Consider the following 72089-nt stretch of genomic DNA (forward strand, 5'->3'; position numbering starts at 1 on the left):
TGAAATACTGTAGCTATGTTATCAAAAAAATACAACTCCAAGCTAGAAGTATCAGAACACTTAGAAAGGTAGTTCTAACCTTAAACATGACCGGGAGAAGTGTCAAGAATAAGAAAGCAATATATTCCATAGTACACTAGAACACAGCCAAACATGAACAACAATAGTCTAAACATAGCTGAGGGCAATTGAGCAAAATGACCACTAGATGACAGCAAATGGACCTATCACAACCCTACAGGAATGGTGAGAAATCCATATCTTCATGTAAACCAGGGTATTTAGTGGCCTGTAGTTTGTAAATCCATATCTTCATGTAAACCAGGGTATTTAGTGGCTTGTAGTTTGTAAATCCCAAAACCTTCCCTTTGTTTTAACTGTTTAAGACGGTCCCCTTTTCTAACAGAGGCCGGAACATGATCAATACCCATAGCTTGTAGGGAGGCAGGGTTGCCATGGTGTAAGGACTTGTAGTGCCTTGCCATGGGGTAGTCTTCATTGCCTACCCGTATAGCGTACTTGTGTTCCGCTAAGAGGTCTTGAAGGCGTCTCTAGGTGTGTCCAATTCATTGTGTAACCACTCCCTCTTCAAATTAGGGCTAATTGGAAAAGCTGTTCAAAAGAAGTCATTGTATTATTCTTTGTACTCCCTGACGAAGGCCATGCAGCCGAAACGCGTAGGATTTTTAAAAACTTTGTTTCTATTGAACATAACATACAGATAAAGGCATTTTAATTAATTATATGAAGAGTGCCTTTGTCCTCCTTTGTTTTTAATAAATCATATTAATGTGTACAGTCCAACATGTAATGTTGTTGTGGTATATAATAAATCATATTAATGTGTACAGTCCAACATGTAATGTTGTTGTAGTATATAATAAATCATATTAATGTGTACAGTCCAACATGTAATGTTGTTGCGGTATATAATAAATCATATTAATTTGTACAGTCCAACATGTAATGTTGTTGTGGTATATAATAAATCATATTAATGTGTACAGTCCAACATGAAATGTTGTTGTGGTATATAATAAATAACATTAATTTGTTCAGTCCAACATGTAATGTTGTTGTGGTATATAATAAATCATATTAATGTGTTCAGTCCAACATGAAATGTTGTTGTGGTATATAATAAATAACATTAATTTGTACAGTCCAACATGAAATGTTGTTGTGGTATTCTCCAATAATAAATCATATTAATGTGTACAGTCCAACATGTAATGTTGTTGTGGTATATAATAAATAACATTAATGTGTTCAGTCCAACATGAAATGTTGTTGTGGTATATAATAAATAACATTAATTTGTTCAGTCCAACATGAAATGTTGTTGTGGTATATAATAAATCATATTAATGTGTTCAGTCCAACATGAAATGTTGTTGTGGTATATAATACATCATATTAATGTGTACAGTCCAACATGTAATGTTGTTGTGGTATATAATAAATCATATTAATGTGTTCAGTCCAACATGTAATGTTGTTGTAGTATATAATAAATCATATTAATGTGTACAGTCCAACATGAAATGTTGTTGTGGTATATAATAAATCATATTAATGTGTTCAGTCCAACATGTAATGTTGTTGTAGTATATAATAAATCATATTAATGTGTACAGTCCAACATGTAATGTTGTTGTGGTATATAATAAATCATATTAATGTGTACAGTCCAACATGTAATGTTGTTGTGGTATATAATAAATCATATTAATGTGTTCAGTCCAACATGTAATGTTGTTGTGGTATATAATAAATCATATTAATGTGTTCAGTCCAACATGTAATGTTGTTGTGGTATATAATAAATCATATTAATGTGTACAGTCCAACATGTAATGTTGTTGTGGTATATAATACATCATATTAATGTGTACAGTCCAACATGTAATGTTGTTGTGGTATATAATAAATCATATTAATGTGTTCAGTCCAACATGTAATGTTCTTCTGGTATTCTCCAATAATAAATCATATTAATGTGTTCAGTCCAACATGTAATGTTGTTGTAGTATATAATAAATCATATTAATGTGTACAGTCCAACATGAAATGTTGTTGTGGTATATAATAAATCATATTAATGTGTTCAGTCCAACATGTAATGTTGTTGTAGTATATAATAAATCATATTAATGTGTACAGTCCAACATGTAATGTTGTTGTGGTATATAATAAATCATATTAATGTGTACAGTCCAACATGTAATGTTGTTGTGGTATATAATAAATCATATTAATGTGTTCAGTCCAACATGTAATGTTGTTGTGGTATATAATAAATCATATTAATGTGTTCAGTCCAACATGTAATGTTGTTGTGGTATATAATAAATCATATTAATGTGTACAGTCCAACATGTAATGTTGTTGTGGTATATAATAAATCATATTAATGTGTACAGTCCAACATGAAATGTTGTTGTGGTATATAATAAATCATATTAATGTGTACAGTCCAACATGTAATGTTGTTGTGGTATATAATAAATCATATTAATGTGTACAGTCCAACATGTAATGTTGTTGTGGTATATAATAAATCATATTCATGTGTTCAGTCCAACATGTAATGTTGTTGTGGTATATAATAAATCATATTAATGTGTTCAGTCCAACATGTAATGTTGTTTTGGTATATAATAAATCATATTAATGTGTACAGTCCAACATGAAATGTTGTTGTGGTATATAATAAATCATATTAATGTGTTCAGTCCAACATGTAATGTTGTTGTGGTATATAATAAATCATATTAATGTGTACAGTCCAACATGTAATGTTGTTGTGGTATATAATAAATCATATTCATGTGTTCAGTCCAACATGTAATGTTGTTGTGGTATATAATAAATCATATTAATGTGTTCAGTCCAACATGTAATGTTGTTTTGGTATATAATAAATCATATTAATGTGTACAGTCCAACATGAAATGTTGTTGTGGTATATAATAAATCATATTAATGTGTTCAGTCCAACATGTAATGTTGTTGTGGTATATAATAAATCATATTAATGTGTACAGTCCAACATGTAATGTTGTTGTGGTATATAATAAATCATATTAATGTGTACAGTCCAACATGTAATGTTGTTGTGGTATATAATAAATCATATTAATGTGTTCAGTCCAACATGTAATGTTGTTGTGGTATATAATAAATCATATTAATGTGTACAGTCCAACATGTAATGTTGTTGTGGTATATAATAAATCATATTAATGTGTTCAGTCCAACATGTAATGTTGTTGTGGTATATAATAAATCATATTAATGTGTACAGTCCAACATGTAATGTTGTTGTGGTATATAATAAATCATATTAATGTGTTCAGTCCAACATGTAATGTTGTTGTGGTATATAATAAATCATATTAATGTGTACAGTCCAACATGTAATGTTGTTGTGGTATTCTCCAATAATAAATCATATTAATGTGTACAGTCCAACATGTAATGTTGTTGTGGTATTCTCCAATAATAAATCATAAGTAAGTAGCCCTCTCATTCCTATTCCCCATAATATTGTACTATAAGTGTCTTTATTAAATGCTTTAGGTTAAAATAATTACTCTTTGACGATTTTTGAAACACATTTTGGACGTCTCTGTGCGTTACGCACCTATACTGTGGGTCTCCCATCCTCCTCAACAACAGAAATGTCTAATAACGTCTAATACAATTCATCATTAACCTGTTACATCTAGACGTTCCGCTAGCGGAACACCTGCTCCAATATCCAATGATAGGCGTGGCACGAATTACATATTCCTCAAAAATACAAAAACTTCAATTTTTCAAACATATGACTATTTCACAGCATTTTAAAGACAAGACTCTCCTTTATCTAACCACACTGTCCGATTTCAAAAAGGCTTTACAGCGAAAGCAAAACATTAGATTATGTCAGCAGAGTACCCAGCCAGAAATAATCAGACACCCGTTTTTCAAGCTAGCATATAATGTCACAAAAACCAAGAAGACAGCTAAATGCAGCACTAACCTTTGATGATCTTCATCAGATGACACACCTAGGACATTATGTTATACAATACATGCATGTTTTGTTCAATCAAGTTCATATTTATATCAAAAACCAGCTTTTTACATTAGCATGTCACGTTCAGAACTAGCATACCCCCCGCAAACTTCCGGGGGATTCGCTAACATTTTACTAAATTACTCACGACAAACATTCACAAAAAGCATAACAATTATTTTAAGAATTATAGATACAGACCTCCTCTATGCACTCGATATGTCCGATTTTAAAATAGCTTTTTGGTGAAAGCACATTTTGCAATATTCTAAGTACATAGCCCAGGCATCACGGGCTCGCTATTTAGACACCCGGCAAGTTTAGCACTCACCATAATCATATTTACTATTATAAAAGTTTGATTACCTTTTGTTGTCTTCGTCAGAATGCACACCCAGGACTGCTACTTCAATAACAAATGTTGGTTTGGTCCAAAATAATCCATCGTTATATCCGAATAGCGGCGTTTTGTTCGTGCGTTCCAGACACTATCCGAAATGGTAAAGAAGTGTCGCGCGCATGGCGCAATTCGAGACAATAAAATTTAAAATATTCCATTACCGTACTTCGAAGCATGTCAACCGCTGTTTAACCTGTTAGGGCTAGGGGGCAGCATTGACACGGCTGGATAAAAAACATACCCGATTTAATCTGGTTACCACTCCTACTCAGTAACTAGAATATGCATATACTTATTACATATGGATAGAAAACACCCTAAATTTTCTAAAACTGTTTGAATGGTGTCTGTGAGTATAACAGAACTCAAATGGCAGGTCAAAACCTGAGAGATTCCTTTACAGGAAGTGGCCTGTCTGACCATTTCTGGAACTTCTTTGCCATCTCTATCATTTACTAAGGATCTCTGCTCTAACGTGACACTTCCCACGTCTTCCATAGGCTCTCATAGCCCGGGAAAAAAGAGAATGTCGTCATTCCAGCCCCAGGCTGAAACACATTATCGCCTTTCTCAAGTGGCCCATCAAGAGACACTAGCTTATGCGCGTGACCCCGACCGCCCCCGCCTTTGGGATTTTTTCCTCTGTTTGCCGAAAAGGAGATTCCCTGTCGGAATATTATCGCTTTTCTACGAGAAAAATGACGTAAAAATTGATTTTAAACAGCGGTTGACATGCTTCGACGTACGGCAATGGAATACTTTGAATTTTATTGTCAGGAATTGCGCCAAGCGCGCGACACTTCTTTACTATTTCGGATAGTGTCTGGAACGCACGAACAAAACGCCGCTATTCGGATATAACGATGGATTATTTTGGACCAAACCAACATTTGTTATTGAAGTAGACGTCCTGGGTGTGCATTCTGACGAAGACAACAAAAGGTAATGACATTTTTATAATAGTAAATATGATTATGGTGAGTGCTAAACTTGCCGGGTGTCTAAATAGCGAGCCCGTGATGCCTGGGCTATGTACTTAGAATATTGCAAAATGTGCTTTCACCAAAAAGCTATTTTAAAATCGGACATATCGAGTGCATAGAGGAGGTCTGTATCTATAATTCTTAAAATAATTGTTATGCTTTTTGTGAACGTTTATCGTGAGTAATTTAGTAAAATGTTAGCGAATTCCCCGTAAGTTTGCGGGGGGTATGCTAGTTCTGAACGTCACATGCTAATGTAAAAAGCTGGTTTTTGATATAAATATGAACTTGATTGAACAAAACATGCATGTATTGTATAACATAATGTCCTAGGGTTGTCATCTGATGAAGATCATCAAAGGTGAGTGCTGCATTTAGCTGTCTTCTGGGTTTTGGTGACATTATATGCTGGCTTGAAAAATGGGTGTCTGATTATTTCTGGCTTGGTACTCTGCTGACATAATCTAATGTTTTGCTTTCGTTGTAAAGCCTTTTTGAAATCGGACAGTGTGGTTAGATTAACGAGAGTCTTATCTTTAAATAGCTGTAAAATAGTCATATGTTTGAGAAATAGAAGTAATAGGATTTTGAAGATTTTGAAAATCGCGCCACAGGCTGGCAGTGGCTGTTACGTAGGTGGGACGAATTCGTCCCGCCGGTCCCATAGAGGTTAAAATCAATTTTTACGCCATTTTTCTCGTAGAAAAGCGATAATATTCCGACAGGGAATCTCCTTTTCGGCAAACAGAGGAAAAAATCACAAAGGCGGGGGCGGTCGGGTCACGCGCATAAGCCCAGAGTCCCTTGATCGGCCACTTGAGAAAGGCGATAATGTGTTTCAGCCTGGGGCTGGAATGACGACATTCTGTTTTTTCCCGGGCTCTGAGAGCCTATGGAAGACGTGGGAAGTGTCACGTTAGAGCAGAGATCCTTAGTAAAAGATAGAGATGGAAAAGAAGTTCAAGAAATGGTCAGACAGGCCACTTCCTGTAAAGGAATCTCTCAGGTTTTGACCTGCCATTTGAGTTCTGTTATACTCACAGACACCATTCAAACAGTTTTAGAAACTTTACGGTGTTTTCTATCCATGTGTAATAAGTATATGCATATTCTAGTTACTGGGTAGGAGTGGTAACCAGATTAACCTCTTGGGGCTAGGTGGGACGCTAGCGTGCCACCTGTGGTGCACTCCATCAACAGCAGGTGCATTTCAAGAGCGGCAAATTTGAATCCAAATAAATGTCAAAATTCAAATTTTTCAAAAATACAACTATGTTACACCATTTGAAAGATAAACATCTCCTTAATCTAACCACGTTTTACGATTTCAAAAAGGTTTTACGGCGAAAGCATAAATTTAGAGTATGTTAGGACAGTACATTTACAAGAGTTGTGTGTAATGTTTTGTCAAGTCAAAGACAGGGTCACCAAAACCATAAAACCAGCTAAAATGATACACTAACCTTTTACAATCTCCATCAGATGACACTCCTAGGACATTATGTTAGACAATGCATGCATTTTTAGTTCTATCAAGTTCATATTTATATACAAAAACAGCGTTTTACTATGGCATTGATGTTGAGGAAATCGTTTCCCTCCAATAACCGGCAGTCAAGTCAGCGTCACAAATTAAATAATTAAAATTAGAAAACATTGGTAAAATATTATATTGTCATTTAAAGAATTATAGATTTACATCTTTTGAACGCAATCAACTTGCCAGATTTAAAAATAACCTTACTGGGAAATCACACTTTGCAATAATCTGAGCACTGTGCCCAGAAAAATACGCGTTGCGATACAGACTAGACGTCATGTTGGGGAGATCTAAAATCGAAAATACTATGTAAATAATCCATTACCTTTGATTCTCTTCATCAGATGTCACTTCCAGGTATCACAGGTCCATAACGAATGTAGTTTTGTTCAAAAAAGCTCATCATTTATGTCCAAAAATCTCCGTCTCGTTAGCACATGATGTAAGCCAGCCGGACTTCTCGTCATGAACGAGGGGAAAAAATATATTTCCGTTCGTTCAAACATGTCAAACGTTGTATAGCATAAATCATTAGGGCCTTTTTTAACCAGAACATGAATAATATTCAAGGTGGACGAATGCATAGCCTTTTATAACGTATTGGAACGAGGGTACCCAACATGAAGTAGCGCGCCAGGTGTCTAATGGGACATCACCGTTCCATGGCTCTTGTTCGGTCAGATCTCCCTCCAGAAGACTCAAAACACTTTGTAAAGGCTGGTGACATCTAGTGGAAGCAATAGGAAGTGCCAAAATATTCCTAAACCCCTGTGTTTTTCAATGGGATAGGTTTAAAGTCAATACAACACATCAGGTATCCACTTCCTGTCAGAAAATGTCTCAGGGTTTTGCCTGCCAAATGAGTTCTGTTATACTCACAGACACCATTCAAACAGTTTTGGAAACTTTAGAGTGTTTTCTATCCATATATAATAAGTATATGCATATTCTAGTTACTGGGTAGGATTAGTAACCAGATTAAATCGGGTACATTTTTTTTATCCAGACGTGCAAATGCTGCCCCCTAGACCCAACAGGTTAAATCGGGTATGTTTTTTATCCAGCCGTGTCAATACTGCCCCCTAGCCCTAACAGGTTAAAGAGATAGATCCTAGTAAACCAACTACCCTAATCGTGTCCACCCAGTAAGTTGGGACCGCTTCTTCCCATTTAATATACTTATCTATTATAAAAAATGTTTTTTTAAGTAGTTCGTCATCCAATAGGCCACAAAGTGTTTCCGAACCTGCTCTACTATCCCCCTGTTGACACATGGCTCTGCCCATGTGTCAATCTTGCCGCATCTTGAAACAATGACTTAGGTAGTATTGGTAACTTATCATGATACCAAATACCGTCCTTATATAAATTCCTCCTAACTTCTCCCTTTTCGAAATCCCTTTCACTGGTGCTCTAGACTGACAATTTTAATATAGCTTTGTCTATGTTTACTTCCTCTTTTAAGAACTGCTGTGTCGACGGCTGCGGTTTAACCTGTTGGGTCTAGGGGGCAGCATTTGCACGTCTGGATAAAAAAAATGTACCCGATTTAATCTGGTTACTAATCCTACCCAGTAACTAGAATATGCATATACTTATTATATATGGATAGAAAACACTCTAAAGTTTCTAAAACTGTTTGAATGGTGTCTGTGAGTATAACAGAACTCATTTGGCAGGCAAAACCCTGAGACATTTTCTGACAGGAAGTGGATACCTGATGTGTTGTATTGACTTTAAACCTATCCCATTGAAAAACACAGGGGCTAAGGAATATTTTGGCACTTCCTATTGCTTCCACTAGATGTCACCAGCCTTTACAAAGTGTTTTGAGTCTTCTGGAGGGAGATCTGACCGAACAAGAGCCATGGAACGATGATGTCCCATTAGACACCTGGCGCGCGAGTTCATGTTGGGTACCCTCGTTCCAATACGTTATAAAAGAGTATGCATTCGTCCACCTTGAATATTATTCATGTTCTGGTTAAAAAAGGCCCTAATGATTTATGCTATACAACGTTTGACATGTTTGAACGAACGGAAATATATTTTTTCCCCTCGTTCATGACGAGAAGTCCGGCTGGCTTACATCATGTGCTAACGAGACGGAGATTTTTGGACATAAATGATGAGCTTTTTTGAACAAAACTACATTCGTTATGGACCTGTGATACCTGGAAGTGACATCTGATGAAGAGAATCAAAGGTAATGGATTATTTACATAGTATTTTCGATTTTAGATCTCCCCAACATGACGTCTAGTCTGTATCGCAACGCGTATTTTTCTGGGCGCAGTGCTCAGATTATTGCAAAGTGTGATTTCCCAGTAAGGTTATTTTTAAATCTGGCAAGTTGATTGAGTTCAAGAGATGTAAATCTATAATTCTTTAAATGACAATATAATATTTTACCAATGTTTTCTAATTTTAATTATTTAATTTGTGACGCTGACTTGACTGCCGGTTATTGGAGGGAAACGATTTCCTCAACATCAATGCCATAGTAAAACGCTGTTTTTGGATATAAATATGAACTTGATAGAACTAAAAATGCATGCATTGTCTAACATAATGTCCTAGGAGTGTCATCTGATGGAGATTGTAAAAGGTTAGTGCATCATTTTAGCTGGTTTTATGGTTTTGGTGACCCTGTCTTTGACTTGACAAAACATTACACACAACTCTTGTAAATGTACTGTCCTAACATACTCTAAATTTATGCTTTCGCCGTAAAACCTTTTTGAAATCGTAAAACGTGGTTAGATTAAGGAGATGTTTATCTTTCAAATGGTGTAAAATAGTTGTATTTTTGAAAAATTTGAATTTTGACATTTATTTGGATTCAAATTTGCCGCTCTTGAAATGCACCTGCTGTTGATGGAGTGCACCACGGGTGGCACGCTAGCGTCCCACCTAGCCCCAAGAGGTTAAGACCTGCCTTTTTCGTTTCCGCATCTGCTTTTCTGTTGTTGTTACTGACACTATCTGTCCCTCTAATGTGGGCCTCACATTTACAAATGGCTAACTTTTCTGGCAAAATACAGCATCTAATAGATTCAAAATCAACTGAGTGTGTGTAATAGGTTTCCCAGAAGTGGTTACCATTCCCCTGCTTCTCCATTGGGCTGCAAATATGTGTACTGTGTTAAATGCATAGGCACTGTCTTTGTAAATAGTAATACGTTTTCCTGTCCCTAACTGAAACGCACGGGTAAGTGCTACTATTTCTGCCTATTGTTTTGAATAGTTTCTCGTTAACGGCTCTGCTTCCAAGACCTCTGTGTCTGTAACTATAGCATATCCTGTCGCATTAGTGCCATCATGGTTCTTTCTTGATGATCCATCTACAAACATAGTCAGTTCCCCATCAGGTAAAGCTAGATAAGTCAAATCGGGTCTTGGTAGGACAACTTTCTCAGTTTCTGTTACACAATCATGTGGGCTGCCATCTGTTGCCTATATACTTAACCTGTTGGGTCTAGGGGGCAGCATTTGCACGTCTGGATAAAAAAAATGTACCCGATTTAATCTGGTTACTAATCCTACCCAGTAACTAGAATATGCATATACTTATTATATATGGATAGAAAACACTCTAAAGTTTCCAAAACTGTTTGAATGGTGTCTGTGAGTATAACAGAACTCATTTGGCAGGCAAAACCCTGAGACATTTTCTGACAGGAAGTGGATACCTGATGTGTTGTATTGACTTTAAACCTATCCCATTGAAAAACACAGGGGTTTAGGAATATTTTGGCACTTCCTATTGCTTCCACTAGATGTCACCAGCCTTTACAAAGTGTTTTGAGTCTTCTGGAGGGAGATCTGACCGAACAAGAGCCATGGAACGGTGATGTCCCATTAGACACCTGGCGCGCTACTTCATGTTGGGTACCCTCGTTCCAATACGTTATAAAAGACTATGCATTCGTCCACCTTGAATATTATTCATGTTCTGGTTAAAAAAGGCCCTAATGATTTATGCTATACAACGTTTGACATGTTTGAACGAACGGAAATATATTTTTTCCCCTCGTTCATGACGAGAAGTCCGGCTGGCTTACATCATGTGCTAACGAGACGGAGATTTTTGGACATAAATGATGAGCTTTTTTGAACAAAACTACATTCGTTATGGACCTGTGATACCTGGAAGTGACATCTGATGAAGAGAATCAAAGGTAATGGATTATTTACATAGTATTTTCGATTTTAGATCTCCCCAACATGACGTCTAGTCTGTATCGCAACGCGTATTTTTCTGGGCACAGTGCTCAGATTATTGCAAAGTGTGATTTCCCAGTAAGGTTATTTTTAAATCTGGCAAGTTGATTGCGTTCAAAAGATGTAAATCTATAATTCTTTAAATGACAATATAATATTTTACCAATGTTTTCTAATTTTAATTATTTAATTTGTGACGCTGACTTGACTGCCGGTTATTGGAGGGAAACGATTTCCTCAACATCAATGCCATAGTAAAACGCTGTTTTTGGATATAAATATCAACTTGATAGAACTAAAAATGCATGCATTGTCTAACATAATGTCCTAGGAGTGTCATCTGATGGAGATTGTAAAAGGTTAGTGTATCATTTTAGCTGGTTTTATGGTTTTGGTGACCCTGTCTTTGACTTGACAAAACATTACACACAACTCTTGTAAATGTACTGTCCTAACATACTCTAAATTTATGCTTTCGCCGTAAAACCTTTTTGAAATCGTAAAACGTGGTTAGATTAAGGAGATGTTTATCTTTCAAATGGTGTAACATAGTTGTATTTTTGAAAAATTTGAATTTTGACATTTATTTGGATTCAAATTTGCCGCTCTTGAAATGCACCTGCTGTTGATGGAGTGCACCACGGGTGGCACGCTAGCGTCCCACCTAGCCCCAAGAGGTTAACCTGTTGGGTCTAGGGGGCAGCATTTGCACGTCTGGATAAAAAAAATGTACCCGATTTAATCTGGTTACTAATCCTACCCAGTAACTAGAATATGCATATACTTATTATATATGGATAGAAAACACTCTAAAGTTTCCAAAACTGTTTGAATGGTGTCTGTGAGTATAACAGAACTCATTTGGCAGGCAAAACCCTGAGACATTTTCTGACAGGAAGTGGATACCTGATGTGTTGTATTGACTTTAAACCTATCCCATTGAAAAACACAGGGGTTTAGGAATATTTTGGCACTTCCTATTGCTTCCACTAGATGTCACCAGCCTTTACAAAGTGTTTTGAGTCTTCTGGAGGGAGATCTGACCGAACAAGAGCCATGGAACGGTGATGTCCCATTAGACACCTGGCGCGCTACTTCATGTTGGGTACCCTCGTTCCAATACGTTATAAAAGACTATGCATTCGTCCACCTTGAATATTATTCATGTTCTGGTTAAAAAAGGCCCTAATGATTTATGCTATACAACGTTTGACATGTTTGAACGAACGGAAATATATTTTTTCCCCTCGTTCATGACGAGAAGTCCGGCTGGCTTACATCATGTGCTAACGAGACGGAGATTTTTGGACATAAATGATGAGCTTTTTTGAACAAAACTACATTCGTTATGGACCTGTGATACCTGGAAGTGACATCTGATGAAGAGAATCAAAGGTAATGGATTATTTACATAGTATTTTCGATTTTAGATCTCCCCAACATGACGTCTAGTCTGTATCGCAACGCGTATTTTTCTGGGCACAGTGCTCAGATTATTGCAAAGTGTGATTTCCCAGTAAGGTTATTTTTAAATCTGGCAAGTTGATTGCGTTCAAAAGATGTAAATCTATAATTCTTTAAATGACAATATAATATTTTACCAATGTTTTCTAATTTTAATTATTTAATTTGTGACGCTGACTTGACTGCCGGTTATTGGAGGGAAACGATTTCCTCAACATCAATGCCATAGTAAAACGCTGTTTTTGTATATAAATATCAACTTGATAGAACTAAAAATGCATGCATTGTCTAACATAATGTCCTAGGAGTGTCATCTGATGGAGATTGTAAAAGGTTAGTGCATCATTTTAGCTGGTTTTATGGTTTTGGTGACCCTGTCTTTGACTTGACAAAACATTACACACAACTCTTGTAAATGTACTGTCCTAACATACTCTAAATTTATGCTTTCGCCGTAAAACCTTTTTGAAATCGTAAAACGTGGTTAGATTAAGGAGATGTTTATCTTTCAAATGGTGTAACATAGTTGTATTTTTGAAAAATTTGAATTTTGACATTTATTTGGATTCAAATTTGCCGCTCTTGAAATGCACCTGCTGTTGATGGAGTGCACCACGGGTGGCACGCTAGCGTCCCACCTAGCCCCAAGAGGTTAACCTAAGTTTACCATTATTACGCTTATTCTGGCTAAATATAATAATAATATTATGGCAATTTCACAACCTTGTTGTGTTAAATTCCTTACACTGCTTCCAACCACAGCTAAACGTAGCTTTATAATGTATAAAAATACCACTACTGGTCAAAAGATATTCAAATAACATAATCAGATCAAATTCACTAATCTGAACTACTCCACAAAGAAAAATTATTGTACCCTTATTTTCATTCTGTCTTCTCATTGGTTCAAATTACCAATGTGTCTAAGAACTTTAAACTCCATCATCATTATCAGTTATACAAATTTCCTTAAAACCAGTATTACAAATGACCTTAAATTCATCATCCAAATGGCCCTCCCATGAGGCTGATCAGACCACAAAGGGGTGCCATGATAGAGGTCAAAAGTCATACCACCCTTTCAAAATGGTGTTTCTTATTATATTAGACAAATTAAAGAAAAACCATCAGACATTTTATACATGTTGGATCCCAGGTTCCCAGACATTCCCTTATCACATATTTAATTAAAACTCAGAAAATAAAACTTCAACGATTCCATGTGTGTGTATAACCCTTTAATATGCCATAAACTATTGTTTTTTTTAACAGTTTCATTAATTCATTGTAATTAACTTAATCATTATGACACACCCCTCTCTATTGTCATTGGTTGCACTAATTGCACTGTTCGTCTACATAACCTGGTTCAAGAAACGTTGGTAAATACCCAATAAATGACTGGGAGTTTATATATGGAGTGTGGGATTCTCTTTATTTTGATAGTTTATAACTCTTATGAATGTGCCATCTTTATGTGTTTTTCAGGCAGCCTGGGAAAGAACTGAAAAAATTCACTAAAGAGTCAAGACAGAGACACCAGAAAGACCCAAGAAGACTTGGACGCAGCATCAGAGGACAGAGAGGGATGTTCAGAACTCACTCAGTCTGGTCAGTTGGTGAGGGTAGACTTGGAGGCTGCTTACCTGACATGGAGGAAGTCCCCCCTCCTCTCCCCTACCTTCCCTATACCCCCTCCTCTCCCCTACCTTCCCTATACACCCCCTGTCCCCTACCTTCCCTATACCCCCTCCTCTCCCCTACCTTCCCTATACCCCTCCTCTCCCCTACCTTCCCTATACCCCCCTCCTCTCCCCTATATTCCCTATGCCCCCCCTCCTCTCCCCTACTTTCCCTATACCCCCCTTCCTCTCCCCTACCTTCCCTATACCCCCCTCCTCTCCCCTACCTTCCCTATACCCCCTCCTCTCCCCTACCTTCCCTATACCCCCCCTCCTCTCCCCTACCTTACCTATACCCCCTCCTCTCCCCTACCTTCCCTATACCCCCTCCTCTCCCCTACCTTCCCTATACCCCCTCCTCTCCCCTACCTTCCCTATACCCCCCTTCCTCTCCCCTACCTTCCCTATACCCCCTCCTCTCCCCTACCTTCCCTATACCCCCTCCTCTCCCCTACCTTCCCTATACCCCCTGCTCTCCCCTACCTTCCCTATACCCCCCTTCCTCTCCCTACCTTACCCTATCCCCCCTCCTCTGCCCTGCCTTCCCTGTGCCCCCCTCCTCTCCCCTACCTTCCCTATACCCCCTCCTCTCCCCTACCTTCACTATACCCCCTCCTCTCCCCTACCTTCCCTATACCCCCTCCTCTCCCCTACCTTCCCTATACCCCCTCCTCTCCCCTACTTTCCCTATACCCCCCTTCCTCTCCCCTACCTTCCCTATACCCCCTCCTCTCCCCTACCTTCCCTATACCCCCTCCTCTCCCCTACCTTCCCTATACCCCCTGCTCTCCCCTACCTTCCCTATACCCCCCTTCCTCTCCCTACCTTACCCTATCCCCCCTCCTCTGCCCTGCCTTCCCTGTGCCCCCCTCCTCTCCCCTACCTTCCCTATACCACCTCCTCTCCCGTACCTTCACTATACCCCCTCCTCTCCCCTATCTTCCCTATACCCCCCTCCTCTCCCCTACCTTCCCTATACCCCCTCCTCTCCCCTACCTTCCCTATACCCCCTACCTCTCCCCTACCTTCCCTATACCCCCCTCCTCTCCCCTACCTTCCCTATACCCCCCCTTCCTCTCCCCTACCTTCCCAAAACCCCGCCATCCTCTCCCCTACCTTCCCTATACACCCCTCCTCTCCCCTACCTTCCCTATACCCCCTCCTCTCCCCTACCTTCCCTATACCCCCCTCCTCTCCCCTACCTTCCCCATACCCCCCTCCTCTCCCCTACCTTCCCCATAACCCCCTCCTCTCCCCTACCTTCCCTACACCCCCCCTGTCCCCTATTATGTTGGACCATCATGTTTATTTGTTTGAATCTTGTCTTTGTTTGTGCTTAGGTTAGAAGAGAATGACTCCTCAACCCAAGAGGCCCTGGAGTAGCTGTGATCAGGTTAGAAGAGAATGACTCCTCAATCCAAGAGGTCCTGGAGCAGCTGTGATCAGGTTAGAAGAGAATGACTCCTCAACCCAAGAGGCCCTGGAGTAGCTGTGATCAGGTTAGAAGAGAATGACTCCTCAATCCAAGAGGTCCTGGAGCAGCTGTGATCAGGTTAGAAGAGAATGACTCCTCAACCCAAGAGGCCCTGGAGCAGCTGTGATCAGGTTAGAAGAGAATGACTCCTCAACCCAAGAGGCCCTGGAGCAGCTGTGATCAGGTTAGAAGAGAATGACTCCTCAACCCAAGAGGCCCTGTAGCAGCTGTGAGAGAGCATCAGTGTGGAAACATTTGGGAACATTTAAAGAAGGTGTCACGTCCTGACCAGTAATAGGGGTTATTTGTGTTTGTAGTTTGGTCAGGACGTGGCAGAGGGTATTTGTTTTATGTGGTTCGGGGTGGTTGTTTGCTTAGAAGGGTGTTTGATTTATTATTTCCGGGTTTTGGGTTATGTTCTATGTTTTTTGTATTTCTATGTTCTCTCTAGTTTAGTATTTCTATTTTAGGTATTTGGGTGTTGGACTCTCAATTGGAGGCAGGTGTTTGTAGTTGCCTTTGATTGAGAGTCCTATATATTGGTATGTGTTATGTTTGTGTTTTGTGGGAGATTGTTCTGTGTGCCTTGTGCCTTACCAGACTAATTCGTCGTCGTTGTGTCTTTTTGGTGTATGTGTTTATTTTTGGTTCACCTTCTTTGCCAATTAAATAAAAAAAGAAGATTAGTGCACATTTCCCCGCTGCGTCTTGGTCCGCTTTATCCGACAGCAACCGTTACAGAAGGTTCCTGGCAAAGAGGATTGACTGTTACGTAAAGGGTCAGAGCCACTGAGTGAACAAAATATTAAGGATACCTTCCTAATTAATATTTAGTTACGCCTGGTCAGTTTGTCATGGAAAGAAAAGGTGTCCTTAATGTTTTGTGTAAATTACATAATAATTATACATTTATGGATTGTTTTATGTAGCCTATTGTTTTCTATTTATTCAACCTGCCATCTACCCACCTGGGGAGTGAGGGTTATGAGAGAACCCCCACATCACTAGCTTCTCTTTATTCAACCTGCCATCTACCCACCTGGGGACTGAGGGTTATGAGAGAACCCCCACATCACTAGCTTCTCTTTATTCAACCTGCCATCTACCCACCTGGGGACTGAGGGTTATGAGAGAACCCCCACATCACTAGCTTCTCTTTATTCAACCTGCCATCTACCCAACTGGGGACTGAGGGTTATGAGAGAACCCCCACATCACTAGCTTCTCTTTATTCAACCTGCCATCTACCCACCTGGGGACTGAGGGTTATGAGAGAACCCCCACATCACTAGCTTCTCTTTATTCAACCTGCCATCTACCCACCTGGGGACTGAGGGTTATGAGAGAACCCCCACATCACTAGCTTGCATGTTCTGCAGCCTTGTAAAGATAAGGAGGGGACGACTGGGAGGCAGGTTGGCATTTATTGTCATGAATCTTACCCTGGAGGCAGGTTGGCATTTATGGTCATGAATCTTGTCCTGGAGGCAGGTTGGCATTTATTGTCATGAATCTTCCCCTGGAGGCAGTTCAGCAAAGTGGTTACTAGCTGGCACAGGCACAAAGTAATACAATCAGATTTTAATCCTAACCTCAACCCTAACCACACTGCTAATCCTTCCCTTAAATTAAGACCATAAAACAACATTATTTTCCACAGCCAATTCTGACTTTGCAGCTGGCATATCTAGAGGAAATCGCACAGTTCTGCCTCCAGGTCAAGATTCATGACAAACGTCAACATGAGACAGGGAGAAGCAATGTAAAAATCAATAACGAAATTGTTTTCACAATTAACATGCTTTTTCTTGTTTCAAGTATGTTTTATTATGAAAAGTACAATATAACCATGTATACTTGTACAACTATGGAGCGTATGTCCACATATAATTGTACAATTTGTTTTTCCAACATAAAAGACAAGAAATGATCACATTGGTATTTTAACAGTGTTATTGTAAGAGTTTAAATGTTTAAACAGAGGATACATCTAAAACAGGATAAAACAAGTGCAGTATGTTGTGAGAATGTTACTTTAACGTCGACTCATAACGTCACACTATAACTTCATGGGAGTCTTGTGGAAAGACTGCATGTTGTTTTGGGTGGATTGAGTGACGTCTTCATCAACATGTTGCAGAATATTCCGGTAATATTTTCACCTCTTGTCGGCTGCAGACATTCATAAGGAGTTCCAGTAGTTTATTTGTAATTTGCAGGTATTAAAAGTAATACATATATTGTAATTCCTTGTTGGATCTCTCTCACATACAGGACAGTACATACCAGAGGAGGCTGCTGAGGGGAGGACGGCTCATAATAATGTCTGGAACAGAGTGAATGAAATGGAACACATGGAAACGTGTTTGATACCATTCCACTTATTCCACTCCAGCCATTACAAGCCTGTCCTCCCTAAATAAGGTCCCACCAACCTCCTGTGGTACAAACACAAACAGTAAAATATATCATAAAAAATGCAAAGTGGTAAAAGATCAGAAAATATTACAAGCCTGTCATGTGTGAGTGTCCAGTGTGTGTTTGTCTATTGTGTGTGTTCAGTGTGTGTGTGTGTTCAGTGTGTGTGTGTGTTCAGTGTGTGTGTGTGTGTGTGTGTGTTAGTGTGTGTGTTTGTATGTGTGTGTCCAGAGTGTGTGTGTGTGTATCCAGTGTGTTTGTGTGTGTGTATCCAGTGTGTGTGTGTGTGTGTGTGTGTGTGTGTGTGTATCCAGTGTGTGTGTGTGTGCGTGTGTGTGTGTGTGTGTGTGTGTGTGTATCCAGTGTGTTTGTGTGTGTGTGTATCCAGTGTGTTTGTGTGTGTGTGTATCCAGTGTGTTTGTGTGTGTGTATCCAGTGTGTTTGTGTGTGTGTATCCAGTGTGTTTGTGTGTGTGTATCCAGTGTGTGTGTGTGTGTGTGTGTGTGTGTGTGTGTGGTGTGTGTGTGTGTGTGTGTGTGTGTGTGTGTGTGTGTGTGTGTGTGTTTGTGTGTCCAGTGTGAGTGCGTCAAGTGTGTGTGTGATTCCAGTGTGCGTGTGTGTGATTCCAGTGTGTGTGTGATTCCAGTGTGCGTGTGATTCCAGTGTGTGTGTGATTCCAGTGTGTGTGTGATTCCAGTGTGCGTGTGTGTGATTCCAGTGTGTGTGTGATTCCAGTGTGTGTGTGATTCCAGTGTGTGTGTGTGTCCAGTGTGTGTGTGTGTCCAGTGTGTGTGTGAGTCCAGTGTGTGTGTGAGTCCAGTGTGTGTGTGTTCATCCAGTGTGTGTGTGTGTTTGTCCAGTGTGAGTGTGTGTGTGTGTGTCCATCCAGTGTGTGTGTGTGTTTGTCCAGTGTGAGTGTGTGTGTGTCCATCCAGTGTGTGTATGTGTGTGTGTGTTTGTCCAGTGTGTTTTTGTTTGTCCAGTCTGTGTGTGTGTCCAGTCTGTGTGTGTGTGTGTCCAGTGTGTGTGTGTCCAGTGTGTGTGTGTGTGTCCAGTGTGTGTGTGTGTCCAGTGTGTGTCTGTGTCCAGTGTGTATCTGTGTGTCCAGTGTGCGTGTGTGTGTGTGTGTGTGTCTGTGTCTGTGTCCAGTGTGTGTGTGTGTCCAGTGTGTGTGTGTGTGTGTGTGTCCAGTGTGTGTCCAGTGTGGGTGTGTCCAGTGTGGGTGTGTGTGTGTGTGTGTGTGTGTGTGTGTGTGTGTGTGTGTGTGTGTGTGTGTGTGTGTGTGTGTGTGTGTGTGTGTGTGTGTGTGTGTGTGTGTCCAGATATTATTCCAGGGACACTGAAGAGCCAACATAATAAACCCTAAACCCTGGATAGAGGGGCTCAGTGAATGTGGAGGTGAATGTGTACAGGTGGGTCAGTGTGTCAGAGGAGGCTCTATAGAAGGACAGAGTGCCGGCTGGCCAGTCCAGATACACTCCTACTCTGTGGGATCTGGAGGGGTGGACGTCTATGGTAGTGGAGATATGATTATGCCTGGCAGAGTAACTGTTGTGAGAGCAGATCAGAATCCAGGACTTGTCATTGTGTCCAAGAAAACAGTCATCACCCCTTCCTCTCCTGCTGATTCCTTTATATGTCACTCCTATACTAGCACCTCTCCCACTCCACTCTACCTCCCAGTAACAGCGCCCAGTCAGACCCTCTCTACACAGCACCTGTTTAAGGTCCTCAAATCTCTCTGGGTGATCAGGATACGGCTGCTCCTCTGTCCTACCTGTCACCTTTCTGTTCTCCTCAGACAGAGAGAGGAGTCTGTTTACTGTGTTTAGGTCCAGTGTGAGATCACAGACATCTGATGGATGAAACCAGACACAATATTAGAAATCATCATCATTCACATTAGAATGTTAATAACTCACTTTTCACTAATTCATTTAATGTAGATGTTTCTAGGAATCAAAAGGAGAAGTTAAGGTAACTTGAGACGTGTTGAATGATCATATGTTATACTGTATGGTAATATAAAACACACTTATTCACATGAATTACACACACACACACACACACACACACACACACACACACACACACACACACACACACACATTGTCAAAGCAACTCTTTGTAAACGTTGGTGTCCCTGATTTCTGCTTCTGTAGAACTACAGATGATATTTAATATGACCAAGTCAGTAATGATGGTGGTCTTTGACTTAACTTGAATTAAGACTTATTCTTAGTCATATTCTTCACAGCAGTCAACACTCACATTTTCTAATCCCAGGATTCATTCTGTTCTCTCCACCATGTTCCACACTGTAGCGGTAAGCAGAAAAACAGACAGTCATTGAGGGATACACCTGAACTCACACACACACACACACACACACACACACACACACACACACACACACACACACACACACACACACACACACACACACACACACACACTTAGCATATAACTTTGTCCAAGTGCTGGTCAGAATGTTTGTCTTAACTAGCCTGAAAAGTCAAACATGTCTGATGTGAACATTGACATAAACCCTCTACATACTTGAGTTTCTCCAGTCTGCAGTGTGGATCCTCCAGTCCAGCAGAGAGCAGTCTGACTCCTGAGTCTCCTGGGTGATTGTAGCTCAGGTCCAGCTCTCTCAGGTGTGAGGGGTTTGACCTCAGAGCTGAGACCAGAGAAGCACAGCCTTCCTCTGTGACTCCACAGCCTGACAGCCTGCAAAGAGTCAAATCATATTATAATCACACTGCTATTCTTTGGTGGTGAAAATAGTGGCAGTATATTTCTTCAACATATTCAGATACATCAGTGTCCTGAAACCTGCCATATCTATTCATTAATGAATGTATCATATTATAAATTACAAATTATCAAAGTTTTGCCTGCAGATAGAAACATGTATAATACAAATATTTGAGTAGACTGACCAGACCAGTTTAAAAGCAGTATCAGTCAAAAGACAGACAGTGAGGTATCAGATTTAGATTGTATTGAGTATACAGTCTACACCATATCTATTTTGACAGTGAAGATAACATTTTAAATGTGGCTCTAAACTCCAACATTTTGGATTTCAGATCAAATGTTTCATATGAGGTGACAGTATATAATGTCACCTTTTATTTTAGGATATTTTCATACATATCTGTTTCACCATTTAGAAAAATAAAAGCACTTTATGTATCTAGTCCCCCTATTTAAAGAAGTCATATGTTTTCTGACCAATTCACTCATAGTGTATTAAAATAGTCAAAAGTTTAGTATTTGGTCCCACATTCTTTGACTGCAATGACTACATCAAGCCTGTGACTGCCATGATTGAGAAAGTCATGAATAATAATGAGTGAGAAAGTTACAGAGGCTACAACAAAACATGCTAACCTCTCACCATTACCAATAACAGAGGCTACAACAAAACATGCTAACCTCTCACCATTACCAATAACAGAGGCTAAAACAAAACATGCTAACCTCTCACCATTACTAATAACAGAGGCTACAACAAAACACTTGTTGACCAACTACAGGAATACTGACCTCAGAGTCTCCAGTTTGCAGTGGGGTTTCCCCAGTCCAGCAGAGAGCAGCTTCACTCCTGAATCCTTCAGGTCATTGTTACTCAGGTACAGCTCTCTCGGGTGTGAGGGGTTTGACCTCAGAGCTGAGACCAGAGAAGCACAGCCTTCCTCTGTGACTCCACAGCCTGACAGCCTGCAAAGAGTCAAATCATATTAAAATCACACTGCTATTCTTTGGTGGTGAAAATAGTGGCAGTAGATTTCTTCAACATATTCAGATATATCAGTCATGAAACCTTTCATATCTAGTCAGAAATGAATGTATCATATTATAAATTACAAATGATCAAAGTTTTGCCTGCAGATAGAAACATGTATAGTACAAATATTTGAGTAGACTGACCAGACCAGTTTAAAAGCAGTATCAGTCAAAAGACAGACAGTGAGGTATCAGATTTAGATTGTATTGAGTATACAGTCCACACCATATCTATTTTGACAGTGAAGATAACATTTTAAATGTGGCTCTAAACTCCAACATTTTGGATTTCAGATCAAATGGTTCATATGAGGTGACAGTATATAATGTCACCTTTTATTTGAGGATATTTTCAAACATATCTGTTTCACTATTTAGAAATGAAAGCACTTTATGTATCTAGTCCCCCTATTTAACCTGTTGGGTCTAGGGGGCAGCATTTGCACGTCTGGATAAAAAAAATGTACCCGATTTAATCTGGTTACTAATCCTACCCAGTAACTAGAATATGCATATACTTATTATATATGGATAGAAAACACTCTAAAGTTTCCAAAACTGTTTGAATGGTGTCTGTGAGTATAACAGAACTCATTTGGCAGGCAAAACCCTGAGACATTTTCTGACAGGAAGTGGATACCTGATGTGTTGTATTGACTTTAAACCTATCCCATTGAAAAACACAGGGGTTTAGGAATATTTTGGCACTTCCTATTGCTTCCACTAGATGTCACCAGCCTTTACAAAGTGTTTTGAGTCTTCTGGAGGGAGATCTGACCGAACAAGAGCCATGGAACGGTGATGTCCCATTAGACACCTGGCGCGCTACTTCATGTTGGGTACCCTCGTTCCAATACGTTATAAAAGACTATGCATTCGTCCACCTTGAATATTATTCATGTTCTGGTTAAAAAAGGCCCTAATGATTTATGCTATACAACGTTTGACATGTTTGAACGAACGGAAATATATTTTTTCCCCTCGTTCATGACGAGAAGTCCGGCTGGCTTACATCATGTGCTAACGAGACGGAGATTTTTGGACATAAATGATGAGCTTTTTTGAACAAAACTACATTCGTTATGGACCTGTGATACCTGGAAGTGACATCTGATGAAGAGAATCAAAGGTAATGGATTATTTACATAGTATTTTCGATTTTAGATCTCCCCAACATGACGTCTAGTCTGTATCGCAACGCGTATTTTTCTGGGCACAGTGCTCAGATTATTGCAAAGTGTGATTTCCCAGTAAGGTTATTTTTAAATCTGGCAAGTTGATTGCGTTCAAAAGATGTAAATCTATAATTCTTTAAATGACAATATAATATCTTACCAATGTTTTCTAATTTTAATTATTTAATTTGTGACGCTGACTTGACTGCCGGTTATTGGAGGGAAACGATTTCCTCAACATCAATGCCATAGTAAAACGCTGTTTTTGGATATAAATATCAACTTGATAGAACTAAAAATGCATGCATTGTCTAACATAATGTCCTAGGAGTGTCATCTGATGGAGATTGTAAAAGGTTAGTGTATCATTTTAGCTGGTTTTATGGTTTTGGTGACCCTGTCTTTGACTTGACAAAACATTACACACAACTCTTGTAAATGTACTGTCCTAACATACTCTAAATTTATGCTTTCGCCGTAAAACCTTTTTGAAATCGTAAACGTGGTTAGATTAAGGAGATGTTTATCTTTCAAATGGTGTAACATAGTTGTATTTTTGAAAAATTTGAATTTTGACATTTATTTGGATTCAAATTTGCCGCTCTTGAAATGCACCTGCTGTTGATGGAGTGCACCACGGGTGGCACGCTAGCGTCCCACCTAGCCCCAAGAGGTTAAAGAAATCATATGTTTACTGACCAATTAACTCATAGTGGTGTCAAGACGTTGGACTCTCCCTTTTGCACACAATCCACCCTGTGTGTAAAGGGTAGAAAAAACTCTAAAATTCCAGGAAAGTCTCTGGCCACATGGCCCATAGAGAGACAAAGGAAATTCTTCCAACTCATAGAATTGATGAATCCAGCTACGAACTGATCCGCTGGTACCATTTTGTGATACTCAGAAGAGACAATATAGCCATATTACCATAAAACTGTTTATATAATAGACTCAGTTTAAGACTTGCCTCATATGGGTGTATGGAATGTATTGATAAGGATAAAGCTTTTGTAAGACATTGAGATGCTATGTACTGATGTAATGTGATAGAATTGTATTTCTGTAACCAAATCTAACTCAGTCATAGGCACGCCCCAGGGACATATACAGGACCAGGCGTCATTTGACCAGCCTGTTCGATGGGCACTATAAAACACTCCCTGATTTACATTTCTCCAGACCAGGCCTACACTCTATTGCCAGAGGTTTGACCATCCAAGTACTCTACTGAAAGTGAACCATACCACGTGGTTAACTTTTAGACTATTGATACCGACAGAATAAGAACAAGTCTTTGATATTAATTATTAGTCTGCAGCTAAGTAAATTATATCATCGAACGCGAAGACCAACGAAACAACCATTCTATGACGACATTAATGTATGTCGCTCTGAAAGATCCATTCTAACCGAGAGAGAGAGAACGCGGACAAAACTCCCCAACAGAACTACTCTCCAACAAGAATCAGAACGACACACTGAGCGTAAATATATATATTGATTGCAATTGTTCCCGAATGAGTGAGCCTTCAATTGTCAATTGTTAATGAACTCTGTGTAAACTTCTCAGCTGACCATTTATGACCCATTGTTCAACAGGCCGACCAGCCTGTTTAGCCCACAAGGGCACATTCCGATACCAATCCTTTGTTGACGATAATTACTGTTTGTATGTTTTTCTGTTAATTACTTAGGGTAGTAAATAAATGATTTTAAGACAATTGATGTATGGATGATTTTAGTAAAGACTGGGTTCGTGCAGATACAACAATTTACAACGTTTTGGAATGAGACTGGAGTAGAGGTAAATACACCATTTAAACTTAGAAGATAATCGACCTATACTATAATAGAATATAATATTATAGTACAGGAAAGTTATATTAGGAAAATTATAGCTTTGTAATCTGAATATTCTCCTTGGTGCCCCGACCTCCTAGTTAATTACAATTAAACGATTAATCAGTTTAATCACGTGATAATAATTACAGGGAGCTAATTGATAAACATATCTTCCGTTTAATGGTACCCCCAAAGACACGACATATTGGTGCCCCCGTGTGAGGACTCAAACTAAAACGCACGATGGTTCAATTTGATAATACATATTGGAGCCCCCGTGCGAGGAATCTAAGATAGAATTGGACTTTGCTGTGAAATTCTATATATCAATTGTGCAAACAGAATTGTACAAACAGCCTGCTATGTAAACAAAGTGATTGTGCATTTTCCATTGAGAGAAGCTATTTAGAGTAGCTCCGGTCTTATGTCGATAGCAGTGAGGATTTAAATTCCAGATTTAGTCCGTTAGGCCAAACGGTACTATTTCTGTCGGTAAATATTAACTTCTAGAGTAAGGTTAGAAATTAGAAGTTAACTGTCCGGGAACCGAGCCGAATAATTTGCCTACCGCACTAAGACTGTGGGCAGACCATATGCGTATTTGTAGTTAAGTACCGTGTCGCTCCGGTCAACATAAACGCTAGCAGAATATGCTGAATGGGGTTAAGGTGAGACGTCACTAGAAAACCCACCCTTTCCATAAGGGAAAGGATCCTATTTTGGTGCTTGGAAGGATACTCCTGAACCAAGTAGCAATAGCTTAGCATTACGGGTAAGCTAACAGAGAGGGAACATTTTACCCTCCACCGTAACACGTTTAAAATTTCTCCGCTAGCGCGACGGAAGTCCGACCTTTGTACTTCCGTTTAAATTTCAGCATTCTGCACTCTGGTGGTGAAGAATTGCCAGTACATCTCTAGGGGAAATTCAAACGTGGAGCACGTCTCATTCAATTTAACTAACAAGTGAAATTGCCAGATTTACCTTTTCAAGTGGATCTTTCAAATAATATCCAAAATTGATTGGGCGTCTACAATGAGACGTGATTAACTTTTTCCAAACTTAACTTAGATGAAGCAATGCTCTCAGGTTAATTGAAAGTTAATTCCCAGATTGCCTATACAGGTTTGATATATCATAAATAGATTAATCAGTAAAATCTGCTTTAGCAAGGCACAGTCAGTAAAACCCCTTTACTGACGTTCAGCCCCAGGTAGGAGCGTACCCTAGTGGTGAAGGGTCCCAACATTTGAACTACGGGTTACACTTATGATATCCAATCAATGGAGATTGTATGGATTATCGTCTCATTCAATTTAATAAGTTAAATTGTCGAACATACCTTTCTAGGTTCTTCCAATTAAATGAGACAACTTAAACTTTGCATATTAACCTGGATGAAGCAACCTCTCAGGTAATTCAAGTGTAATACCCAGATAGCCTACCCAGGTAGGACTAATCATTGGCATTGATTAATTCAATTTGCTTTTGCAAATTCATTCACGTCCAACTTCCACAGTACTGTACAGTACTGATGGTTCATTAACGTCTATAAATAGATTAAAATCGTCTTTGCAGTTTTCCACATTCCAAAACCAAATTTTGGAAAATTAGGAAAAACAATTTTTCCTTTCAAATGTTCTAATAATGTGCAAGCTATCAGAGGGGGTGGTTCCCACTCGCCCGCTAATTAGTGAACCTCCACCCGTAAATGGATTGATCTCTGACCTCAGCAGCGATAACAACCCTAATTATGCCATTAGTGGAAAAGCAGACAACAATGTTTTTAAAAAATCAACCATCGGGCGCAGGCCTCGTAAAGGTTCTCTCCAGTCTAGCTCTGATGTCTTGCCATCCGAGATTGCCATCTGTCCAATACCGCAGTGCACAGCTGAAGCACGAGCAGGTAACGGTAGACATAAAGGGACAGGTGGAGAGAACCGGGAAACCAATCACAAATGCAGAAAAGGGAAAAATTCTGCTAGCTATGGAACTGCGTTCGAAAACTGAACAATTAAATGTAATTGCAAAAACGTATGACGATGAACAAGCACAAGCTCTTCAACAAAATTGTTTTCTACAGGAACAACTCGATTTAGCCAAAACTAAATACGATGATGTCCACGCCAAACTAGATAAATCCGAAGAGTTATCTACAAACAGGAGCGCTCAACTTGACAACATGCATGCTGTTTTGTTGAATGTTACTCAAAATAACACGGTGCTCCTCAAAGCGCTGCAAACCAAAGACGATCAGTTAATGAACACAATGACAAAGTTGGATGATAAATCAGCAGAACTTATTGAAGTCGCTGACCAAATGAATGATGAGAGAACTCAGGTGATGAGGTTGGAAATATTGACTTCTAAGCAAGCAGAGGAAATCTCATCACTGAATCTCTCGCTCCGTACTCAAGACCTCTATCTGCAAACCATGACAGATAAGTTTGAGATCGAAAGGAGCAGGTGTGACACTCACGTGTCCAAAATCAGTACTCTAAGCGCTCAAGTGGACTCTGCAATGCAGCAGAATTCCACCCTTAGGTACCATCTGGAGGAAATCCAGAATGGTCACGCTCTACAGCGCGACTTCCCATCCAAGCAACCGGAGCCCTGTACTCACAGGAGTGAAGACAATAGGTTTCAGACCTTGCCTCCCTCATGTGTCCCTCAGTCTTCTCCTCTTGGCCCTTCGGCACTGAGTAATATGGCGCCTCTTGGCCAACAACAACAAGGCTTGGCTTCTTCTCTTGGCCTTTCGGCCCCAATCTCTCCACAGCATGAAGCCAACCCTCTCCGCCCGCTTGGCGCAGAATACCTTGACAAACTCGTTAAGAATTTCCCCACCTTTGACCCCGTTCCAGGTCAGCCAAACGATACTGAGACGTTCCTAGCTGACATAGAGGACGCGTTGAGTGGCTACCCGAACGCTACGGGTTCTGACAGGGTTTACCTGTTGAAGCGAACGTCGAATAGACACGTGACGAGGTTCATTCGTCTACAACAGCAACACGTGCTAAATGACTATGCTAAACTTGCCACAGCTTTGAAATTAGAATTCAGTGGTTCTGCGACTCGCAAACACGATAGCTCACTGGCTCACACCGTCAAACAAGCTCGGAACGAAAACCCACAAGCTTTCTATCATAGGCTTCGTTCAGCTTACTTTGGCCTACTCACAGAAACAGGAATGGAAGAGCTGTTACCATTCAAACAAATGTTTCTGTCGAACATGTATCCCACCTTCATTACCTACTTGGGCCCTGCAGCCCACGTTGGCTTGCCTATCTTACAACTCAGAGAGCTTGCAAGCACAGCTTTTGAGGCATCAAAAGTTCACAACGCTAAGAGCCCTGACCACTCAGTTTTGAAGTTTAACCAGGAGCACTCACTCCAGTTAGAGGGTGCATTAACAGGTATTGGAGCGTCGAGAGATGACGCACAACAACAGTTTCTACCACGAAACCCTGATTCCAATAACCTCCGCGGTCGAAATAACTGTAAAATACGTAGCCATCAACATGACTACCGCTACAATCGACCCGTTCGCTACGTTCCTGCACCCAACCCACCAAAAGTGTCAGAGCACAAGGGTAACAAAGGGTTGAAGGATGATCAAAACGTAGACCAATGTTCTCCAGAAGTCCCACTACGGGAAGAACTTAAGCGAGAACAATTTGAGAAAAGGGTAAAAGATAAGTCACAAGGACTAGACGGGGAATTACCGGACACCAGGTCCGCAGGAATTAACACCCATAGCATGGACGTTAAAGTTCAAATTTCTCCCGCTCTCATTCAAGACCCTATCCAGGGCCCGCTTGATCAAGAAACAAGCCCCCGGGCTCTGTCCATAGACTCTGATACAAAAGTTGCGAAGAAAAAGGTCAAACGCTTCGTTAAAGCCAAGCCCACTCAAAATCAGAAAAGTCAATCTGCTTCCATCTTGAACAGACATGGCACATCACGTCGTTGCGAACGACCACTCCACTTTGTGGGGAATATGTCCACTAACCACGAATCTAAACGGCCATACCTGGAAACAGTCCTGGAGGACTGCTTAACTTGTCATGCGCTAATTGATTCGGGTGCGACAATATCACTCATCTCTCAAACATTGTTTGATGATCTCAAAAGGGCTTTGAAACCAACTAAACGTTGGTTAAAAGTGGAATGATGCGACAATAAACTTCGAGGGTCACTCAGACTACCTCGCCTCTCACATTGAGAGTCATGCTGAAACTACACTTCCAGGACGTATCGCTCGTTCACCCTGTGTATGTTACCAGCCTCGAAACTGTAACCCTGCTACTTGGAGCAGACTTGATGGATCGGTTACTCCCATTGATGGATTGGAAAACCAACCAGGTATGGTCACAGGCCACAGTGCCTTCTCCACTGACCACACCGTCTTCCCCTAACGCTAGCTGCAACGCAGTCCTTCACGAGGGGTATCTGTCGAAAGCACCCCTTGAGAAAAATACGTTTAGAAACCTCTTGGTACAAAATCCGATCCACGGAGATAGTACGATATCTCGACACATTCCATCAGCCAACCTGATTGACCATTCTTTTCATGATTTCGAGCCAGCTGTCTCTGTGAATAAGCAACTTCCCTCCTCCTTGCAGTCATGTAATACGGTAGTTGAGATGAACTTTTCTTTCCCTTTGGACACTTCCGCAAGCACTGCGGCGTCCCAGCAAGAAAAACATTGATGCGCAGAGTATACTCTGCTTCCGATGATACACCTTCCGCTTTGTTGGGGACTGTCACCCCTTACAATGACACTAATGGCGTCAGTCCAGCAACTGACCCGATGACTCCCACTTGTGAAACACTTTGCGATATCACAGACCGATATCCTCGTCTCAGTTCACAGGTAATGAAGAGGTTTCCACACACGGACGCGGTGGTGACTGACATGCCTCGACAGCCACTGAGCGTTTTGAAGCACAAACACCAGGAGATTTGGTTGAAAGGTTACAGCCACTCTCATAAAAACGCGGCCGCTGACAACTCGTACATAGGGTCCGACCTTTTCATTTGCGCATCGGACACCAACACCACCCGCTGGTGGGGGGGTCCCGAGGCACAAAGGGGGGGAATAGTAGCCCAGACCCATGATGAGCCTCATCGAGGCCGGTGGGGGGGGTCGAGACTACGGACAACACCGTACGAGGCCGCCAGAGCATAAATCAAATCTAGTTGTAAACTCTCCTATGAGAACAGTGAGGAGCAGACAGGCCCCTAGACGGGGATTATCTTAGAAGACATCTAAGATAGTACTGAGGTGTACCACACTGGTCGTAAAGGAAGTCCAGTGGACTTGTCCACCTCCAAAACTAATGGCATCAATAATCATTCTTTGCCATGCGTAGGTTCAACTACAATACAACTAGTAAAATGCTCCAATCATGTGTTCCAGTAGATAATATTTCAGAATAAATCGGTAGGATAACTGGTCCCCTTGAGTACCAGTACCAATACCAGCTACAATCAGTAAGAAGGTTAGAGACTTAACAAATCAAATTACCATTGACAACAGCGACATAGGAGTCACTCAGAGTGCAACACGTGGAGGGGAATCTCCAGTGCCCTCTTCCAATGGTTAACACACATGTCACTAATAAATAGGACCCTCCATTCAGGAGTAAAATTATTAGAAGTCATGAACCATGATCACACCACGTATGACTGGTCCAATACTTAAAGAGTACTTCCGTCGTGAGGTTAGCTCCTCCGTGGATAACATAGCTATGAAATAGACTTCATACCTACCGCCACTACAATAGTGGAAGACAGTGACTTGTAGAAAACTACTACAGACTCCCTTGACAGCAATTCTGACTGACCTCCAGGCATTGACCTGAAAATTACCTGACTACGTCAGACTCATTCTGAACAAGTTGTAATCTGCCCGGATACTTGGTTTTCTTCCCTTGATATGCGCGCTTGTGTAAGCATAAACACACATGCACAACGGAACATCCAATTAGGATTTATGCTAGGACCACTTAAGGGCCCAAGCAATATACCAGCCTTAGTAAAGTTGAACATTTACTTCTAGGCCTTTGACTCTACAGCACTCACCAGTTTTCTTCCCAGAAGTCCGTAGGTCATACCTGTAGACTGCCCAAAACTAGTGCATTACAGCTGTAGACTTATCATATAGTTATCAACTTAGGATAGCGCCTAAGCAACACACCAAGTAGGAAAACTCTAGATATGGCATTAGAGACAATGCCATGATAATCATTTTGCCAGAACATTGGACGTATATAGAATACAGTCCAATTAGATGATTTTATTTGTGTGAACTATATTTTGTATATTTTTGTTTTGTTTATGCTTTCATTCCTTTTCGGTTCAGTTCCTTTGACACTTAGGAAGTGATAGAGCCATAAACAAAGTCCCCATACAACCATCACTTAGTGCCACAACGCCGCTCATTGGGGAATGAATGTAATTATATATATTTCATGAGTGTGTGTGCGTTGTTAACATCTGCCTAAGTTACTGCCCAGATCTTCCAGTCTGGACGACGGGTTCGGAACGGCGACCCCAAATCCGGACACCCACAGCCTATCCTTGTGGCGGCATGCCCGCTGTCAGAGAGACTACCAAGGTAAACCACCAGAGGGGGGGACCGCAACGGCGATCACCAACCAGGACATCCCCTGGCCCTTCCTGGGGTACTTTACAGCTTCCAGGGAACCTACCAAGGTACACCAATTGAGGAGACCGCAACGGCGATCACCAACCGGACATCAACTGCCCATCCTTGTGGTGGACGGCTCCGCTTTCAGAGAGCCTACCAAGTTCAACCACCAGAGAGGACTGCAACGATGATCTACCAATGGGACATCACGTGGTCATGATTTTATGTTGATTTGTAACTTGCAGGATAAACAAGATCCAAACCACCAGGGGGGGTATGTCATGACGTTGGCCTCTCCCTTTTGCACACAATCCACCCTGTGTGTAAAGGGTAGAAAAAAACTCTAAAATTCCAGGAAAGTCTCTGGCCACATGGCCCATAGAGAGACAAAGGAAATTCTTCCAACTCATAGAATTGAAGAATCCAGCTACGAACTGATCTGCTGGTACCATTTTGTGATACTCAGAAGAGACAATATAGCCATATTACCATCATCGAACGCGAAGACCAACGAAACAACCATTCTATGACGACATTAATGAATGTCGCTCTGAAAGATCCATTCTAACCGAGAGAGAGAGAACGCGGACAAAACTCCCCAACAGAACTACTCTCCAACAAGAATCAGAACGACACACTGAGTGTAAATATATATAGATTGCAATTGTTCCCGAATGAGTGAGCCTTCAATTGTCAATTGTTAATGAACTCTGTGTAAACTTCTCAGCTGACCATTTATGACCCATTGTTCAACAGGCCGACCAGCCTGTTTAGCCCACAAGGGCACATTCCGATACCAATCCTTTGTTGACGATAATTACTGTTTTTCTGTTTTTCTGTTAATTACTTAGGGCAGTAAATAAATGATTTTAAGACAATTGACGTATGGATGATTTTAGTAAAGACTGGGTTCGTGCAGATACAACAATTTACGACGTTTTGGAATGAGACTGGACTAGAGGTAAATACACCATTTAAACTTAGAAGATAATTGACCTATACTATAATAGAATATAATATTATAGTACAGGAAAGTTATATTAGGAAAATTATAGCTTTGTAATCTGAATATTCTCCTTGGTGCCCCGACCTCCTAGTTAATTACAATTAAACGATTAATCAGTTTAATCGCGTGATAATAATTACAGGGAGCTAATTGATAAACATATCTTCCGTTTAATGGTACCCCCAAAGACACGACAGTGGCTTAAAGTCGTCACAAGTTGAGTATTTGATCCGATATTCCTTGAACGCAGCGACTACATCAAGCTTGTGACTCAAACTCGTTGATTGATTTTGCAGTTTGTTTTGGTTGTGTTTTGGGTTGTGTTTTGCCCAATATTAAAATGGTGGATGGTGTAACGTCTGCTTCCAGCTCACACTCTCAAACACATAGATCCCCCTGAACGCAGCTCACTCTCCAGATCCCAGTCACCTGAATTCTGATCACCTGTTCACACACCTGTATGTCATTATCAAACTCTATTTAGTTCAGTTCTTTGCACCCCCATCATTGTGAAGTGTTGTTTGTTTTGCGACACACGGCTATACGGAGCGCTGAGTTTCCTTTAATTTACTCCTCCCGTGTATGATGTTTTTGCCTGCCTCCCTAACGACGCCTTTTGCCTATTCCCTGCCTGTACCTTAGCCCATTGGATTTCCTGTTATCAACCTATTCCCTGCCTGTACCTTAGCCCATAGGATTTCCTGTTATCAACCTATTGCCTGCCTGTACCTTAGCCCATTGGATTTCCTGTTCTCAACCTATTGCCTGATCTCCCGGACCACAACCTTTTCCCTGCCTGTTGCCTTTTTGGACTCTTTTTGAACTTCTGCCTGCCCCTGGACCTGTGGTCCTTTACAATAAACACCTGCTGAGCCCTGCACTTGAAAGCAGCTCTCTGTCTCCCATCGTGTTCATTTCAGATGGTTACTGGAGTAATTTTATTTATAATTGAGTAGATAACAGGTTTCTAAACACTACTAAAAGCATCCTGATGATGCCATTATTCATAAATGAAAGTTACAGAGGCTACAACAAAACATGCTAACCTCTCACCATTACCAATAACAGAGGCTACAACAAAACATGCTAACCTCTCACCATTACCAATAACAGAGGCTACAACAAAACATGCTAACCTCTCACCATTACCAATAACAGAGGCTACAACAAAACATGCTAACCTCTCACCATTACCAATAACAGAGGCTACAACAAAACATGCTAACCTCTCACCATTACCAATAACAGAGGTTACAACAAAACATGCTAACCTCTCACCATTACCAATAACAGAGGCTACAACAAAACATGCTAACCTCTCACCATTACCAATAACAGAGGCTACAACAAAACATACTAACCTCTCACCATTACCAATAACAGAGGCTACAACAAAACATGCTAACCTCTCACCATTACCAATAACAGAGGCTACAACAAAACATGCTAACCTCTCACCATTACCAATAACAGAGGCTACAACAAAACATGCTAACCTCTCACCATTACCAATAACAGAGGCTACAACAAAACATACTAACCTCTCACCATTACCAATAACAGAGGCTACAACAAAACATGCTAACCTCTCACCATTACCAATAACAGAGGCTACAACAAAACATGCTAACCTCTCACCATTACCAATAACAGAGGCTACAACAGAACATGCTAACCTCTCACCATTACCAATAACAGAGGATACAACAAAACATGCTAACCTCTCACCATTACCAATAACAGAGGCTACAACAAAACATGCTAACCTCTCACCATTACCAATAACAGAGACTACAACAAAACATGCTAACCTCTCACCATTACCAATAACAGAGGCTACAACAAAACATGCTAACCTCTCACCATTACCAATAACAGAGGCTACAACAAAACATGCTAACCTCTCACCATGACCAATAACAGAGGATACAACAAAACATGCTAACCTCTCACCATTACCAATAACAGAGGCTACAACAAAACATGCTAACCTCTCACCATTACCAATAACAGAGGATACAACAAAACATTTTAACCTCTCACCATTACCAATAACAGAGGCTACAACAAAACATGCTAACCTCTCACCTTTACCAATAGAGGCTACAACAAAACATGCTAACCTCTCATTATCAATAACAGAGGCTACAACAAAACATGCTAACCTCTCACCATTACCAATAACAGAGACTACAACAAAACATGCTAACCTCTCACCATTACCAATAACAGAGGCTACAACAAAACATGCTAACCTCTCACCATTACCAATAACAGAGGATACAACAAAACATGCTAACCTCTCACCAATACCAATAACAGAGACTACAACAAAACATACTAACCTCTCACCATTACCAATAACAGAGGCTACAACAAAACATGCTAACCTTTCATCATTACCAATAACAGAGGCTACAACAAAACATACTAACCTCTCACCATTACCAATAACAGAGGAGGTTAGCATTTATTCTGATCTTTGTGCCTCTATAACTTGGATATTCGTCATTATTCATATTGAAACAGTAACACAGATATGTATGAATTCCCTCAAATAAAAGGTGACATTCTGTACTGTCGCCTAATATAAACCATTCTATTTCAAATCCAAAATACTGCAGTATAGCGACAAATTTAAAACTGTAAGCTTCACTGTCCAAACACATATGGTGTGGACTATGTGTGCCTGGTAAACACATGTGGATCTGGTGAACAGTTATCACTTGTTGACCAACTACAGGAATACTGACCTCAGAGTCTCCAGTCTGCAGTGGGGATTCCCCAGTCCAGCAGAGAGCAGCTTCACTCCTGAATCCTTCAGGTCATTGTTACTCAGGTCCAGCTCTCTCAGGTGTGAGGGGTTTGAACTGAAAACTGAGGCCAACACTTTACCGGTGATGTTTCTGAGTTTACAGCCAGTGAGTCTGCAAACACCGAAGAAATACAATGACAGACAGGTTGTATTAAAATGTTATGCTTAGCTTTCTCTGTTTACGCTGTTACCCTGCACAAATAATGTGTTGGGTTTGACCTCAGAGCTGAGACCAGAGAAGCACAGCCTTCCTCTGTGACTCCACAGCCTGACAGCCTGCAAAGAGTCAAATCATATTAAAATCACACTGCTATTCTTTGGTGGTGAAAATAGTAGCAGTATATTTTTATCAACATATTCAGATACATCAGTCTCCTGAAACCTGCCATATCTATTCATAAATGTTTCATTATTATAAATGACACATTTTCCAAGTATTGCTTGTAGATAGAAAGATGCATATTATCAAATATTTGAGTTGGCTGACCAAACCAGTTTAAAAAGCAGTATCAGTCAAAAGACAGACAGTGAGGTATCAGATTTAGATTGTATTGAGTATACAGTCCACACCATATCTATTTTGACAGTGAAGATAACAATTTAAATGTGTCTCTATACTCCAACATTTTGGATTTCAGATCAAATGTTTCATATGAGGTGACAGTATAAAATGTCCCCTTTTATTTGAGGGTATTTTAATACATATCTGTTTCACCATTTAGAAAAATGAAAGCACTTTATGTATCTAGTCCCCCTATTTAAAGAAGTCATATGTTTTCTGACTAATTCACTCATAGTGTATTAAAGTAGTCAAAAGTTTAGTATTTAGTCCGATATTCCTTGAACGCAGCGACTACATCAAGCCTGTGTCACGCCCTGACCTTAGAGATCCTTTTATGTCTCTATTTTGGTTGGTCAGGGCGTGAGTTGGGGTGGGCATTCTATGTCCCTTTTTCTATGTTTGGTATTTCTTTGTTTCGGCCAGGTATGGCTCTCAATCAGGGACAGCTGTATATCGTTGTTGTTGATTGGGAGCCATACTTAGGCAGCCTGTTTTCCTTTGGGTTTTGTGGGTGGTTATTTTCTGTTTAGTTAATGTTCCTGACAGAACTGTTTAGCTGTTGCACTTAGTTTTTTTTGATTCAGTGTTCATTCAAATAAGTTTCATGATGAGCACTAACCACGCTGCGCCTTGGTCCAATCCTTACACACCCGTTAGAGCCTGTGACTCAAACTCGTTGGTTACAATTGCAGTTTGTTTTGGTTGTGTTTTGGGTTATATTTTGCTCATCAATAAAATGTTGGATGATGACTGGAGTAATTTTCTGTCTAAGTGATTAGGTAACATTGTCATGTCCTGGCCAGTATAAGGGTTAATTGTTATTGTAGTTTGGTCAGGATGTGGCAGAGGGTATTTGTTTTATGTGGTTCAGGGTGGTGTGTTAGTTAGGAGGGCGTTTGATTTATTATTTCCGGGTTTTGAGTTATGGTCTATGTTTATGTATTTCTATGTGTAGTCTAGTGAGCGTGTTTTTATGTTGAGTTAATTGGGGTGGGTTTCCAATTGAAGGCAGCTGTTTGGTGTTGCCTTTGATTGGAAGTCCTATATTAGTTGGGTGTGTTTGTCTTGTATTTGTGGGAGATTGTTCTTGGATTGCTGTGTTGCCGTCAAAGACTGTTATTTCGTCGTTCATTGCTTTGATATTTTTGTATACGTGTTTGTTTGGTTTTTTTCCCTTCTTTTCCCGTAAATAAAGAAGATGAGTATACACATACCTGCTGCGTTTTGGTCCTCCATAACCGACGAAAACCGTGACAGAATCTCCCACCAACTAAGGACCAAGCAGCAGAAGAAAAGGGATTTCGAGTTGGACTGGCGGGAGAAATGGACCTGGGAGGAAGTTCTGGACGGGGCTGGACCTTGGCACCAGGCTGGGGAGTACCGTCGCCCACGGGAGGAAATTGAGGCAGCCAAGGCAGAGAGGCGGAGGTACGAGGCCTTGGAAGCGCTGAGGGAGAAGCACGAGAGGCACCCCCAAGACATTTTTTTTGGGGGGCATACGGGTAGTTTGGCTTGGCCTAGGAAGAGCCGGAAGCCAGCTATCCGTGGTTATATGGAGGAGCGTATGAGGTGGAGAGCGCCATGTTTCGCTGAGGAGCGCACTCTCACCCATACGCACGCACAGTCCAGTGCGCGTTATTCCAGCCCCTCGCAGGTGCCGTGCTAGAGCGGGCATCCAGCCTGGTAGGAGGATGCCTGCGCAGCGCATCTGGTCGCCGGTACGCCTCCGAGGACCAGGCTACCCAACTCCCGCTCTACGCACGGCTACCATCAGGCCCCTGCACAACCCAGTCCGCCCTGTACAAGCACCCCGCTCGTGCAGGGCTACTAGTTCCATCCAGCCAGGATGGGTTGTGCAGGAGGTAAGATAAAGACCGCCTGTGCGCCTCCATAGCCCTGGGTTTCCAGCTCCTGTCTCTCGTGCGGACCCGGAAGTGTGTCAGGCCAGTCCGACTCATCCTGTTCCCGCTCCCCGCACTAGCCTGGAGGTGCGTGTTCCCAATCTGGTACGCCCAGTACCAGCACCACGCACCAGGCTTCAAGTGCGTGAACCCAGCCTCGCCAGTCAACAGTCGCCAGAAATGCCCGCCAGTCAACAGTCGCCAGAGCCGCCCGCCAGTCAACAGTCGCCAGAGCCGCCCGCCAGTCAACAGTCGCCAGAGCCGCCCGCCAGTCAAGTCGCCAGAGCCGCCCGTCAGTCAAGAGTCGCCAGAGCCGCCCGTCAGTCAAGAGTCGCCAGAGCCGCCCGTCAGTCAAGAGTCGCCAGAGCCGCCCGTCAGTCAAGAGTCGCCAGAGCCGCCCGTCAGTCAAGAGTCGCCAGAGCCGCCCGTCAGTCAGGAGCCGCCAGAGCCGGCCAGACTGCCCCGAGCCGCCAGAGCCGGCCAGACTGCCCCGAGCCGCCAGAGCCGGCCAGACTGCCCCGAGCCGCCAGAGCCGGCCAGACTGCCCCGAGCCGCCAGAGCCGGCCAGACTGCCCCGAGCCGCCAGACTGCCCCGAGCTGCCAGAGTGCCCCGAGCTGCCAGAGTGCCCCGAGCTGCCAGAGCTGCCAGACTGCCCCGAGCTGCCAGAGCGGCCAGACTGCCCCGAGCTGCCAGAGCGGCCAGACTGCCCCGAGCTGCCAGACTGCCCAGACTGCCCCGAGCTGCCAGACTGGCCAGACTGCCCCGAGCTGCCAGAGTGGCCCGACTGCCTGGAACGGCCAGAACCGGAGCCACCTCCTGATATAGGTGGGTTGGGGAGGGGGGGTGTAGCACAGTGCCGTCATTGACGGCAGCCACCCTCCCTTCCCTCCCTTTTAGTAGAGGGGAATTTTTGTTTTGTTGTTTGGGGTTGTGTTTTTTTGGGGGGTTTTGTTTTTTTAAGGTGCTTCCGGGGTAGCACCTTTAAGGGGGGGGGGTACTGTCACGTCCTGGCCAGTATAAGGGTTAATTGTTATTGTAGTTTGGTCAGGACGTGGCAGAGGGTATTTGTTTTATGTGGTTCAGGGTGGTGTGTTAGTTAGGAGGGCGTTAGATTTATTATTTCCGGGTTTTGAGTTATGGTCTATGTTTATTTATTTCTATGTGTAGTCTAGTGAGCGTGTTTCTATGTTGAGTTAATTGGCGTGGGTTTCCAATTGAAGGCAGCTGTTTGGTGTTGCCTTTGATTGGAAGTCCTATATTAGTTGGGTGTGTTTGTCTTGTATTTGTGGGAGATTGTTCTTGGATTGCTGTGTTGCCGTCAAAGACTGTTATTTCGTCGTTCATTGCTTTGTTATTTTTGTATACGTGTTTGTTTGTTTTTTTTCCCTTCTTTTCCCGTAAATAAAGAAGATGAGTATACACATACCTGCTGCGTTTTGGTCCGCCATAACCGACGAAAACCGTGACAAACATGTTACTAAACACTACTAAATTAATCCTGATGATGTCATGATTAAGAAAAATCATGAATGAATCATGAATAATAATGCGTGTGAAAGTTACAGAGGCTACAACAAAACATGCTAACCTCTCACCATTACCAATAACAGAGGCTACAACAAAACATGCTAACCTCTCACGATTACCAATAACAGAGGCTACAACAAAACATGCTAACCTCTCACCATTACCAAAACAAAACTTTTGGCCACGACTGTATATGTATGAATAACTTTAAATAAAAGGTGGCATTCTGTACTGTCACCTAATATCAAACATTATATCTCAAATCCAAAATGCTGGAGCATAGCGACAAATTTAAAACTGTAAGCTTCACTGTCCAAACACATATGGTGTGGACTATGTGTGCCTGGTAAACACATGTGGATCTGGTGAACAGTTATCACTTGTTGACCAACTACAGGAATACTGACCTCAGAGTCTCCAGTCTGCAGTGTGGATCCTCCAGTCCAGCAGAGAGCAGCTTCACTCCTGAATCCTTCAGGTCATTGTTACTCAGGTCCAGCTCTCTCAGGTGTGAGGAGTTTGAACTGAAAACTGAGGCCAACACTTTACAGGATGTGTCTGTGAGTTTACAGCCAGTGAGTCTGCCAACACAGAAGAAATACAATGACAGACAGGTTGTATTCAAATGTTACGCTTAGCTTTCCCTATTTACGCTGTTACCCGTTTACAAATAATGTGTTGGGTTTGACCACAGAGCTGAGACCAGAGAAGCACAGCCTTCCTCTGTGACTAGACAGCCTGACAGCCTGCAAAGAGTCAAATCATATTAAAACCACACTGCTATTCTTTGGTGGTGAAAATAGTGGCAGTATATTTTTTCAAAATGTTCAGATATATCAGTGTCCTGAAACCTGCCATATATATTCATAAATTAATGTATCATTATTAGAAATGACAAATTATCAAGGTATTGCTTGTAGATAGAAGCATTTATTGTACAAATATTTGAGTAGACTGATCAGACCAGTTTAAAAAGCAGTATCAGTCAGAAGACAGACAGTGAGGTATCAGATTTAGATTGTATTGAGTATACAGTCCACACCATATCTATTTTGTCAGTGAAGAGAATATTTTAAATGTGGATCTATACTCCAATAATTTGGATTTCAGATCAAATGTTTCATATGAGGTGACAGTATATAATGTCACCTTTTATTTGAGTATATTTTAATACATATCTGTTTCACCATTTAGACAAATAAAAGCACTTTATGTATTTAGTCCCCCCATTTGACGAAGTCATAAGTATTCTGACCAAATCACTCATAGTGTATTAAAATAGTCAAAAGTTTAGTATTTGGTCCCATATTCCTTTAACGCAACGACTACATCAAGCTTGTGACTCAAACTCGTTGGTTGCATTTGCAGTTTGTTTTGGTTGTGTTTTGGGTTATGTTTTGACCAATATTAAAATGGTGGATGTTTTCTGTCTAAGTGAGAAGATACATGCTGGAGCTTAGCAGCAAATGTAAAACTTTAAGCTTCACTGTCCAAACACATATGGTGTGGACTATGTGTGTCTGGTAAACACATGTGGATCTGGTGAACAGTTATCACTTGTTGACCAACTACAGGAATACTGACCTCAGAGTCTCCAGTTTACAGTGTGGATCCTCCAGTCCAGCAGAGAGCAGCTCCACTCCTGAATCCTTCAGGTCATTGTTACTCAGGTCCAGCTCTCTCGGGTGTGAGGGGTTTGACCTCAGAGCTGAGTCCAGAGAAGCACAGCCTTCCTCTGTGACTAGACAGCCTGACAGCCTGCAAAGAGTCAAATCATATTAAAATCACACTGCTATTCTTTGGTGGTAAAAATAGTGGCAGTATATTTTTTCAACATATGAAACCTTCCATATCTATTCAGAAATGAATGTATCATTAAAAATGTCAAATTATCAAAGTATTGCCTGCAGATAGAAACATGTATAATACAAATATTTGAGAAGACTGACCAGACCAGTTTAAAAAGCAGTATCAGTCAAAAGACAGACAGTGAGGTATCAGATTTAGATTGTATTGAGTATACAGTCCACACCATATCTATTTTGACAGTGAAGCTGACATTTTAAATGTGGCTCTATACTCCAACATTTTGGATTTGAGATCAATAGTTTCATATGAGGTGACAGTATAAAATGTCACCTTTTATTTGAGGGTATTTTAATACATATCGGTTTCACGTTTAAAAATGAAAACACTTTATGTTTCCTGTCTCCCCATTTGAAGAAGTCATAAGTATTCTGACCAATTTACTTATAGTGTATTAAAGTAGTCAAAAGTTTAGTATTTGGTCATAAACTCGATGGTTGCATTTGCAGTTTGTTTTGGTTGTGTTTTGCCCAATAATAAAATGGTGGATGATGACTGGATAATTTTCTGTCTAAGTGAGTAGATAACATGTTTCTAAACACTACTAAATGAATCCTGATGATAACATGATTAATACAAATCATGAATGAATCATCAATAATAATGAGTGAGAAAGTTACAGAGGCTACAACAAAACATGCTAACCTCTCACCATTACCAATAACAGAGGCTACAACAAAACATGCTAACTTCTCACCATTACCAATAACAGAGGCTACAACAAAACATGCTAACCTCTCACCATTACCAATAACAGAGGCTACAACAAAACATGCTAACCTCTCACCATTACCAATAACAGAGGCTACAACAAAACATGCTAACCTCTCACCATTACCAACAACAGAGGCTACAACAAAACATGCTAACCTCTCACCATTACCAATAACAGAGGGGGTCTGATATTTGTGTCTGTAACTTTCTCATTCATCATCATTCATGATTAATTAATGATGATTCATAATCATGGTAGCATCCACATGAATGTAGATGTGTTCTTACTGACAATACAAGTGAAGTGACTCCAAAATGACAGGACATTATTCACCATTCTGTTTCTATTAGGAAAAACATAATCTAAAACACAACCAAGACAAACTGTAAATGAATTCAACAAGTTAGTAGAATCACAAGCTTGATGTAATCACTGCAGGTATGGAATATTGGACCCAACACTAAACTTTTGACTAAATTAATTTGTCCAAATAATTAAGACTTCTTCAAATGGGAGAACTAAACTCAGCAAAAAAAGAAACGTCCTCTCACTGTCATTTGCTTTTTATTTTCAGAAAACTTAACATGTGTAAATATTTATATGAACATAACAAGATTCAACAACTGAGACATAAACTGAACAAGTTCCACAGACATGTGACTAACAGAAATGGAATAATGTGTCCCTGAACAAAGGAGGGGTCAAAATCAAAAGTAACAGTCAGTATCTGGTGTGGCCACCAGCTGCATCAAGAACTGCAGTGTATCTCTTCCTCATGGACTGCAACAGATTTGCCAGTTCTTGATGTGAGATGTTACCCCACTCTTCCACCAAGGCACCTGCAAGTTCCCGGACATTTCTGGGGGGAATGGCCCTAGCCCTCACCCTCCGATCCAACAGGTCCCAGATGTGCTCAATGGGATTGAGATCCGGGCTCTTCGCTGGCCATGGCAGGACACTGACATTCCTGTCTTGCAGGAAATCACGCACAGAACAAGCAGTATGGCTGGTGGCATTGTCATGCTGGAGGGTCATGTCAGGATGAGCCTGCAGGAAGGGTACCACATGAGGGAGGAGGATGTCTTCCCTGTAACGCAAAGCGTTGAGATTGCCTGCAATGACAACAAGCTCAGTCCGATGATACTGTGACACACCGCCCCAGACCATGACGGACCCTCCGCCTCCAAATCGATCCCGCTCCAGAGTACAGGCCTCGGTGTAACGCTCATTCCTTCGACGATAAACGCAAATCCGACCATCACCCCTGGTGAGCCGAAACCTCGACTCATCAGTGAAGAGCACTTTTTGCCAGTCCTGTCTGGTCCAGCGACGGTGGATTTGTGCCCATAGGTGACGTTGTTGCCGGTAATGTCTGGTGAGGACCTGCCTTACAACAGGCCTACAAGCCCTCAGCCCAGCCTCTCTCAGCCTTTTGAGGACAGTCTGAGCACTGATGGAGGGATTGTGCATTCCTGGTGTAACTCGGGCAGTTGTTGCCATCCTGTACCTGTCCCGCAGGTGTGATGTTCGGATGTACCGATCCTGCGCAGGTGTTGTTACACGTGGTCTGCCACTGCAAGGACGAACAGCTGTCCTTGCAGCATGCAGCATGCACGTTCACACAGATGAGCAGGGACCCTAGGCATCTTTCTTTGGGTGTTTTTCAGAGTCAGTAGAAAGGCCTCTTTAGTGTCCTAAGTTTTCATAACTGTGACCTTCATTGCCTACCGTCTGTAAGCTGTTAGTGTCTTAACCTGTTGGGTCTAGGGGGCAGCATTTGCACGTCTGGATAAAAAAAATGTACCCGATTTAATCTGGTTACTAATCCTACCCAGTAACTAGAATATGCATATACTTATTATATATGGATAGAAAACACTCTAAAGTTTCCAAAACTGTTTGAATGGTGTCTGTGAGTATAACAGAACTCATTTGGCAGGCAAAACCCTGAGACATTTTCTGACAGGAAGTGGATACCTGATGTGTTGTATTGACTTTAAACCTATCCCATTGAAAAACACAGGGGTTTAGGAATATTTTGGCACTTCCTATTGCTTCCACTAGATGTCACCAGCCTTTACAAAGTGTTTTGAGTCTTCTGGAGGGAGATCTGACCGAACAAGAGCCATGGAACGGTGATGTCCCATTAGACACCTGGCGCGCTACTTCATGTTGGGTACCCTCGTTCCAGTACGTTATAAAAGACTATGCATTCGTCCACCTTGAATATTATTCATGTTCTGGTTAAAAAAGGCCCTAATGATTTATGCTATACAACGTTTGACATGTTTGAACGAACGGAAATATATTTTTTCCCCTCGTTCATGACGAGAAGTCCGGCTGGCTTACATCATGTGCTAACGAGACGGAGATTTTTGGACATAAATGATGAGCTTTTTTGAACAAAACTACATTCGTTATGGACCTGTGATACCTGGAAGTGACATCTGATGAAGAGAATCAAAGGTAATGGATTATTTACATAGTATTTTCGATTTTAGATCTCCCCAACATGACGTCTAGTCTGTATCGCAACGCGTATTTTTCTGGGCACAGTGCTCAGATTATTGCAAAGTGTGATTTCCCAGTAAGGTTATTTTTAAATCTGGCAAGTTGATTGCGTTCAAAAGATGTAAATCTATAATTCTTTAAATGACAATATAATATTTTACCAATGTTTTCTAATTTTAATTATTTAATTTGTGACGCTGACTTGACTGCCGGTTATTGGAGGGAAACGATTTCCTCAACATCAATGCCATAGTAAAACGCTGTTTTTGGATATAAATATCAACTTGATAGAACTAAAAATGCATGCATTGTCTAACATAATGTCCTAGGAGTGTCATCTGATGGAGATTGTAAAAGGTTAGTGTATCATTTTAGCTGGTTTTATGGTTTTGGTGACCCTGTCTTTGACTTGACAAAACATTACACACAACTCTTGTAAATGTACTGTCCTAACATACTCTAAATTTATGCTTTCGCCGTAAAACCTTTTTGAAATCGTAAAACGTGGTTAGATTAAGGAGATGTTTATCTTTCAAATGGTGTAACATAGTTGTATTTTTGAAAAATTTGAATTTTGACATTTATTTGGATTCAAATTTGCCGCTCTTGAAATGCACCTGCTGTTGATGGAGTGCACCACGGGTGGCACGCTAGCGTCCCACCTAGCCCCAAGAGGTTAACCTGTTATGGATAGGGGGCAGTATTTTCACGGCCGGATAAAAAACGTACCCGATTTAATCTGATTATTACTCCTGCCCAGAAACTAGAATATGCATATAATTATTAGCTTTGGATAGAAAACACTCCAAAGTTTCTAAAACTGTTTGAATGGTGTCTGTGTGTATAACAGAACTCATTTGGCAGGCCAAAACCTGAGAAGATTCTGTACAGGAAGTACCCTGTCTGACCATTTCTTGGCATTCTTGATCATCTCTATCCAAAACAAGGGATCACTGCTGTTACGTGACACTTCCTACGGCTCCCATAGGCTCTCAGAAGGCGGCAAAAAGCTGAATCGTGGCTTTGCAGGCCCTGGCTGAAAAACATTAGCGCGTTTGGATAGTGGTCGGTCAGAGTACTATGAGACTGAGGCGCGTGCACGAGACGACCCCATGTTTTTATTCTTTCGTCTTTGAACGTAAACAACGACTCCCGGTCGGAATATTATCGCTTTTTTACGAGAAAAATAGCATAAAAATTTATTTTAAACAGCGGTTGACATGCTTCGAAGTACGGTAATGGAATATTTAGAATTTTTTGTCACGAAACGCGTCGGGCGTGTAACCCTTCGTCACCCTTGGATAGTGTCTTGAACGCACGAACAAAATGCCGCTATTTGGATATAACTATGGATTATTTTGAACCAAACCAACATTTGTTATTGAAGTAGAAGTCCTGGGAGTGCATTCTGACGAAGAACAGGAAAGGTAATCAAACTTTTCTAATAGTAAATCGGAGTTTGGTGAGGGTCAAACTTGGTGGGTGTCAAAATAGCTAGCCTATGATGGCGTGCTATCTACTCAGAATATTGCAAAATGTGCTTTCACCGAAAATATATTTTAAAATCGGACATAGCGAGTGCATAAAGGAGTTCTGTATCTATAATTCTTAAAATAATTGTTATGTTTTTTGTGAACGTTTATCGTGAGTAATTTAGTAAATTCACCGGAAGTGTTCGGTGGGAATGCTAGTTCTGAACGTCACATGCTAATGTAAAAAGCTGTTTTTTGATATAAATATGAACTTGATTGAGCAAAACATGCATGTATTGTATAACATAATGTCCTAGGCGTGTCATCTGATGAAGATCAAAGGTTAGTGCTGCATTTAGCTGTGGTTTTGTTTTTTGTGACATTATATGCTAGCTTGAAAAATGGGTGTCTGATTATTTCTGTCTGGGTACTCTGCTGACATAATCTAATGTTTTGCTTTCGCTGTAAAGCCTTTTTGAAATCGGACAGTGTGGTTAGATAAAGGAGAGTCTTGTCTTTAAAATGGTGTAAAATAGTGAGGAATTAGTAATTCGCGCCACGCCTATCATTGGATATTGGAGCAGGTGTTCCGCTAGCAGAACGTCTAGATGTAAGAGGTTAACGACCATTCCACAGGTGCATGTTCATTAATTGTTTATGGTTCATTGAACAAGCATGGGAAACATTGCTTAAACCCTTTTCAATAAAGATCTGTGAAGTTATTTGGATTTTTACGAATTATCTTTGAAAGACAGGGTCCTGAAAAAGGGATGTTTCTTTTTTTGCTGAGTTTAGATGTCTAAAGTGCTTTCATATCTAAACGGTAAAAAATACAGTCTTGGCCAAAAGTTTTGAAAATGACACAAATATTAATTTTCACAAAGTCTGCTGCCTCAGTTTGTATGATGGCAATTTGCGTATACTCCAGAATGTTATGAAGAGTGATCAGATGAATTGCAAATAATTGCCAAGTTCCTCTTTGCCATGCAAATGAACTGAATCCCTGTCACGTCCTGACCAGCAGAGGGAGGTATTGTATTAGTTTTGGGTCAGGATGTGGCTGGGTTTTGTGTGTTACATATGTGTGAGTGATTGGACTCCCAATTGAAGGCAGGTGTGTTGAGTTGCCTTTGATTGGGAGTCCTATGTAGGAGTGTGTGTTTTTCGGTGGGAAGTTGTTTGTGAGCACTGCTTGTTTAGCCTGTCACACTGTTGCCGTCGTGAGTATTGTTTTGTTGGTTTTCATGTGGATGCTTTACGTGTTTTTACCAAATAAACATGAGTATCCACATTCCCGCTGCGCCTTGGTCCATTCCTAACGACGGACGTTACAATCCCCAAAAAACATTTCCACTGCATTTCAGCCCTGCCACAAAAGGACCAGCTGACATCATGTCAGTGATTCTTTCGGTAACACAGGTGTGAGTGTTTACGAGGACAAAGCTGGAGTTCACTCTGTCATGCTGATTGAGTTCGAATAACAGACTGGAAGCTTCAAAAGGAGGGTGGTGCTTGGAATCATTGTTCTTCCGCTGTCAAACATGGTTACCTGCAAGGAAACACGTGTCGTCATCATTGCTTTGCACAAAAAGGGCTTCACAGGCGAGGATATTGCTGCCAGTAAGATTGCACCTATAATCAACCATTTATTGGATCATCAAGAACTTCAAGGAGAGCAGTTCAATTGTTGTAAAGAAGGCTTCAGGGCGCCCAAGAAAGTCCAGCAAACGCCAGGACCGTCTCCTAAAGTTGATTCAGCTGCGGGATCGGGGCACCACCAGTACAGAGCTTGCTCAGGAATGGCAGCAGGCAGGTGTGAGTGCATCTGCACGCACAGTGGGTCGAAGACTTTCGGAGGATGGCCTGGTGTCAAGGAGGGCAGCAAAGAAGCCACTTCTCTCCAGGAAAAACATCAGGGACAGACTGATATTCTGAAAAAGGTACAGGGATTGGATTGCTGAGGACTGGGGTAAAGTCATTTTCTCTGATGAATCCCCTTTCCGATTGTTTGGGGCATCCGGAAAAAAGCTTGTCCAGAGAAGGCAAGGTGAGCGCTACCATCAGTCCTGTGTCATGCCAACAGTAAAGCATCCTGAGACCATTCATGTGTGGGGTTGCTTCTCAGCCAAGGGAGTGGGCTCACTCACAATTTTGCCTAAGAACACAGCCATGAATAAAGAATGGTACCAACACATCCTCCGAGAGCAACTTCTCCCAACCAGTCAGGAACAGTTTGGTGACGAACAATGCCTTTTCCAGCATGATGGAGCACCTTGCCATAAGGCAAAAGTGATACCTAAGTGGCTCTGGGAACAAAACATCGATATTTTGGGTCCATGGCCAGGAAACTCACCAGACCTTAATCGCATTGAGAACTTGTGGTCAATCCTCAAGAGGCAGGTGGACAAACAAAAACCCACAAATTCCGACAAACTCCAAGCATTGATTATGCAAGAATGGGCTGCCATCAGTCAGGATGTGGCCCAGAAGTTAATTGACAGCATGCCAGGGCGGATTGCAGAGGTCTTGAAAAAGAAGGGTCAACACTGCAAATATTGACTCATTGCTTCAACTTCATGTAATTGTCAATAAAAGCCTTTGACACTTATGAAATGCTTGTAATTATACTTCAGTATTCCATAGTAACATCTGACAAAAATATCTAAAGACACTGAAGCAGCAGACTTGTGAAAATTAATATTTGTGTCATTCTCAAAACTTTTGGCCACGACTGTATATGTATGAATACCTTTAAATAAAAGGTGACATTCTGTACTGTCACCTAATATCAAACATTATATCTCAAATCCAAAATGCTGGAGCATAGCGACAAATTTAAAACTGTAAGCTTCACTGTCCAAACACATATGGTGTGGACTATGTGTGCCTGGTAAACACATGTGGATCTGGTGAACAGTTATCACTTGTTGACCAACTACAGGAATACTGACCTCAGAGTCTCCAGTTTACAGTGGGGATTCCCCAGTCCAGCAGAGAGCAGCTTCACTCCTGAATCCTTCAGGTCATTGTTACTCAGATCCAGCTCTCTCAGGTGTGAGGGGTTTGAACTGAGAACTGAGGCCAACACTTTAGAGGATGTGTCTGTGAGTTTACAGCCAGTGAGTCTGCCAACACAGAAGAAATACAATGACAGACAGGTTGTATTCAAATGTTACGCTTAGCTTTCCCTATTTACGCTGTTACCCGTTTACAAATAATGTGTTGGGTTTGACCATAGAGCTGAGACCAGAGAAGCACAGCCTTCCTCTGTGACTAGACAGCCTGACAGCCTGCAAAGAGTCAAATCATATTAAAACCACACTGCTATTCTTTGGTGGTGAAAATAGTGGCAGTATATTTTTTCAAAATGTTCAGATATATCAGTGTCCTGAAACCTGCCATATATATTCATAAATTAATGTATCATTATTAGAAATGACAAATTATCAAGGTATTGCTTGTAGATAGAAGCATTTATTGTACAAATATTTGAGTAGACTGATCAGACCAGTTTAAAAAGCAGTATCAGTCAGAAGACAGACAGTGAGGTATCAGATTTAGATTGTATTTAGTACACAGTCCACATCATATCTATTTTGACATTGAAGCAAACATTTGAAATGTGTCTCTATACTCCAACATTTTGGATTTCAGATCAAATGTTTCATATGAGGTGACAGTATATAATGTCACCTTTTATTTGATTATATTTTAATACATATCTGTTTCACCATTTAGACAAATAAAAGCACTTTATGTATCTAGTCCCCCTATTTGAAGAAGTCATAAGTATTCTGACCAAATCACTCATAGTGTATTAAAATAGTCAAAAGTTTAGTATTTGGTCCCATATTCCTTTAACGCAACGACTACATCAAGCTTGTGACTCAAACTCGTTGGTTGCATTTGCAGTTTGCTTTGGTTGTGTTTTGGGTTATGTTTTGACCAATATTAAAATGGTGGATGTTTTCTGTCTAAGTGAGAAGATACATGCTGGAGCATAGCAGCAAATGTAAAACTTTAAGCTTCACTGTCCAAACACATATGGTGTGGACTATGTGTGTCTGGTAAACACATGTGGATCTGGTGAACAGTTATCATTTGTTGACCAACTACAGGAATACTGACCTCAGAGTCTCCAGTTTATAGTGTGGATCCTCCTGTCCAGCAGAGAGCAGCTCCACTCCTGAATCCTTCAGGTCATTGTTACTCAGGTCCAGCTCTCTCAGGTGTGAGGGGTTTGACCTCAGAGCTGAGACCATAGAAGCACAGCCTTCCTCTGTGACTAGACAGCCTGACAGCCTGCAAAGAGTCAAATCATATTAAAATCACACTGCTATTCTTTGGTGGTAAAAATAGTGGCAGTATATTTTTTCAACATATGAAACCTTCCATATCTATTCAGAAATGAATGTATCATTAAAAATGTCAAATTATCAAAGTATTGCCTGCAGATAGAAACATGTATAGTACAAATATTTGAGTAGACTGACCAGACCAGTTTAAAAAGCAGCATCAGTCAAAAGACAGACAGTGAGGTATCAGATTTAGATTGTATTGAGTATACAGTCCACACCATATCTATTTTGACAGTGAAGCTGACATTTTAAATGTGGCTCTATAATCCAACATTTTGGATTTGAGATCAATAGTTTCATATGAGGTGACAGTATAAAATGTCACCTTTTATTTGAGGGTATTTTAATACATATCTGTTTCACGTTTAAAAATGAAAACACTTTATGTTTCCTGTCTCCCCATTTGAAGAAGTCATAAGTATTCTGACCAATTTACTCATAGTGTATTAAAGTAGTCAAAAGTTTAGTATTTGGTCGTAAACTCGTTGGTTGCATTTGCAGTTTGTTTTGGTTGTGTTTTGCCCAATAATAAAATGGTGGATGATGACTGGATTAATATTCTGTCTAAGTGAGTAGATAACATGTTTCTAAACACTACTACATGAATCCTGATGATAACATGATTGATACAAATCATGAATGAATCATGAATAATAATGAGTGAGAAAGTTAGAGGCTACAACAAAACATGCTAACCTCTCACCATTACCAATAACAGAGGCTACAACAAAACATGCTAACCTCTCACCATTACCAATAACAGAGGCTACAACAAAACATGCTAACCTCTCACCATTACCAATAACAGAGGCTACAACAAAACATGCTAACCTCTCACCATTACCAATAACAGAGGCTACAACAAAACATGCTAACCTCTCACCATTACCAATAACAGAGGCTACAACAAAACATGCTAATCTCTCTCTATTACCAATAACAGAGGCTACAACAAAACATGCTAACCTCTCACTATTACCAATAACAGAGGATACAACAAAACATGCTAACCTCTCACCATTACCAATAACAGAGGCTACAACAAAACATGCTAACCTCTCACCATTACCAATAACAGAGGCTACAACAAAACATGCTAACCTCTCACCATTACCAATAACAGAGGCACAACAAAACATGCTAACCTCTCACCATTACCAATAACAGTGGGGGTCTGATCTTTGTGCCTCTGTAACTTTCTCATTCATCATTATTCACGATTCATTCATGATTATTCATAATTATGGTAGCATCCACATGAATATAGAAGTGTTCAGAAACATCTTCTATTCTTACTGACAATACAAGTTAAGTAACTCCAAAATGACAGGACAATTTTCACCATTCAGTTTCTATTAGGATAAACATAATCTAAAACACAACCAAATGTAAAACTGTAAGCTTCACTGTCCAAACACATATGATTGTCACGTCCTGACCAGTAAAGGGGTTATTTGTTCTTATAGTTTGGTCAGGACGTGGCAGGGGGTATTTGGTTTATATGGTTCGGTGTGGTTGTGTATGTAGAGGGGTATTTGATTTATTAGTCCAGGGTTTTGGTTATTGTTCTATGTTAGTCTATTTCTATGTTCAGTCTAGTCGTTTGTATTTCTATGTTTAGTTAATTGGTGTTGGGGCCTTCAGTTGGAGGCAGCTGTCTATCGTTGCCTCTGATTGAAGGTCCTATAAATGTTTGGGATTTTATTGGAGATTGTTTCTTGTTTTGCTGTGTGCCTGACGAGTTAGTTAGTCTAGTTCGTTTTTTTTTTTGTATACGTTGTTTGTGTTTTTCCTTCTTCACTAATAAAAAGATGAGTATACATTTTCCCGCTGCGTTTTGGTCTACACCCTACGGCACCCGTGACAATGATTTTGACTATGTGTGTCTGGTAAACACATGTGGATCTGGTGAACAGTTATCACTTGTTGACCAACTACAGGAATACTGACCTCAGAGTCTCCAGTTTACAGTGGGGATTCCCCAGTCCAGCAGAGAGCAGCTCCACTCCTGAATCCTTCACGTCATTGTTACTCAGATCCAGCTCTCTCAGGTGTGAGGGGTTTGACCTCAGAGCTGAGACCAGAGAAGCACAGCCTTTCTCTGTGACTCCACAGCCTGACAGCCTGACAAAGAGATCATCATTACTTCACAAACACACTGTTAATTTAACGAGTAGTGTAAAAGGACAATGGATATTTATTTCTTCCTGATGATAAGTTCTTAAATGTCATTTTATGTACTCACAGAACAGCTCTGGAGGCTTTGACCACTGGCAGCAGCCTCAGAAGACCTTCCTCTGATCTGGAGTATTTCTTCAGGTCAAACACATCCAGCTCTTTTTCTGAAGTCAGCAACACAAAGACCAGAGCTGACCACTGTGCAGGTGACAAGTTGGGTTCTGAGAGACTTCCTGATCTCAGGTAGCTTTGGATCTCCTCCACTAGAGAATGGTCATTCAGTTCATTCAGACAGTGGAACAGATTGATGCTCCTCTCTGGAGAGGGATTCTCCCTGATCTTCTCCTTGATGTACTTGACTGTTTCTTCATGGCTCTGTGAGCTGCTTCTTGTCTTTGTCAGTAGACCTCGTAAGCGCTTCTTATTGGACTCCAGTGAGAGGCCCAGAAGGAAGCGGAGGAACAGGTCCAGGTTTCCTGTCTCACTTTGTAAGGCTTTATCCACAGCACTCTTGTAGAAAGTAACTTCAGACTTGTATTTTGTTTGCAGTTCATCCATTAGATTCTCATTGTTGTTGATGAATGAGAGGAACACATACACAGCAGCCAGAAACTCCTGAATGCTCAGATGAACAAAGCAGTACACCTTCATCTGGTACAGCCCACATTCCTCTTTAAAGAGCTGTGTGCACAATCCTGAGTACACCGAGGCTTCATTGACATCAATACCAGCCTCTTTCAGGTCTTCTTCATAGAAAATCAGATTGCCCTTCACTAGCTGTTGAAAAGCCAGTTTTCCCAGTGACAGAATGCTCTCGTTATTCAAGTGTGGATCTGTCTCTTCTTTCCCAAGATACTTTTCATTCTTCTGTTTGGTATGAAACACCACAAGGTGTGTGTACATCTCAGTCAGAGTCTTGGGCATCTCTTCTCTCTTAGGTTTCAGCATGTGTTCGAGGACTGTTGCAGAAATCCAACAGAAGACTGGAATGTGGCACATGATGTGGAGACTCCTTGATGTCTTTATGTGTGAGATGATTCTGTTGGCCAGGTCCTCATCACTGAATCTCTTCCTGAAGTACTCCTCCTTCTGTGGGTCATTGAACCCTCGTACCTCTGTCACCTGGTCAACACACCCTGAAGGGATCTTATTGGCTGCTGCAGGTCGGGTAGTTATCCAGAGGAGAGCAGAGGGAAGCAGATTTCCCTTGATGAGATTTGTCAGCAGAACATCCACTGAGGTTGACTCTGTGACGTCACAACAGATCTTGTTCTTCTGGAAGTCTAGGGGCAGTCGGCACTCATCCAGACCATCAAAGATGAACACAACTTTGTACTTGTTGTAGATGGAGATTCCTGATTGTTTGGTTTCCATTGAGAAGTGATTAAGAAGTTCAATGAAAGTTTGTTTGTCCTCTTTCATCAAATTCAGCTCCCGGAAAGGGAATGAAAATACAAATTGGACATCCTGATTTGCTTTTCCTTCAGCCCAGTCCAGAATGAACTTCTGCACAGAGACTGTTTTTCCAATGCCAGCGACTCCCTTTGTCAGCACAGTTCTGATACGTTTGTCTTGTCCAGTTAAGGGTTTGAAGATGTCGTTACATTTGATTGCAGTCTCTGGTCTTGCTTGTTTCCTGGTTGTTGTCTCAATCTGTCTCAGCTCATGTTCATTATTGACCTGTCCTGTTCCTCCCTCTGTGATGTAGAGCTCTGTGTAGATCTTATTGAGAAGTGTTGGGTTTCCTTGTTTAGCGATCCCCTCAAATACACATTGAAACTTCTTCTTTAGATTAGATTTGAGTTCACGTTGGCAAATCACAGCAGGATCATCTGAATGAAGAAATAACACAGAGGATATTAATATTACGTCTGTTTTAATGCCTACAGTATTGTAGGACTGTTATAAAGTTTTACATCATAACAATTATTCTCTTAACTGACAGAATAAACGTGTAAATGTTTTCCAAATGCATTACAGACTGGTGTGACTGATTATATTATTATTGGTATTATTGATGGTATAATTAATGTTGTCTCTCTATGTCTCTCTCTCTAAATTAATCACCACAACACATCCCTTCTGCTACTTGATGAGGTCACTAGGTGTTGTGTTAAGGCTGCTACAATATCATTGAGTTACACAGCTACTTTAGCTGTACTTTAGCTACAGCTTTTAAATGTTATAAAACATCATTCAACATGAGGCAGACAGATCTTACATTTCTCCAGTGTGTCAGCAAGCTCCTTCTGGTTCATTTTCCTCAGGACGTGCAGTGTGATCTTCAGAGCCCCCTCTCTGGCACTGCTCTCCTGCTTCTCATCTTCAGCATCCACCACTTCCTTATCCTGCTTCTGACTCTCATAGCCTTCTGGGAGTTCAGGACTAAGAATCCTCTTGAACATCTTCAGCTCGTTCTTCACAAATGTCATCATTTTCTCTTCAAGCAACTAAAATAAATCAAGTAAATAAGTTAAGCAAGAGAACAAATGCTTTCTCATTAACACATTAATGAATAATTGAAAGAACCTTTACTTGAGGAAAACAAAAACAAATGTTCATAACAGGACCACATACACTGAATATAGAGTCCAGGTCTGTTTGATGACTCTGGGAAGACTGACCACTGAGAATCTCTGACTCTGATCTCTCCTGTTGGTTTCTGTGGACAAAACATGAGATTACATCTCCTCGTCCAGGGAGTACACACACACACACACACACACACACACACACACACACACACACACACACACACACACACACACACACACACACACACACACACACACACACACACACACACACACACACTGTTTTAGGACTATGAAAATGGACTAAAGGATTAGCCTATGGATTATGAAAACAACCAAAATAAATGTGAAAATTGGAGAGGAGAAATGACTAGAGACAGTGTTGTTTAACTCACTGACCATGACCCATGAGTTCTTCTTACCTTTGTTCAGTAGAAAAGTCTCCCTCTCTAAACTCTATAGGTCGATACATAGACCGGTCACTCTTCATGGACACACAGCTGGGTACAGGGGAGGCTGGTCTCTCCTGCTTGATTGGACTTCAACACAACAGAGACAAACATTACATCTCTCATCTACTCTGATCTCAGATGGGAAACATAAGAAGAGTTTCATTCCAAAACGCAACATATCACTTTACAGAAATGTTCGTAAATTAGCCTTTATTGTTTAAAGAAATTATGAAAGAGATTGGTGTGTTGTTTCACTATCTAATCATGGCATGGTGTATCTCAGGAGTTAACACACTCAGGTCAGGGAGAGATGGAGAGGCAGGTTTATGGTTCCCCCCTAGACTCTCAGGAGTTAAAACACTCAGGTCAGGGAGAGATGGAGAGGCAGGTTTATGGTTCCCCCCTAGACTCTCAGGAGTTAACACACTCAGGTCAGGGAGAGATGGAGAGGCAGGTTTATGGTTCCCCCCCTAGACTCTCAGGAGTTAACACACTCAGGTCAGGGAGAGATGGAGAGGCAGGTTTATGGTTCCCCCCTAGACTCTCAGGAGTTAACACACTCAGGTCAGGGAGAGATGGAGAGGCAGGTTTATGGTTCCCCCCTAGACTCTCAGGAGTTAACACACTCAGTTCACGGAGAGTTGGAGAGGCAGGTTTATGGTTCCCCCCTAGACTCTCAGGAGTTAACACACTCAGGTCAGGGAGAGTTGGAGAGGCAGGTTTATGGTTCCCCCCCCTACACTCTCAGGAGTTAACAGACTCAGGTCAGGGAGAGTTGGAGAGGCAGGTTTATGGTTCCCCCCTAGACTCTCAGGAGTTAACACACTCAGGTCAGGGAGAGATGGAGAGGCAGGTTTATGGTTCCCCCCTAGACTCTCAGGAGTTAACACACTCAGGTCAGGGAGAGATGGAGAGGCAGGTTTATGGTTCCCCCCTAGACTCTCAGGAGTTAACACACTCAGGTCAGGGAGAGTTGGAGAGGCAGGTTTATGGTTCCCCCCCCTAGACTCTCAGGAGTTAACACGCTCAGGTCAGGGAGAGATGGAGAGGCAGGTTTATGGTTCCCCCTAGACTCTCAGGAGTTAACACACTCAGGTCAGGGAGAGATGGAGAGGCAGGTTTATGGTTCCCCCCTAGACTCTCAGGAGTTAAAACACTCAGGTCAGGGAGAGTTGGAGAGGCAGGTTTATGGTTCCCCCCTAGACTCCCAGGAGTTAACACACTCAGGTCAGGGAGAGTTGGAGAGGCAGGTTTATGGTTCCCCCCCTAGACTCTCAGGAGTTAACACACTCAGGTCAGGGAGAGTTGGAGAGGCAGGTTTATGGTTCCCCTAGACTCTCAGGCTCTGGTTGTGGGGGATGTTCAGCTTGGGGTTGTGAGGTGCTGATAACAGTCACCCGTATGGAATTCGTAAAAGAGCTGTTACCCAAAACCATTAATAACGTTGCACTTGGAAAATGCTCGTAATCTACCTCCTGCCTCAGACCACTAGAACAGCTGAGTAATCTACCTCCTGTCTCAGACCACTAGAACAGCTGAGTAATCTACCTCCTGTCTCAGACCACTAGAACAGCTGAGTAATCTACCTCCTGTCTCAGACCACTAGAACAGCTGAGTAATCTACCTCCTCCCTCAGACCACTAGAACAGCTGAGTAACCTACCTCCTGTCTCAGACCACTAGAACAGCTGAGTAATCTACCTCCTGTCTCAGACCACTAGAACAGCTGAGTAATCTACCTCCTGCCTCAGACCACTAGAACAGCTGAGTAATCTACCTCCTGTCTCAGACCACTAGAACAGCTGAGTAATCTACCTCCTGTCTCAGACCACTAGAACAGCTGAGTAATCTACCTCCTCCCTCAGACCACTAGAACAGCTGAGTAATCTACCTCCTGCCTCAGACCACTAGAACAGCTGAGTAAACTACCTCCTGTCTCAGACCACTAGAACAGCTGAGTAATCTACCTCCTGTCTCAGACCACTAGAACAGCTGAGTAAACTACCTCCTGCCTCAGACCACTAGAACAGCTGAGTAAACTACCTCCTGCCTCAGACCACTAGAACAGCTGAGTAATCTACCTCCTGTATCAGACCACTAGAACAGCTGAGTAATCTACCTCCTGTCTCAGACCACTAGAACAGCTGAGTAATCTACCTCCTGTCTCAGACAACTAGAACAGCTGAGTAATCTACCTCCTGTCTCAGACCACTAGAACAGCTGAGTAATCTACCTCCTCCCTCAGACCACTAGAACAGCTGAGTAATCTACCTCCTGTCTCAGACCACTAGAACAGCTGAGTAATCTACCTCCTGTCTCAGACCACTAGAACAGCTGAGTAATCTACCTCCTGTCTCAGACCACTAGAACAGCTGAGTAATCTACCTCCTGCCTCAGACCACTAGAACAGCTGAGGGATCTACCTCCTGCCTCAGACCACTAGAACAGCTGAGTGAGTCATTAGATGCTTTTTTGCCCTTCCACTTGACTTTATACACAGAAGATCTCTGCTAAACATAGAATCATATAGTTTATCCATCTCTCTGTGACAGCAGATGAATTCAGAACAAAGTTGACTACAAATACGAAGTTGCCAATGTCTTTGCATTTGATTCAATCAAGGGACGTCTACACATTTGCTTCAAATGAAACTGAGATGACTACATTAAAATATAAACAGTAGGCTTTAGGCCTATTTCAATCATATTGTTCAATATATTGAGTAATATTTTGATACTTGTAGGCTACTGTCTGAAATATGTCTCAATATATTTCATGATGTGTATCCAAACATGAACACAATGATGTGCCAAATCTGTGATTTAGTGCGTTTTTATTGGGTAAGCATTAGACTAAGCCTCCCCAATACTTGCAGCCATAGGTGCTAATAGAAGCTGATCCTGGGTCAGTATTGTGACATAATTATAATGTTAAGGAAATATCTGAATGGAGAAAACTGATCCGAGAGCAGCACTCCCTTTCTTTCCATCCTATCAGTATTGATACATGCTCCACCAGACGTGATAACTTGTAGTGCTGCTGATCCAGTTTCTACTGGTCTGACTGAGGATATGAACTCTGACCTGTTCACCAGACGTGATACCTTGTAGTGCTGCTGATCCAGTTCCTACTGGTCTGACTGAGGATATGAACTCTGACCTGTCCACCAGACGTGATACCTTGTAGTGCCGCTGATCCAGTTTCTACTGGTCTGCCTGAGGATATGAACTCTGACCTGTTCACACAGACGTGATACCTTGTTGTGCTGCTGATCCAGTTTCTGCTGGTCTGACTGAGGATATGAACTCTGACCTGTTCACACAGACGTGATACCTTGTTGTGCTGCTGATCCAGTTTCTGCTGGTCTGACTGAGGATATGAACTCTGAACTGTTCACACAGACGTGATACCTTGTAGTGCTGCTGATCCAGTTTCTGCTGGTCTGACTGCGGATATGGAGCTCTGCCCTGTTCACCAGACTTGCTACGTTGACCTTATACCTTGTAAATAAAAAAAAGGAAATAGTAACACAAAATAACAATAATTACGCTATTAGGATTACCAGTACTGAGTCAATGTGCAGGGTACCAGGTAGTTGAGGTAATAATGAGATTATAAGGAGAACCAGTACTGAGTCAATGTGCAGGGGTACCAGGTAGTTGAGGTAATAATGAGACTATAAGGAGTACCAGTACTGAGTCAATGTGCAGGGCTACCAGGTAGTTGAGGTAATAATGAGACTATAAGGAGTACCAGTACTGAGTCAATGTGCAGGGATACCAGGTAGTTGAGGTAATAATGAGACTATAAGGAGTACCAGTACTGAGTCAATGTGCAGGGGTACCAGGTAGTTGAGGTAATAATGAGACTATAAGGAGTACCAGTACTGAGTCAATGTGCAGGGGTACCAGGTAGTTGAGGTAATAATGAGACTATAAGGATTACCAGTACTGAGTCAATGTGCAGGGGTACCAGGTAGTTGAGGTAATAATGAGACTATAAGGATTACCAGTACTGAGTCAATGTGCAGGGGTACCAGGTAGTTGAGGTAATAATGAGACTATAAGGATTACCAGTACTGAGTCAATGTGCAGGGTTACCAGGTAGTTGAGGTAATAATGAGACTATAAGGAGTACCAGTACTGAGTCAATGTGCAGGGGTACCAGGTAGTTGAGGTAATAATGAGACTATAAGGATTACCAGTACTCAGTCAATGTGCAGGGGTACCAGGTAGTTGAGGTAATAATGAGACTATAAGGATTACCAGTACTGAGTCAATGTGCAGGGGTACCAGGTAGTTGAGGTAATAATGAGACTATAAGGATTACCAGTACTGAGTCAATGTGCAGGGGTACCAGGTAGTTGAGGTAATAATGAGACTATAAGGAGTACCAGTACTGAGTCAATGTGCAGGGGTACCAGGTAGTTGTGGTAATAATGAGACTATAAGGAGTACCAGTACTGAGTCAATGTGCAGGGGTACCAGGTAGTTGAGGTAATAATGAGACTATAAGGAGAACCAGTACTGAGTCAATGTGCAGGGGTACCAGGTAGTTGAGGTAATAATGAGACTATAAGGAGTACCAGTACTGAGTCAATGTGCAGGGGTACCAGGTAGTTGAGGTAATAATGAGACTATAAGGAGCAACCGTACTGAGTCAATGTGCAGGGGTACCAGGTAGTTGAGGTAATAATGAGACTATAAGGAGTACCAGTACTGAGTCAATGTGCAGGGGTACCAGGTAGTTGAGGTAATAATGAGACTATAAGGAGTACCAGTACTGAGTCAATGTGCAGGGGTACCAGGTAGTTGAGGTAATAATGAGGCTATTAGGTTTACCAGTACTGAGTCAATGTGCAGGGGTACCAGGTAGTTGAGGTAATAATGAGGCTATAAGGAGTACCAGTACTGAGTCAATGTGCAGGGGTACCAGGTAGTTGAGGTAATAATGAGGCTATAAGGAGTACCAGTACTGAGTCAATGTGCAGGGGTACCAGGTAGTTGACGTAATAATGAGACTATAAGGAGTACCAGTACTGAGTCAATGTGTTGGGGTACCAGGTAGTTGAGGTAATAATGAGACTATAAGGAGTACCAGTACTGAGTCAATGTGCAGGGGTACCAGGTAGTTGAGGTAATAATGAGACTATAAGGAGTACCAGTACTGAGTCAATGTGCAGGGGTACCAGGTAGTTGAGGTAATAATGAGACTATAAGGAGTACCAGTACTGAGTCAATGTGCAGGGGTACCAGGTAGTTGAGGTAATAATGAGACTATAAGGAGTACCAGTACTGAGTCAATGTGCAGGGGTACGAGGTAGTTGAGGTAATAATGAGACTATTAGGATTACCAGTACTGAGTCAATGTGCGGGGGTACCAGGTAGTTGAGGTAATAATGAGGCTATAAGGAGTACCAGTACTGAGTCAATGTGCAGGGGTACCAGGTAGTTGAGGTAATAATGAGGCTATAAGGAGTACCAGTACTGAGTCAATGTGCAGGGGTACCAGGTAGTTGACGTAATAATGAGACTATAAGCAGTACCAGTACTGAGTCAATGTGTTGGGGTACCAGGTAGTTGAGGTAATAATGAGACTATAAGGAGTACCAGTACTGAGTCAATGTGCAGGGGTACCAGGTAGTTGAGGTAATAATGAGACTATAAGGAGTACCAGTACTGAGTCAATGTGCAGGGGTACCAGGTAGTTGAGGTAATAATGAGACTATAAGGAGTACCAGTACTGAGTCAATGTGCAGGGGTACCAGGTAGTTGAGGTAATAATGAGACTATAAGGAGTACCAGTACTGAGTCAATGTGCAGGGGTACCAGGTAGTTGAGGTAATAATGAGACTATAAGGAGTACCAGTACTGAGTCAATGTGCAGGGGTACCAGGTAGTTGAGGTAATAATGAGACTATAAGGAGTACCAGTACTGAGCCAATGTGCAGGGGTACCAGGTAGTTGAGGTAATAATGAGACTATAAGGAGTACCAGTACTGAGTCAATGTGCAGGGGTACCAGGTAGTTGTGGTAATAATGAGACTATAAGGAGTACCAGTACTGAGTCAATGTGCAGGGGTACCAGGTAGTTGAGGTAATAATGAGACTATAAGGAGAACCAGTACTGAGTCAATGTGCAGGGGTACCAGGTAGTTGAGGTCATAATGAGACTATAAGGAGTACCAGTACTGAGTCAATGTGCAGGGGTACCAGGTAGTTGAGGTAATAATGAGACTATAAGGAGCACCAGTACTGAGTCAATGTGCAGGGGTACCAGGTAGTTGAGGTAATAATGAGACTATAAGGAGTACCAGTACTGAGTCAATGTGCAGGGGTACCAGGTAGTTGAGGTAATAATGAGACTATAAGGAGTACCAGTACTGAGTCAATGTGCAGGGGTACCAGGTAGTTGAGGTAATAATGAGGCTATTAGGATTACCAGTACTGAGTCAATGTGCAGGGGTACCAGGTAGTTGAGGTAATAATGAGGCTATAAGGAGTACCAGTACTGAGTCAATGTGCAGGGGTACCAGGTAGTTGAGGTAATAATGAGGCTATAAGGAGTACCAGTACTGAGTCAATGTGCAGGGGTACCAGGTAGTTGACGTAATAATGAGACTATAAGGAGTACCAGTACTGAGTCAATGTGCTGGGGTACCAGGTAGTTGAGGTAATAATGAGACTATAAGGAGTACCAGTACTGAGTCAATGTGCAGGGGTACCAGGTAGTTGAGGTAATAATGAGACTATAAGGAGTACCAGTACTGAGTCAATGTGCAGGGGTACCAGGTAGTTGAGGTAATAATGAGACTATAAGGAGTACCAGTAATGAGTCAATGTGCAGGGGTACCAGGTAGTTGAGGTAATAATGAGACTATAAGGACTACCAGTACTGAGTCAATGTGCAGGGGTACCAGGTAGTTGAGGTAATAATGAGACTATAAGGAGTACCAGTACTGAGTCAATGTGCAGGGGTACCAGGTAGTTGAGGTAATAATGAGACTATAAGGAGTACCAGTACTGAGTCAATGTGCAGGGGTACCAGGTAGTTGAGGTAATAATGAGACTATAAGGAGTACCAGTACTGAGTCAATGTGCAGGGGTACCAGGTAGTTGAGGTAATAATGAGACTATAAGGAGTACCAGTACTGAGTCAATGTGCAGGGGTACCAGGTAGTTGAGGTAATAATGAGACTATAAGGAGTACCAGTACTGAGCCAATGTGCAGGGGTACCAGGTAGTTGAGGTAATAATGAGACTATAAGGAGTACCAGTACTGAGTCAATGTGCAGGGGTACCAGGTAGTTGAGTTAATAATGAGACTATAAGGAATACCAGTACTGAGTCAATGTGCAGGGGTACCAGGTAGTTGAGGTAATAATGAGACTATAAGGAGTACCAGTACTGAGTCAATGTGCAGGGGTACCAGGTAGTTGAGGTAATAATGAGGCTATACCGAGTACCAGTACTGAGTCAATGTGCAGGGGTACCAGGTAGTTGAGGTAATAATGAGGCTATACGGAGTACCAGTACTGAGTCAATGTCCAGGGGTACCAGGTAGTTGAGGTAATAATGAGGCTATAAGGAGTACCAGTACTGAGTCAATGTGCAGGGGTACCAGGTAGTTGAGATAATAATGAGACTATAAGGAGTACCAGTACTGAGTCAATGTGCAGGGGTACCAGGTAGTTGAGGTAATAATGAGACTATAAGGAGAACCAGTACTGAGTCAATGTGCAGGGGTACCAGGTAGTTGAGGTAATATGTACATGTAGGTAAGGATAAAAGTGACTAGGCAATCAGGATAGAGATTACATCTCCTCATCCAGGGAGAGCACACACACACACACACACACACACACAGGGAGGGAACGTTGTGTTTGTTTAATATTGTTTTAGGACTATGAAAATGGAAAAATAATTAGCCTATGGATTATGAAAACAACCAAAAGAAATGTGAAAATGGGAGAGGAGAAATGACTAGAGACAGTGTTGTTTATCTCACTGACCATGACCCATGAGTTCTTCTTACCTTTGTTCAGTAGAAACATCTCCCTCTCTAAAGTTTATAGGTTGACCCATAGACCGGTCACTCTTCATGGACACACAGCTGGGAACAGGGGAGGCTGGTCTCTCCTGCTTGATTGGTCTTCAACACAACAGAGACAAACATTACATTTCTCATCTACTCTGATCTCAGATGGGGAAACATAAGAAGAGTTTCATTACTAAACGCTGTATATCACTTTCAGAAACGTTCATGTATTAGCTTTTAGGGTAGGGGACAGAATTTAGAAGTTTCGATGACAAACGTGCCCAAAGTAAACTGCCTGTTACTCAGGCCCAGAAGCTAGGATATGCATATGCATGGTAGTATTGGATAAAAAACACTCTGACATTTCTAAAACTGTTTAACTTCTATGGGCTACATGGGGCGCTAGCGCAAAAATCTAATAATTTCAATTTCTCAAATACATGACTATTTTACACCATTTTAAAGATACACTTCTCCTTGATGTAACCACATTGTCCGATTTCAAAAAGGCTTTACAGCGAAAGCAAAAGATTAGATTATGTTAGGAGAGTACATAGACAAAAATAATCACACAGCCATTTTCAAAGCAAGGACATGTGTCAATAAAACCCAAAACACAGCTAAATGAAGCACTTACCTTTGACGATCTTCACCAGATGACACTCCTAGGACATTATGTTACACAATACATGAATGTTTTGTTCGATAAAGTTCATATTTATATCCAAAAACAGCATTTTACATTGGCGCGTGATGTTCAGAAAATGTATTCCCACCAAAACCATCGGTGAATGTGCACATCAATTTACAAAAATACTCATCATAAATGTTGACAAAATATATAACAATTATTTAACTTCTTGGGACTAGGGGGAAGTATTTTCACGGCCGGTTGAAAAATGTACCCAATTTAAACTGGTTACTACTCTTGCCCAGGAAATAGAATATGCATATTATTAGTAGATTTGGATAGAAAACACTCTGAAGTTTCTAAAACTGTTTGAATGGTGTCTGTGAGTATAACAGAACTCATATTGCAGGCAAAAACCTGAGAACATTTCAACCAGGAAGTGTAAGGTCTGAGAATTGTAATTCTTATTTCTAGTCCCATTTCGAAACTACAGTAGCTGTGGTTCAGTACGTGCACTCTGCCTTCTCGAGCAAAACGAGGTAATTTTCTAACCGCGAGGTTTGTACGATGTAATTTATTGGCAGGATGGAAGATGCAGTCTTGTCTTTTCTATTCCGAGGTTGTTTACTCACAATATCAGATATTTAAAATGATTTTTTATAATGCATCCTAATCACAATGATAAGGTTGAGGTTCTGACTAGTGATTATTTACCCGGGGTTCAATACCTGCTATAGTCACTGTTTATTTGCTCTCCCAAAAGCAACACAGCCCTAATACCAGATATATAGCTAACTAAAGTAATGAGTGACCATTTTAGAAAATCATGGGACATATAGTCTGTGGTTGCATGCTATTTTATGTTAATCATATTGCTGCTTGTAGCCTATAACTGATGCTTCGTGGTCTTATGCTGCCATCTATTGGAAATATTTAGCAATTAAAAGTTATTAATTCACATAAAGACGTAGGTGAGGCAGCTGAGAAATAAAGTGTATTTTTCTTGTAAATTCATTAGATCAGTCTCAAACCTGCCTCACCTATCCCACACCAATTGCTTGCTTGCGCACCAGGAGGCTAGTTCCTTTTGGCCATTTATGCAAGTATATGGCGAAGCGCGTTACGCATATCTATGAGTTATGAAAGTTATGAAAACAAAGTGTTTTGCAAATTTTGAACTTACAATATAGCTGCTAATACAGGAAAAGCTAAATCAATGTCCAAGCATAGAGATTTTTGACGATATTCTTGCATAAATTTTTTTGAGACAACAGCTAAAGGAGAGGACGCTAACGTTACCTGCTAACGTTACATTAGACTGGTAAGTAAAATACGAGTCTTCATATTTATATTCTTTTATATTGAAAGCCACAACATGTCAAAGTCAACATACAATATACATTGGCACCCGACTGGCACAGTTGTCTAACACACTGCAAGTACCTGGTTCGAATCCGTCCGTGATTGGGAGTCCCATAGGGAGGCGCACAATTGGCCCAGCGTCGTCTGGGTTTGGCTGGGGTAGGCGTCATTGTAAATAAGAATTTGTACTGAGTTGCCTAGTTAATACGTTTCACATATTAGTTTGCAAACAATGTAAAACAAATAATAATAAAGCTGCATACAAACATGCTCTTTTTTGTTGTCTTGAGTTAGGCAGCTCCTAAATGCAGGTGTTTCAGCCTAGCTCAGTGCTTTCTGTGGTGGTGGGGCAGCCAGAGGAAAATACTGAGCGTAGGGGTTGGTAATGTTCTGTAGTTGCGCCTTGATTGGCTCAGTGTTCTGTCACTCATGGAGACACTACGTCACCGCAAAATCTACAGGGAGAGCTCAAACATTCAAGCCCATTGGGTGCTGCCATAGAGTTACATTAGAAGTGCCCATCCAAAAGGCTCAAGGTCATTGGCCACAGATAAAATTGTCAAATCACGTTATATCTACCTTAGCTTTGATTGGACTGATCATGTCAACATCATACGTTCAAAATCTTAGCTAGCAATGAGTGGTTTGGAAGGAATCAGTGGCTAACTGCACGCATTGCAAAGCAGTCACTAGCCAGCAATTCAGTGGAGAGGGTGTGTGGTCCAATTCTGAGTTTAAGGGTCTCTTTTCCAAGTTTAAAAATATTAATATTTACATGCAACACCAAGGGACAGAAAAGGTTGAATACATTGGCCATGCTGTGAATCCAGCATGACTTCTGCAACGTTCAAAACAACTGGAACCTGGGAAATATCAGACTTCAGTGAGTTCAGGACAACTCTGAAAAAAACGAGCTCCAACTGAGAAAATACGGTTTGAACAGTCATCCAACTCGAAATTCCAAGTGGGGATCTCGGCCTCTTTCTAGAGCTCCAACCTGAAGATCACTGACATCATCATTAGAACTTCCCATTTCCCAGTTGTCTTGAAAACACCATAAATCCAGAGAATGACAGACTTTGATGACAAAATTTGCCCACAAGGACCGCCGCGCCACCCCACCCTATACGAAACACATCCCTTATTTGAAGTGTTTCTATAATTCCCTATGGGAAAACTGTATGGTAGAAAAACTTTTGGATTTTGACAGCAATGCTAAGAAGTTACAGATAAATTCAAAATGAGAGGCTAAAAGGACAGAACTCTTGATGCAGCAATGATGAAAATATCTCAAAAACCAACAGAGGAATTGCTAAAAACTCGACCAAAGAAGGAAAACAACCGTCTTTTGCACCAAGTACACCAAGTATTCTGATAGATAGCAATACTGGAAAAGCACTGGAATATTCTACAATCAGACAAAAATAAACACACACCTCTTCAAGGAACCCCACTGGTGGTCTTTAAGGAACCCCCACTGGTGGTCTATAAGGAACCCCCACTGGTGGTCTATAAGGAACCCCCACTAGTGGTCTATAAGGAACCCCCACTGGTGGTCTATGAGGAACCCCCACTGGTGGTCTATAAGGAACCCCCACTGGTGGTCTATAAGGAACCCCCACTGGTGGTCTGTAAGGAACCCCCACTGGTGGTCTATATGGAACCCCCACTGGTGGTCTATAAGGAACCCCCACTGGTGGTCTGTAAGGAACCCCCACTGGTGGTCTATAAGGAACCCCCACTGGTGGTCTATAAGGAACCCCCACTGGTGGTCTGTAAGGAACCCCCACTGGTGGTCTATAAGGAACCCCACTGGTGGTCTATAAGGAACCTCCACTGGTGGTCTATAAGAAACCCCCACTGGTGGTCTGTAAGGAACCCCCACTGGTGGTCTATAAGGAACTCCACTGGTGGTCTATAAGGAACCCCCACTGGTGGTCTATAAGGAACCCCACTGGTGGTCTATAAGGAACCCCCACTGGTGGTCTATGAGGAACCCCCACTGGTGGTCTATAAGGAACCCCCACTGGTGGTCTGTAAGGAACCCCCACTGGTGGTCTATAAGGAACCCCACTGGTGGTCTATAAGGAACCCCCACTGGTGGTCTATAAGGAACCCCACTGGTGGTCTATAAGGAACCCCCACTGGTGGTCTATAAGGAACCCCCACTGGTGGTCTATAAGGAGCCCCCACTGGTGGTCTATAAGGAACCCCACTGGTGGTCTATAAGGAACCCCCACTGGTGGTCTATAAGCGTGGTCACAATATTGTAGATAGTTTGGTGAGATCTGACCTGCCCTCTGAGCCCTCTCAGACACTCTTGACACCCATCCCAAATGGGAACTACAAACGTGGCTCATGAGCACAGTGCAACAGCACTATAAAAACATCCATCTTCAGACATCAACATACAGGTAGAAAAATCCCTGTTAGAGGGATCATCTCATGCAAGACCAAGGGAGTAATCTATCTCATCACCTGTTCATGTGGGAAAGCCTACGTAGGACAAACGAAAAGACAATTAAAACAACGCATAGCTGAACACCGCAGCTCAATCAGGTGTAAGAACATTGACTATCCAATAGCAGCTCACTTTGTTGAAGCTGACCATCCAATCTCCTCCCTCCAATACACAGGCATTGAGCATGTTGCTCTACCAAGGAGAGGAGGTAACATGGAGATCCTACTACTACAAAGGGAGGCTTACTGGATATCCTGTCTAAAAACATGGACCCCTAGTGGTCTGAATATTGACTTTGATCTCAGGCCCTTATGAACAGTTCTCTGTTTTAAATGTATATATTCTTTCTACAGCTTATCAGAGTACATCCAATATGTCCCCCTGTTGATGATGCTTATTATGCATTATGGTTGAACCAAAACATTACATGGAACAAATGTTTTTATTGAAATAGGAAACAATTAAATATGTGAAATTGAATAAAACAATAATGTATGTTGACGCTAATGTTATGTACAATTATCAGTTATGTTTCTATATGATAACAATAGCCTGATATATTCAATATGCCAGAAACTATTGTTTTTTTAACAGTTTCACTCAATTCATTCTAATTAACTTAATAATTATGACACACCCCTCACTATTGTCATTGGTTGCACTAATTGCACTGTTTGTCTACATAACCTGGTTCAAGTATTGATGACATCACCCTGAAGAAGGCACAGGCTCTATAAAACTATTGGAACATTTCCCTGTTTGAACACAAGGTGTTATGGGTATTATAACACCTCCACTGTGGGGCTCTATAAAACTATTGGAACCATTTCCCTGTTTGACCGCTAGGTGTTATGGGTATTATGACACCTCCACTGTGGGGCTCTATAACGCAAATGAAGTGTGAGAATCTATGAATGCAGAATCTAGAGAATGCAACAATATTTGTGTCATCTTGCTGTGATGTTCTCAGTAAAATGGCATACGCTAAAATCTATGAATTTTAAATCTTAGAACAGTAATATTTTACACACCCATAAGCCTTAATTTCTGAAGAAAAAAACACAAATGAGAAGAAATGGTGGATATAGTGTTTTGGATATAAACTCTTGATAAATTCTTTACAAAACTAATCTCACCTCTTAGATTTGGTGCCATGTTCCCCAGAGACACTCCTTTTAGAGGCAGGGCCCTCCTCCTCTCTCTTCCAAGAGAGACTCATTTTAGAGCAGTGACCCCTTAACAGAGATCCAGCATGTTGGTTGTGGTTAACACAGTAACAACTAAAGAGAGATCCAGCATGTTGGTTAACACAGTGACAACTAAACAGAGATCCAGCATGTTGGTTGTGGTTAACACAGTGACAACTAAACAGAGATCCAGCATGTTGGTTGTGATTAACACAGTGACAACTAATTATTGAATGTCAATTGTTGTATTTTATTAATTATCTCTTAGCAATAAAACATTTACTAACAGATACATCCCAACAGTCAGGTGATTTAATGCATCACATGAACATGTAGTCGTGACTGATATTTTTCACCTTTTCTCCATGTAGTGGAACTAATAATAATAATAATAATAATGTCTCACTTTCTCTTTTAATAATTTCTCTCATTCTAGTGTGTTGCTTTGTTCAACAGGTATGATATTATTATGCTGTTACTGAATTCAGTTCATAATAACAATGTTAAGAAAAGTATGTTCAGTGGTTTCATACCAAATTACACAGGAAAGAGGAGCTCATTGTAGTTTAGAAAACAAATTTTACGATATTTTGAAAAGACGATTTACAACTTATACATAAAAATATACAAATTGTAAAATAACCACAATATACGAATATATGAACAATATGTTTTTGAATTTGACTTGCCTACGCCCAGTTAGCGCCATTTTGTATGATTGAACTGTCACATAACTGTCCCAGGTGAAATGGACTTTTAGATCTGAGTGTTTTACTGTCAGTCACTATAGTAAAATAAAACCATACATTTAATTTCTCTACACACTTTACAATAATCACTGGGAAGATTCTTACCTTGTAGCCTGAATTCACAACCAGAACATGTCAAGTCATTGAGATATTTTCCGTTGTTCTGAGAGAGCACCTTCCTGATAACAAGTGTCTCTGTATCTATGTTCTAGGTACAGTTGATCTTTGGATGCAATAATATCTGGTCAAAGTCTAGTGACACAACACCATAGTATATCATAAACATAACAGCAGTTGGCCAGAAAAGGCCATGACATACTATAAAACAGGGTTTGTCAACTAGATTTGGCTTCGGGTGTCACGGTTGTCATAGAGAGGAGCGGACCAAAGTGCAGTGTGATTATCGTTCCACATATTTTATTGAACTGTGAAACTATGCAATACATACACATAACCTAAAGAACAAAAAAACAACAAACCGTGATGCAGAGGTGAAACATACACTACTCAAAAACAATCTCCCACAAACCCAGGTGGGAAAAACACCTACTTAAGTATGATCTCCAATTAGAGACAACGATGACCAGCTGCCTCTAATTGGAGATCATCCCAAACAAAACCCAACATAGAAATACAAAACTAGAAAACAACATAGAAAAACTAAACTAGAAACCCCCCTGTCACGCCCTGACCTACTCTACCATAGAAAATAACAGCTTTCTCTGGTCAGGACGTGACATCGGGAGAATGTTTTTCTGAGTTAAAGTGGGCGGGCCAGAACATAATTAGCGTATAATATTAGCACAATTAATAGGCCTACACTACAAATTTAACAACATGTTTAACACATTTGATTAGTACATAGTACATTCAGTGACAATAAAATAATTTAGATCTGATAAAATCATAAAATCACCAATATCTCTATTCAATTATAACTTTTTGTTTATTTCTCTGTGTGTTGATTGGTGGGGAAAAACAGGTCTACGTAGCCTACTGTAGTCTACACTACTTTATTAATATCAACATTCATTCAGAACAATGAGCTTGATAGCAAGAGAACATGTCGTTCTCAAAAAGTAACAAAAATGCATGGTGACAGTTTTGGAGGAATTGGCTACAGACAAGTCTATGGATAGCATAATTGCGTCTGTCAAACAGGTGCCCCTGTCTGTGACATCAGCCGGACGCCGTGTCTGTGCTCTGGCGGATGATGTGCATAGGATTGTTCTGGAGGGGCTCAGTCAGGCTGAGCATTTTCCCCTGGCTATTGATGAGAGTACTGACAACACCGATGTAGCACAGTTGTGTGTATATGTCCGTTATTTTCATGGGAAGGACACACCACCGGGGACGTTCCCCTGGAAGGACACACCACCGGGGACGTTCCCCTGGAAGGACACACCACCGGGGACGTTCCCCTGGAAGGACACACCGCCGGGGACGTTCCCCTGGAAGGACACACCGCCGGGGACGTTCCCCTGGAAGGACACACCGCCGGGGACATCCTATTCACAAAGCTGGAACAATTGTTTACGTAGCATGGCCTGTCATTCGAAAAAGTCAACTTTGTGATCACCGTCAGGGCTCCTGCTATGGTGGACAGACACAGGGGCCTGGTCAGCAGGTTGAAGGAAATCGCCCCACAAATGAATGGCTTGCATTGTCTCATCCATCAGAGTGTGAAACCCTCTCTCTATACTGCACGAGGGAGAGAGTCTCCTCCAGGAATTTATGACCTGAGATAACAGAACCTGGGTGAGAGAGAGGGGGATGGAGGGAGAGAGAGGGGAATGGAGGGAGAGAGAGGGGGATGGAGGGAGAGAGAGGGGGATGGAGGGAGAGAGAGGGGGATGGAGGGAGAGAGAGGGGGATAGAGGGAGAGAGAGGGGGAAGGAGGGAGAGAGAGGGGGATGGAGGGAGAGAGAGGGGGATGGGGGAGAGAGAGGGGGATAGAGGGAGAGAGAGGGGGAAGGAGGGAGAGAGAGGGGGATGGAGGGAGAGAGAGGGGGAAGGAGGGAGAGAGAGGGGGATGGTGCTCGCTATACC

The 72089-nt window shown here is 41.4% G+C and overlaps 3 protein-coding genes across 3 annotated transcripts; all 3 read right to left on the bottom strand.

Moving 5' to 3' along the window:
• Positions 1-19511: 19511 nt before the first annotated feature.
• LOC145876051 (uncharacterized) lies at positions 19512-48888 on the bottom strand. The gene is made up of 8 exons (XM_082971822.1): positions 48875-48888; positions 41113-41286; positions 39936-40109; positions 35476-35649; positions 21804-21977; positions 20808-20981; positions 20520-20566; positions 19512-20103 (listed from the first exon to the last, which is right to left on the bottom strand). The coding sequence occupies exons 1-8, from the start codon at positions 48886-48888 to the stop codon at positions 19574-19576; spliced, it is 1461 nt and encodes a 486-aa protein (XP_082827948.1). The 3' UTR covers positions 19512-19573.
• On the bottom strand, positions 48802-50390 carry LOC145876097 (ribonuclease inhibitor-like). Its single transcript, XM_082971887.1, has 2 exons — positions 50221-50390; positions 48802-49217 (listed from the first exon to the last, which is right to left on the bottom strand). The coding sequence occupies exons 1-2, from the start codon at positions 50352-50354 to the stop codon at positions 49028-49030; spliced, it is 324 nt and encodes a 107-aa protein (XP_082828013.1). The 5' UTR covers positions 50355-50390; the 3' UTR covers positions 48802-49027.
• A 1969-nt stretch (positions 50391-52359) lies between these two features.
• Positions 52360-54460, bottom strand: LOC145876080 (NLR family CARD domain-containing protein 3-like). The gene is made up of 2 exons (XM_082971865.1): positions 52696-54460; positions 52360-52574 (listed from the first exon to the last, which is right to left on the bottom strand). The coding sequence occupies exons 1-2, from the start codon at positions 54048-54050 to the stop codon at positions 52385-52387; spliced, it is 1545 nt and encodes a 514-aa protein (XP_082827991.1). The 5' UTR covers positions 54051-54460; the 3' UTR covers positions 52360-52384.
• Between the last annotated feature and the right edge of the window lie 17629 nt (positions 54461-72089).

This window comes from Salmo salar, unplaced genomic scaffold, assembly GCF_965601325.2.
Source record: "Salmo salar unplaced genomic scaffold, fSalSal1 ptg000432l, whole genome shotgun sequence".
Taxonomy (NCBI): domain Eukaryota; kingdom Metazoa; phylum Chordata; class Actinopteri; order Salmoniformes; family Salmonidae; genus Salmo; species Salmo salar.

What these genes read in the sequence shown, in the direction of transcription:
- LOC145876097 (XM_082971887.1), bottom strand. Translation starts at nt 50,354, where the DNA reads ATGGTCTCAGCTCTGAGGTCAAACCCCTCACACCTGAGAGAGCTGGAC. An exon ending in TATAAACTGGAGACTCTGAG is followed by an intron (nt 49,218 to 50,220) that starts GTCAGTATTCCT and finishes CTGTGTTGGCAG; the next exon opens with ACTCACTGGCTGTAAACTCA.
- LOC145876051 (XM_082971822.1), bottom strand. An exon ending in TGCAGACTGGAGACTCTGAG is followed by an intron (nt 35,650 to 39,935) that starts GTCAGTATTCCT and finishes CGGTGTTTGCAG; the next exon opens with ACTCACTGGCTGTAAACTCA. An exon ending in TGCAAACTGGAGACTCTGAG is followed by an intron (nt 20,982 to 21,803) that starts GTCAGTATTCCT and finishes GACTCTTTGCAG; the next exon opens with GCTGTCAGGCTGTGGAGTCA.
- LOC145876080 (XM_082971865.1), bottom strand. Translation starts at nt 54,050, where the DNA reads ATGAAAGAGGACAAACAAACTTTCATTGAACTTCTTAATCACTTCTCA. An exon ending in AAAGCCTCCAGAGCTGTTCT is followed by an intron (nt 52,575 to 52,695) that starts GTGAGTACATAA and finishes TCTCTTTGTCAG; the next exon opens with GCTGTCAGGCTGTGGAGTCA.